Source organism: Macaca thibetana, chromosome 1 (genome assembly GCF_024542745.1).
Source record: "Macaca thibetana thibetana isolate TM-01 chromosome 1, ASM2454274v1, whole genome shotgun sequence".
NCBI lineage: Eukaryota > Metazoa > Chordata > Mammalia > Primates > Cercopithecidae > Macaca > Macaca thibetana.
Genome location: NC_065578.1, coordinates 124308897 through 124380648, shown reverse-complemented (window position 1 = coordinate 124380648; position 71752 = coordinate 124308897). Strand labels below are relative to the sequence as shown.

The following is a 71752-nucleotide window of genomic DNA, read 5'->3' as shown; positions in this document are numbered from 1 at the left end:
TGTCTGAAGATTTATCCTTCGCTGCTGCCTTTTTCGGCTTCGCTTCCACTTTGGCAGGAGGTTTAGCTGACAACCGTGCCGATCTCCTCTTGGGCTCTTCCTTGGCGGCCCCTTCGGCGGAGCTGACCTTCCTCTTGGGCATCCTGGCGGCGGGGAAGGCGCGTGCCGGGTGCCTGCGGGCCGCGGCGCGCCGAGAGCCTTCGCGAAACTGGGCTGCCTGGCCGCTGCCACTCCTCCCGCCGCCTGAGCTGCTGGTCTCTATCTTTTAACAGGATCTCTGAGCTCTGGGAAGAGCCCACAGTGGATCCTGGGTCTCCAAAAATGAATTTTCATGAGCCTAGACCCTGTGATTCTTTTACAGTGCACTTTTTTTTTTGACAAAGGCATTTCTCTAAGTGTCTAAACTACACCCTTTCCTACCTTAAACATCCAAGAGTAGCTTCTGTTGTAATAACTATTTTCACTTAGAAAAAAAAAAAATCAGGCAGCACAATACAAAATCAAGAAGTTTAAGATCTGAGAGGAACTTGTCTATTTATACTCATGAGGTTTCATAGGGGAAAACAGAGGTTTCTCCCCAAAAAGGAGTCTGATGCCTTCTGTACTTTAATCTTTTTCACAAGGTAGTTTATAATTAAACCTCGAACTCTGACAGGTACTCTTGAATACCAGTCTCTGAACTTTAGAAATTGCACATTGTAATAGAGAGGAAAAAAAAAACTTCTAAGACTCTCATGGAGAGGTGATAATGTTAAATGTTATTAATCCTTTTGTTTTTCAGTTAATAAAAGTTTTTTCTTTTGAACTATTTACAACTTTACCAATTGAGTATACTCCTGTGTACAAAATTTGGAGCATATTGCTTTCTCCCTACCTGATTTCTCCAGAATTTAGAAACATTCTGTGAGTATTCTCAACTTATGGCAGTATATTTATGTGCATAAGTGCAAAAATATTGTGTTTTCTTTTGTAACAGAACACAATTAGAGATTCTGGTTATTTTACCAAGGCTTTGACTAGAATGGCATGCTTTCAAATATAAACAGATTGCTTTAAGGAATCAAATTTTACTTACAGAGCCAATGAAACCCCCTTGGGATAGCTGGCCTCATACTTTGTCTACACAATCCTTGTGCAGAGTTCCTGACCTGTGTTAAGTAAACAATGTCACTTTCTGACGGGCCCAGGAGCCCTACATTATCTTAGGACCTCAAGAGGAAGAACATTCATCCAACTCATACAGATATTTTCAGGCATAGATAAATCCAAGGCTGGACTCAAGGCTTTAAAAAGTATAATCTGAGATTCCTTATAGAACAAAGTTTCAGCAAAGCCAATTCTAAAAACAGCCTATATGTCAAATAATTATTCTTGCTACACTGTAATATTCCTGCAACAAAATGGCCCCCTGAGTGGACTCAATAAAGACTGTAAATGGTCTCGTAGACCTGTTGTATAATAACTGCCAGTCTGCTCTGCTTTGCTGATTTTACAAGGTGCTTTGTGATCATCCAGCCCAGGGAGTCCTAGTCTCTTGCTATTTCCTCTAAGGAAGAAAGCCCACAGTTTTATATAGTGCCACAGTCCCTGATCAATAAAGTTCCAGATTTGGGGTCAAACCCCACCTTAAGTGCTCGTTAGTCTCTTACTTTGGTTTGTCTTCAGCACCCAACTAATGCACATGTTTCTCAAGAGTCCACTGAGACTAGAAACCCCCCAAACACTGGAAGTACCTTAAGAATGTGTATCCCAAGACCTGCAATGACCAAACACAAGGCCTACAAGTACTTTTAATTTCAAGCCCTGGAACTTGTCTATACCAAAAATCTTGATACAAACAACTTTTAAAACCACTCCCTGCCAAGTCTCTTTTCAAGTTTCAGAATAAATTAAGAGATCAGCTTTCAGTTTTCTAATCCTAAATTCCACCCCTCCTACCCTTCCTAGGCAGAAATCATTGTTTTCAGAATTCCAACATTCAGTTGGATGAATGTTCTTCCTCTTGAGGTCCTAAGATAATGTAGGGCTCCTGGGCCTGTCAGAAAGCGACACTGTTTACTTAACACAGGTCAGGAACTCTGTACAAGGACTGTGTAGACAAAGTATGAGGCCAGCTATCCCAAGGGGATTTTACTGGCTCTGTAAGTAAAATTTGATTCCTTAAAGCAATCTTGCTTCCTAGCTTAATTTCTTCTCTGCCTCAGTTTCAACATCTGTAAAATGGAAATAACAGTACCCACCACACACAGGGGTTAGAAGTATTAAACGTAAAATGTTAAGAATAGACCAAGTCCATCATACTGCTCAACACCCTTGTCCCACATTCTGGATTGGGGGTTGTAGGGGATGCAGGTGTATAACTTTTTAAAGCTTTTAAAATAAGTTGCTGTGAATACTTCAGGTATGAAAAAGCAGATTGGGCGATAATCAACCAGCATTCCTACCATTCTCATCTGCTTATCAAGACAAAACCTGCTGATGTCCCTGCCTACCTGCATTCCAAGTGTTTTGGAATTTGGTGGTAAGACCTGATCTTTACTCAGTGGAAATACGCATGGAGTTTACTATAGCATATTGTGTTTACTTAGAGGAGCTGCCCTGGATCTGTGGGGGATGGGTCTTTTCTAAATTGTTAAAAGCAATTAATGCCATTATTCTGAATAAATATTTCTAATATGCAAAAAAGTTACTCTTGCTCTACTTTTTACAAATAATTGGGCCAAGCATAATAAGTCTTAAAACTAAGACTTATTTTGCAAGTAAATTTGTCCTATATTTTGTCTTTAAAAAAAGGGGGTGCTGGAGAGATAAAAATTATGTTTCAAAAGAACTGTAGTATACTTGTTAAGATGCTAGTCTTGGGCCTGGCACAGTGGCTCGTGCCTGTAATCCCAGCACTTGGGGAGGCTGAGGCAGGTGGATCACGAGGTCAGGAGATCAAGACCATCCTGGCCAACATGGTGAAACTCTGTCTTTACTAAAAATACAAAAATTAGCCAAGCGTGGTGGTGGGCATCTGTAGTCCCACCTATTCAGGAGGCTGAGGCAGGAGAATTACTTGAACCTGGGAGGCGGAGGTTGCAATGAGCAGAGACTGTGCCATTGCACTCCAGCCTGGCAACAGAGCCAGACTCTGTCTCAAAAAAAAAAAAAAAAAAAAAAAAAGATTCTAGTCTTGTCTGCTGTTCTTGAGTTTTTATTATTTTCTACAATTTGGACTAAATTCTGAATTCTTTGTGGGCTATGAGCCCCCAAACTAATGCTTTCAAATTTTTCTTCCACTTTTCTGACTTCCACTCAATGAAATTTCTACTACCTTTTTCAAGAGACCCTGCAAACTAAAGCTTATTCCTTGTCCTATGGGTGACAAAAATGTGTCAGATTGCCATGCCTTCCTTGTCTATAATTAAAGGTATTTTGAGTCTAACATCTGGATAAGTTAGGTCCAACATTAACATTTTTCTTCTGTTCCGTAGAAATGCCTCTTATTTAAAATCTGTGTGCCTTCATCACATATAGAGGCCTAGCCCATCTGCAATGCCACTCTCCTGATATGGGAAATAGCTATTTAACTGAACTGATCTAGTCTCAGGACTAGGAGACTGACTAAAAATATATGGAATGGTATATTTAAATATGTTCTTTCCCATCTATCCCAATCGGTCTAACAACCTCTGACCTAAATCTCTCTCTGCTAGTGTTCCCATGTCTGACTGGTTCTTGGAGCTATTTGCCTGGATCCCTCAGAGATTAAGATCAATTATACAAAGGCTTCTGAAGCCAGGAGTGTCACTCTTTATCCTAGAACTCACTATTTACCTTATAATTCACTGTTCATTTAAATGCTGTGCTAAAATTATAAATGAGAAAACTAATGCCTTTATCATGCAAGCTTTGAAACCCCAACCAGGCACTTGAGTATGTGCAAACAGCTGCAAAGCAGTTCCACTCCTCCTACCTTGGGGTCAATACCTACTCCCATTATGCCCCATGTTGGCAGGAAGTAGCTAGAGTGGTCATTAATTGCCCTTTCCCATCTTCATAGCCCACATCTTAAGAAGAAGGTGTTTTATAACCTTATTTACTCCTGAAATTTACTCCTGCCTTTAGAAACCCAAAGGGAGGGGATGAAACTGCCTTTGCAAAAATTATAACTCAGAATATTATGATGGTGAAAGAGATCTGACCTAACCAACTCCATTTTGCCTCTACCCTCCAAGCTGTCCTTGTTCATTCCTGGGCACAGGCTGAACTAACTTTGGGAGGAACTCATTATAGTTTAACTTTGAAACAAAGATTATAACAGCCCTTTCCCAAAGAAAAAAAAAAAAAAATCCCCTTCCTGCCTGGGGACTAGATTGCCTTTGTAAGACTACCAAATCAGCCACATGATTAGAAATTATGGTTTAGGAGTCATGCAGCTGGATGCTGCCAAGATTCCGAATATCCCCCAAACTGCTCCTCAGGATAACATCACTATTATAAAACCTAAGACCAATACTTGATATATTTTGCAGACCCTGCACTCAGTGATCAGCTGGCACCACCCAGATCAATAAACTGCCTTATTTGGTCTTGTGGCCCCCACCCAGAAACTGACTCAGCACAAGAGGACAGCTTCAATTCCCTATTTCAACTCCAACCCAACCAATCAGCATTCTTGCTTCCCAACCCTCTACCCACCAAATTATCCCTAAAAACTGCAGTCCCCGAATTTTGGGGGAGACTGATTTGAGTAATAATAAAACTCCAGTCTACCATACAGAGGCTCTGCACAAATTAAACCCTTTCTCTATTGCAATTCTCATCTTGAGAAATTGTCTCTGTCTAGGCAGCAGGCAAGGAGAACCCATTGGGTGGTTACAGGAGCACTGAAGACTGAACTCTGACCACTCATTCTGTTACTGGATAGACCTGCACAGTTCCAGGCCCTTGGTGTCCTGAACAAAGAAGTGGAGGTGACACGCACAAATAGCAAAGCAGCAAAAGTTTGTCAAGCACAATAATACACACTCAGAGAGGGGAGAGCAGGCTGACTTCTGCAAAATGAGATCGGTTTGGTGTATTCTGGGTCCTTGTTTTTGAGACAGAATCTTGCTGTGTCGCCCGGGCTGGAGTGCAGTGGCACAATCTCAGCTCACTGCAACCTCTACCTCCCAGGTTCAAGAGATCCTCCTGCCTCAGCCTCCCGAGTAGCTGGGACTATAGGTGTGCGCCGCCATACCCAGCTAATGTTTTTTGTGTGTGTATTTTTCAGTAGAGACAGGCTTTCACCACATTGGCCAGGCTGGTCTTCAACTCCTGACCTTAGGTGATCCACCCACCTTGGCCTCCCAAAGTCCTGGGATTACAGGTGTGAGCCACTGAGCCCAGCCTGTTTTTTTCTTCTCTTCCCCAAACTACCTAATCTCTAGCCAGCATGTGCTTTTTGATTGACAGGTGGGTTGCTCAGTTTCTTGGCCTCTGTGCATTTCCGTGTCACTTCCATTCCATAATTTTAAGTACATGCATGATATGCAGCCCATATGCGTGATCCTTAAGTAGCTAATCACCATGGCTAATTGTGGGGTCATTTTAAGGATACATTTTCTCTCTAGTGGGCATGCCCATCTCTTAGGAGCTGCCCCTTACTGGTTTGGTTCGGATCTAGCCAACCGTGGGGTTCCTTACTCACTTCTTTATCTTACTTCTAGTTTTGCTCAACTTCTGCTTCTTATCTTGCTTCTGCTTTTGCTCACCTGCCTCTTTATCTTTCTTTGCTCCTACTCATTCCACCCTTTATCCAACCTCCAGTTCCCTCTGCTATGTTCCTGCCTCAATTTTTTGTTCTAAATTTCTTCTTGAGGAAACCGGAGGGAGTCACAACCACAAAGCAAACCTAACATTTCCTGTTGACCCCAAATTTTAAACAAAGCTTATCTTCCTTAACCAATTGCAAATCAGAAAATCTTTGGGTCTACCTATGACCCTGTAAGCCATCCCCTTCAAGTTATCCTGCCACTTTAGGCCAAAACCAATGTGTAACCTTCATGTATTGATTTATGATCTTGCCTGTGGGAGGCCGAGGCTGGAGGATCACGAGGTCAGGAGATCAAGATTATCCTGGCTAACACGATGAAACCCCATCTCTACTAAAAATACAAAAAATTAGCCAGGCGTAATGCAGGCGCCTGTAGTCCCAGCTACTGGGGAGGCTGAGGCAGGAGAATGGCGTGAACTCGGGAGGTGGAGCTTGCAGTGAGTGGAGATGGCGCCACTGCACTACAGCCTGGGGGACAGGGCAAGACTCCGTCTCAAAAAAAAAAAAGAATAAATAAAAATAAAAACCATTACCTGCAAGCCATCAGGGGGTCAGGATTTTAAGCACCAGCTGTCTGGCACCCTGCAAACAAATGCCTTCCTTTCCATAGCTGCAAAACCTCGGTGTGGATATCTGCTCTTACTGAACGGGGCTAGTGGACCCCAGCTTGGTTCTATAATATGGGGAGCTTCTAAGTTGGTGAACTTGATGTGCTGGAAGGATCACATGCGCAGAGAGGGCATGGAAGTTATGTCACCCTCCTCGTACCCCACACCCCTATCCCTGCCATCTCTCTCCCCATGCATCTCTTTTTCCATTTGGCTGTCCTGGAGTTGTATCCTTTATAATAAAACTGTTAACATAAGTATAGTGTTTCCTGAGCTCTGTGAATCATTTTAGGTGTCATCCAAAAGACCATCAGAATGGCTAAATAGTAGAAAGGAGAATTTTATTGGTGGTATTAGTTTGCAAGCCAGGAGAGAGGCTCTAGTGTGGACCAAAGGTGCTCTCTCTTCCAAGAGGTATTAAAATAAAAACCTTAGACAAATTGAATTTATCAGAGTTTAATGGAGCAAAGACCTTTTCATCAATCAGGCAGCCCCCGAGCTGGAATAGACTCAGAGAGACTCCAGTGCAGCCAAGTGGTGGAAGATTTATGAACAGAAAAAGGAAAATGACGTACAGAAAACGGAAGTGAGGTACAGAAGCAGGCGGGTTGGTTACAACTTGGCAATTGCCTTATTTGAACACAGTTTGAACAGTGGTTCCATTTGATTGACCAAAACTCAGTGGCTGGCACAAGGGTAGATTGCAGTCTGTTTACACTTCTATTTAGCTTACTGTTCACTATGTACAGAGAAACCTTTAGGCAGAACTTAAAATATGTAGCTTTAGGCTAAACTTGATTTAACAAAGGGAAAGAATATGTTGGATTTCATGCCTCACTGGACCAGTATAATAGATAGATATTCAGCAAGTTTGAGAGAAAGGCTATACATATATATGAGGGGAACCCCATATATGTTTAATGGGTAAACATAGTTACATAAATCCTATGTTCACTTTGGGGCAGAATTTTAGAATGAAAATGAAGTAGAAGTTGGCCTTTATGTCAAAAGGTGAGCTGTAGGACACAAAGATGGTTTGCGTGCAGCATCTATAAGCTGGCTAAAACTGGCTTGAGGTCTGTAGTTGCTTATTAGGAAAGAATGTTTGTAAGACTGGTCCTGTGTCCAATCAGAGTTGCAGTGGTCTTCGTTGTAAATCAAGGTGATAGCTCTTCTTTTTTTTTTTTTTTTTTTTTTTGAGACAAAGTTTTGCTCTTGTAGCCCAGGCTGGAGTAAAATGGCACAATCTCGGCTCACTGCAACCTCCGCCTCCCGGGTTCAAGAGATTCTCCTGCCTCAGCCTCCCAAGTAGCTGGAATTACAGGCAACCACCACCACGTCTGGCTAATTTTTTGTATTTTTAGTAGAGATAGGGTTTCACCATATTGGCCAGGCTGGTCTTGAACTCCTGACCTCAGGTGATCCACCCATCTCAGCCTCCCGGAGTGCTGGGATTACAGGCATGAGCCACCGCGCCTGGCCTGATTGCTCTTTTTTTTTTTTTTTTTTTTTTTTTTTTTTGAGACGGAGTCTCGCTCTGCCGCCCAGCCTGGAGTGCAGTGGCCGGATCTCAACTCACTGCAAGCTCCGCCTCCCGGGTTCACGCCATTCTCCTGCCTCAGCCTCCGGAGTAGCTGGGACTACAGGCGCCGCCACCTCGCCCGGCTAGTTTTTTGTATTTTTAAAGTAGAGACGGGGTTTCACCGTGTCAGCCAGGATGGTCTCGATCTCCTGACCTCGTGATCCGCCCATCTCGGCCTCCCAAAGTGCTGGGATTACAGGCTTGAGCCACCGCGCCCGGCCCTGATTGCTCTTATTGTTAGGGAGTTTAGTCATAGGAATTTCGAAATGTGCCATGCCAGCCAGGCCCTGAACTCTTAAAAGGCTAAACTTGACCTTAAAAGGTCAAGACCCATAGCTAATTTTGTTTCCTTAACTTTGGTCCATATTAGTTGATAAAGGGGCATCTATTTCGTTCTTTCTGGTCACATAGGGAATTACTAAAGAGGGAAGAGGTCATGGGAACCCCAGAATTAACAGTCAGGTAAAAGTGTAGGTAGTCTGGGAATCCCATTTGTGGTGTCTGAAGTGAGGGCAGTCTTGTGCGATTAAGCACAAGGTTAACATGGGGTCTGCGCTAACATGGTGTAGTTAGTGTCGGATTTTAATTCAAATGCAGAACACCCCGTTGGTCTCAGAAAACTGAAGAATTGGTTGTTATTTGGAAAAACCAGTCCCTCAGCCAGGAAGGGTCAGAGTTCAATTAAAACCCAAGCTTTCTATCAGAATCTAGGCAAAGAATAGCTAATGTTGCCAGAAGACCACACAATGTGAGAAGAGAGTCCAAAGGGCAAATGTTCCCAAATTTAATAAGAAAGTAGGTGATTCCACGAAGAAACAAATTTCCAGAGATATAGGAATTAAACTTAGATGAGTTAGTATGGAAACCAAAAGAAAAGGAAGTTTAAAGAAAGGTGATTTATACTCTTAACTGCTGTGAAGACATTAAGACAAGGCTTGACAAATATTCACTAAACTTGGCAGTTGTGAATGACGATTCAATAGTACCTGGGGCCAGAACAAAAAGACTTTTTTAAATGTAGGTTGGTTTGGGTTTTTTTTTTTTTTTTGAACTTTGTCTTTGGTGGAAAGACAAGGGTAGCAAGGGATGAGGGATATAGGTGTGAGGGTTTCTGCTGTCATGATTGTTGTTTTATGTGAAGAGGTTTGAATATGGTGAAACAGACAGAGGCTAGATATAGAAAGTGCTTAATGGGGGTGTCAAAGGATACAATTACAAAATATTTAGTTTGAAGATCTCAATTGGCTTTATTTGCAATTCTCGAATAAGACAAAACTTCATTCTATAAAACAGAATGAGTGTTCCGATGAGCTGAGCAGAGGAGATTGGTTTTACAGAGAAGGGCTGAAGAAAGCAGAAACAAAGAACAACAAGCATATAACTCGTTTCACAGTTACTTTCCTTGTACAGTGAGAACAGGAAACAGAAAAATAGAGAAATAACTAATTGGTTAACATCGGGTTACATTTTTTGGTAATGATGAGGGCAGACAAAACTTTATTATCATGCCCATTTGGGAAATTAGGCTGTTGTCTCCTGATTTCTAGGAAGGTCAGGTAACAACCTAGTTTGGGTTTGGTTACATTAAACTTTAGTGTGACTGACTCCATTTTAATTTTTATTCTGATCTGCTGGGGCCTAGTGCAGAAGCTTAGTCCAAAACAATGGCCTCCTATAATTTTTATTTAATAATTTTCCCCTTTTGGTCAAGGCTCAAGTGAGAACCTGACCAAAAACTAAGGGCATTGGCACTAGTCTCAGTTACCATCATTTTAGGTTTCCAGTCTCAACACATCATTCATAGGTTACAGTGTCCTCATCATCATGCATTTCTTTGAGTTTTTTGTTATTCCAGCCAAAGACAGACTATTTGACATTCAACAGATGGCTGTATGCAAACATTTAAAACTTTTTTTTTGAGACAGAGTCTCACTCTGTCACCCTGGTGGAGTGCAGTGGCGTGACCTCAGTTCACTGCAACCTCCGCCTCCCAGGTTCAAGCAATTCTCCTGCCTCAGCCTCACGAGTAGCTGAGACTACAGACATGCACCACCATGTCCAGCTAATTTTTGTATTTTTAGTAGAGACAGGGTTTCACCATGTTGGCCAGCCTGGTCTCGAAATCCTGACCTCAGGTGGTCCGCCCACCTCAGCCTCCCAAAGTGCTGGGATTACAGGTGTGAGCCACCACACTCAGCCATGAACATTTAAAACTTTTTGAGAGTATACAGTGCAACAGAGAGACTACTATTATTACTCTCAGGAGGATAATACCAAAAGTCTGGAGTATGCTCCTTAGCTAGGGTCCTCATGAAACAAACCAACTAAAATAGAATAGATTGGAGAATGAATCAGATGAGGAGTGTATCCATCTTAACCAAGTAGCCAGTCTATTGTTCAACCCAGTCTCTATGATACCTGATGTATTTATCCCTGTGCAACAAGAAGTGTTAGCAACTGCAACGATTCCTTCTTGTTCAGCTAATAGAAAATCTCATGACTGAGTTAAAGTATGGAATGACAATTTGCAAGTCACCCACAGAAGCTACTGATTGTGAACTTCTAACTATGGCATTATTCTGCCAGACAAAAAAGACAGGCATAAACAAGGAAAAATTAAGGGAAATAATAGTCTCATTATGGCAGGGTCTTGTTCCGACAGTTTTGTCTGTTTATTTGTTTGTTTGTTTTTGGAGACAGGGTCTGGCTCTGTCACCCAGGCTGGAGTGCAGTGGCAGTGGCATTGGCATGATCTCAGCTCATTGCAGCCTCCACTTCCTGGGCTCAGGTCATCCTCCCACATCAGCCTTTTGAGTAGCCGGGATTGCAGGCATGCACCACCGTGCCTGGCTAATTTTTGTATTTTTTGTAGAGTCAAGGTTTTGCCATGTTCCCCAGGCTGGTCTCGAACTCCTGGGCTCAGCAATTCACCTGCCTCAGCCTCCCAAAGTGCTAGGATTACAGGCATGAGCCATCGCACTCAGCTATTCTGACAGTCTTGAGAAAAACTCCCCACGATAAGGTTAACAACTCATGTGGGTTTGCAGTTTGAATGTCTCTGGTTATAGCATCAGGCAGTTTGGTGAACTTGATGTGGTCCACACATCAGGCATGAGGCTTGTCCCTTAAAATTTACATTGAGTTGTCCAGCTTCAGCTTTGGGGCTTTAGGAACAGAGCAATTCTTGTTCTTAGCTGGAAAATTATAGCCAGATACTGAAGGAAACTAGAATACGGGATCCAGTCCAGTACACAGGTAGATAAAAATTTGAAAACAATGAATAGGAGTACAACCTAATAACAGGTGTACTATAGTTTTTCTTCAGAAACATAATTATTTTCTTTATAGTCATCCCCATTTCTATCGAAGATAAACAGTATAAGACTAATATCTTTGCAACATAAATTTAGTCTCATCAAACTTGATCTGTAGACTTTCTTCTCAGTATTTAAAAAAAAGAAAGAACCATGTTTCTTTAAAAACAATCCTTTCTTCACCTCTGGCTGCTGTCCTCTCTTCTCACTATAAGAGGTCTAAAGAGTAGTCAATCTACTCCTGTTTGTATGTTTACCTCCCACTCATTCCTCCAGCCTCGCCTCCTCACCTCAGCTGCTCTTACTGATGTCTCTAATATGTTCTGTGTTCTAAACAAAGGACATTTTCAGGTCTTCATCTTAAGTTCCAAACTATTCTATTATCTCTGTGGTAGATACTTCTTTTTTTTTTTTTTTTTTTTTTTTTTTTTTTTGAGACGGAGTCTCACGCTGTTGCCCAGGCTGGAGTGCAGTGGCACGATCTCGGCTCACTGCAAGCTCCGCCTCCTGGGTTCACGCCATTCTCCTGCCTCAGCCTCCTGAGTAGCTAGGACTACAGGCGCCCGCCACCGCGCCCGGCTAATTTTTTGTATTTTTAGTAGAGACGGGGTTTCACTGTGGTCTCGATCTCCTGACCTTGTGATCCGCCCGCCTCGGCCTCCCAAAGTGCTGGGATTACAGGCTTGAGCCACCGCGCCCGGCCTGTGGTAGATACTTCAACACAACATATCCAGAAAAGAACTCAGTTTTCTTCCCTGTGCCCCCAAACATACTCCTCCTTTTACCTTTCTAAAGACTACCTCCGCTATTTGTAGTCCAAGAAACCTGGATGACATCTTAGTCCTCCTTCTTTCCCTTGTCCTTGGCCTCATCCATTACCAAATCCCCTCACTCTACCAATCCCCACAAAGCACTCAAATGTTTCCTTGATTCCAGTGCAATTTCCTTATAGCCTCTATCATGATTCTTCAAATCAGATAATGCCAGTCCTCTACTAACAGTCTTCCTGTAGCTCTCCATTGCCTCCAGAGTGATCTCTAAGCACACATAGGAGAATAGAGTCCTTTGGGATCTTGAAGTCCCAGCCTGCTTCTCCAGCCTTTTCAGCCTCATCTTTCACCACATCCCCCTCTTACTGGATGCCCAAACTCCACAGAAACTCTCAGTAGTGTCCTGATCTTGCCAGGTGACTTCAGGCTGTCCTTTGACATAGAACCTGCAATGTCCTCTCTTGTCTCATTTGCTGGGCCAACTCCAACTTGTCCCTCAAGACTTAGCTAGTACTTTACCTGCTCAGGGATTTAGTAACTTGTACAAGGACAGTTTCATTATTCATCTATTGTAGGTTTTCTTTTTGAGACTCTTAAGATATTTGAATTAGTGTCAACTCTAAATGGTTTCATACGATACTAAAGGAAGTCTGGCCTGCAGTGATCCCACAACTACAGACGTGGATTTGTTCCTTTAGTCACATGTTGGTGACTCAAAATCTACATTAAGCATTTGTAAGTATTTACAAATGATACTTTTTTATTATTCACAGTATACCAAGGCGAAAATAAGCTTTCTTAAGTTAGAATTCTGTAAAGATTGCTGCTTATCCAGTTCATCCCACCTCACTCATGACCAGAATCTTTATGTAACAGCTTGGTTGGTCTGTCAATCCAGGTGTCTTTACATAACAAATCCTACAGATGCCCTTAACTCTGAATTCGACAAAGCAATGTTGAAAAAGACCAACCCAGCACTCTGTGTTTTTAATTTTTTTTTTAATGTTCACCCTGTCTTATGGTGCTGCAGCACTCTGTAATGACAATGATATAGCAGAACTTTCTTAGGAATATATCATAACATCCATGAAACCCTACATTTGAAGATAGCATGGGAATATATAATTTTCTCCAGATGTTTCACCTGTAAAATAAGGATAATAATGGTACTCTCACATGATTATCCTGATGACTAAATGAAGAGAACTTTGAACTAGAGATACAAAGTTAAGATTCATCAGCAAATAAAAGGTATTTAAACCATGGGAATTGATGAGATAATTAAAGAGAAAAAGTTGAGAGAGAAAAGAAGATCTCAGCCCTCCTTCCAAATGTTTCCCACTCATTAGTTCATTCAACAATTATTTTTGAGTGTCTAAGATCTGCATGTCACTGAGGATGCATGGGTACACCAAAGAGACATGGAAAAAGCCCATAGTCTCCTCAGAGAGACAGGCAGCACACGAATATATATTTAACTACAAACTGTAATAATTGTTTTAAAGGAAAAGTTTCAGCACTCTGAGATAATTTAATGAGGACCTAATTCAGATTAAATAAAATCATGTATATAAAGCACTTAGCATACTGTTTGAAACCTAGTAAGCACTTTGTTCAGGGAAGGCCTCCCTAAGAAAGTGGCAATTATGCTGACGCCAAAAATTTAGTAGGAGTTAGCTAGGAAAGAGTAGGGGGAAAGAGCATTACAAGCAGAGCATCAACACACAAGAAGGCCCTTGGGCAGGAAAGAGCCTGGGGCGCTCCAAGAGCGGAAAGGAGACCTGTGCAGCTAGAGCATATGACAGGTAGTAAATGACAATACCATCTACCTGACACTGCCTCAAGTAGAAATCTCCCTCTCCCCCATGTGATTAAAATGACTTCAAGAACCACACAACATTACATGGACATATTGTATGATGGTTAAAAGAAAAAAAAAAAAGAACCACACAGTAACTCTGTGCATAATGTTAAAATACTAATGATGCAGATAAATTTGAGGAATTTATATATCACTAAAATATCATTAAATATCACTAAAAATGAGCCTGTGATTCCTGTTTTCAACCTCTTTCACAGTCACCCTTCTTCCACTACTGAAAGGGAAGAGGGACCCTTCACCCATCCGGAGACTCATTTTGGTGCCTTGCCCCATGGATAACAATTCAAGAATAAATCCTTTCCAAGAGACTGATGACAACAAATCCAAGAAAAATGTAGCAAGAAATATTAAAGTGGCCAGCATCACATTGTCATTCAGTTTTCTTATAAATGCAAGGTTTGAAATTTAATTTAAAATTTAGATGTGAAACGGTTATCAGAGGGAAACACACAAAGTGCAATAATAAGAATACAAATACCTCATTATTTTAAATGGGCAAAATATTTGAATATACATTTCAATGAAGAAGATACACAGATGAAAAATAAGCCCACAGATGTCCAACATTATTCATCATTAGGAAAATGCCAGTTAAAACCACAATAAAATACTTACACACATCTAGTTACAATAGCTAAAATATAGAAGACTGAACATACCAAAGGTTGGCAAGGATGTGGAGGAACTGAAATCCTTATACACTGCTGGTAAAATGATACAACTAGTTTGGAAAAGTTTGGCAGTTTCTTAAAAAGTTAAACATACATCTACCACACGATCCAACCATTCCACTCTTAGATATTTACCCAAGAGACAAGAAGGCATATATCCATACAAAGACTTGTACTCACAGCAGCTATATTTGTAATTCACAAAAACTGGAAATAAATCAAATGCTCATCCATGGGTGAACAGAAAAACTGTGGTACATCCATACCATGGAATACTACTCAGCAATTTTAAAAAATAAATTCTTGACATAAGCAAAACATGGATGAATCTCAAAATAGTTATAGTGAATTTAAAAAATCCAGACCACAAAAAGTACATACTATATAATTTCATTTATACAAAACTCTAGAAAATGCAAATTAATCTACGGTGACAGAAAGTACTATAGGATAGAAGGGAGGGTTTACAAAAAGGCATGAGCAAATTTGTGGATAATAGATATGCTCATTATCTTAATTATGGTGATGTTTACATGAGTGTAAACTTGTATCAAAACATCCAATTGTATTCTTTAAATATGTTCAGTTTATGTCAACTATCTCTTTTTTATGTTTTCTGTTTTTTTTGAGACGGAGTCTCATTTTGTCACCCAGGCTGGAGCGCAGTGGTGCAATCCTGGCTCACTGCAACCTCTGCCTCCCGGGTTCAAGCAATTCTCCTGCCTCAGCCTCCTGAGTAGCTGGGATTACAGGTTCATGCCACCATGCCCAGCTAATTTTTGTATTTTTAGTAAAGATGGGGTTTCACTATGTTTGTCAGGCTGGTCTCGAACTCCTGACCTTGTGATCCACTTGCCTCAGCCTCCTAAAGTGTTGGGATTACAGGCATAAGCCACTGCCCCTGGACTTTTTTTTTTTTTTTGAGATGTAGTTTCGCTCTTGTTGCCCAGGCTGGAGTACAACAGCGCAGTCTCGGCTCGCTGCAACCCTCACCTGACAGATTCAAGCGATTCTCCTGCCTCAGCCTCCCAAGTAGCTGGGATTACAGGCATGTGCCACCAAGCCTATTTTTTTTTTTTTTTTTTTTTTTGAGACAGAGTCTCCATCTGTCACCCAGACTGGAGTGCAGTGGCGCGATCTCGACTCACTGCAAGCTCCACCTCTCAGGTTCACGCCATTCTCCTGCCTCAGCCTCCTGAGTAGCTGGGATTACAGGTACCCACCACCACGCCTGGCTAATTTTTTGTATTTTTTGTAGAGACAGGGTTTCACCATGTTAGCCAGGATGGTCTCGATCTTCTGGCCTCGTGATCTGTCCGCCTCGGCCTCCCAAAGTGCTGGGATTACAGGAGTGAGCCACTGCACCCGGCCTTAATTTTTGTATTTTTAGTAGAGACGGGGTTTCACCATGTTGGCCCGGCTAGTCTCAAACTCCTGACTTCAGGTGATCCACCCACCTCAGCCTCCCAAAGTGCTGGGATTATAGGTATGAGTCACCGTGCCCATCCCATGTTAACTATACCTCAATAAAGCTGTCTACAAAATTAAAGAATGGTGAGAAGACTATTAAGTTTTGTATCATTGGCTTATTCAAAGCATAGTTCTATCAAGATTGAACATTTGTTCGTCTAAACCATACAAGCTTCAAACTCCTCCACTTCCATAGCTTATCAATCCTATTTCTAGACTGTAACCTGCCCTTCCTCTTCCAAATCTGACCAGACATTTTATATGTGCTGTCAACACGAATATCCCAGAGTAAGCCTTGCAAGAGTGTGGATGACTTAGCTAAATGCACTGCCTCTACTTGAAAAATTTAGAGTTAAAATTTAACGAAGTTTAAACTCAGTGTAACTGACCTATAATTGCCCTAAGTCTAAGGTCTTTTAAGAAACTGATGGGTGCCAAGTGCAGTGGCTCATGTTGGTAACCCCAGTACTTTGGGAGGTGGGTGGATTACTTGAGGTCAGGAGTTCGAGACCAGCCTGGCCAACATGGTGAAAACCCATCTCTACCCAAAATATAAAAATTAGCCAGATGTGGTGGCACGCACCTGTAATCCCACCTACTCGGGAGGTTGAGGCAGGGAGAATCGCTTGAACCCTGGAGGCAGAGGTTGCAGTAAGCCAAGATCGTGCCACTGCACTTCCAGCCTGGGCAACAGAGCGAGACTCCGTCTCAAAAAAAAAAAAAACAAAAGGGGAGGCCGAAGCTATTAGGTGAGCTATTACTCGGGAGGCTGAGGCAGGAGAATGGCGTGAACCCGGGAGGCGGAGCTTGCAGTGAGCCGAGATCGCGCCAGCTGCACTCAATTGGGCGACTAAGCGAGACTCTGTCTCAAAAAAAAAAAAAAAAAAAAAAGGAAGCTATTAGGTGAGCTATTGGTACATTAATCATATAGACAATCTTAGTAGGGTTGAAGTCTATAGGTTTTGATTGACTTGACTATACTGTAAGTTGTAAATAGATGCAATTTTAAGTTACCTGAATAAACTTTTCTATTAATTAACAGTAGTCATCTCAATTTTAGAGGTTTACGTTATACTTGTGCCTCCATCTGCATGCACAACATGGGAAGACAACGGACACCAAAGATACTTTGGATTCTTGCTGCTAAATAAGTATTCAAGCACTATGTGCGCATTGTTACAATTAATAAGGCAATCTGACCCCATCCCTGCCACCAGGAAACTGCAATACTATTAATATATTCAAAAGGAAGACAACTGAGATAAAGGGAATGTGGTGGGGGGGGAGGTTAGGAGATATCAGAATGCAACCTCTTAGAATTACAGAATCTCAATATCCATCATTTATGCCTGGTCTTCGGTTCCGTAGCTCTGGGATTCCAAGGGCCCCTCCTAACTGCATTGCCTTCTCTCTCCAATACCCTTTGTCTCAGAATGTTACACCTTCCCCCGGTTAATAGTGTAGGCTTAAAATATATCTAGGTGGAATATATCTAGACAAACTGCTGGAATTGTTCATGGGAAAGGAATCAACACAAAATATCTAATGCATTCAGGTCGTTGGAGTTTTCTTTTTAATTTATTGCTTTTTTGAGATGGGGCATCCGTATGTTGCCCAGGCTGAAGGGCAATAGCGATATCTCTGCGAGACTGTCTCAAAAAACAAAACAAAACAAAACAAAACCATTAGAGTCTTCACCTTCGGATGGACTAGGGCTATGGCATACTGGTAAGCACTTAAAGGGGTAGGATGGCCCGGATTTGCAGTATCTGAGTAATGGGAATACTCCAACCCAGTCCGATTTCAAAGTCCCAGGGAGGTTACTGAATTCGAAGTTCCGAAGGTATGCGCCTAGTATTCCCACCATACGAATACAAGAGAGGTAAATAACCTCAAAAGCATTGATAACAGTAAAATAGTTACAATACCTATTACCTTTTTAGTATCCATTACCTTCGTTTGTAATATAATTTAACTGTCAGTTTACATAACAAGAGTCTTCTAAGGCGCAAGCTCCTGGGGAGGGTATGGGGCTATTGGCAGGGAAAGCAGCTTTTCAATCGTATAAATGCTCTTTGTGCCCAGACTGCCTTATATAAACCAGCACTATCCACCCTGTCCCAGAGACTTGTCCACGACCTTCAATAAAACACTTTATTCATACCACTTCTAGCGTGCGCTCCCACCCGCCCCAGGGAATTCAGTCCCGCGGGAGGGATAACTACTTGGGGACACGGAGCACTGCGTTCGCCCTGGGTCACGCGGGAAGGATGACTGCAGAGCCTCCAGTTGGCGCGCGGGTTCCGGGGCTGAGGGGCCCAAGGCGGTAATCCGGATCCGCTCCGGCCGCGCTTCCCTTGCCTTTAACAAGCCCCAGCAGTGGTCCGACGCTTGGCCGCAGCGGGAAGTCTTCGGAAAGAAAAGACCGGAACTAAAAGATAGACACAGCGATGCCCTCCCCGGACTCCGCCAGCCTCACACCCCTGCCAGCCCGCCGCCTGTAGTGCGCACCGCCTCTTCGCCAAGCTCCGCCCTGCGTCCACCCCAGGGGTTAACTCGGACGAGCGGTCGTGTGGCAGAGGTAGTGTGCGCCGTCCGGGGCTAGAGCAAGCGCGCCCGCGCGGCCGGGAGCCATGCTGAGGAGCTGCGCCGCGCGCCTCCGCACGCTCGGGGCCCTGCGCGGGCCGCCGGGAGGCCGGCGCCTGCCGGGTAGGGAGCCGCGTCCCGCGCTGGTGAGTCTGGGCACCCTTGGGCATGGGGCGGGAGCAGGACTCACAGTCAGAAACACGCCTGCGGCAACAGAGCCTTTGATTGTTTCTCCATACCCCAACCAGCCAATCTCAGAATAAAAGCTCCCTTGGGCACCACACGGCAGCGTAAGCAACAGGGGCCTAGGAATACTTAGTCCTGAGATTCAAACCGTTAGAAAACGGATGGAAAGATGACCCCGTTTTTTTTTTTTTTTTTTTTTTTTTTTTTAAGAGACAGGGTCGGCAGGGCGCGGTGACTCACGCCTGTAATCCCAACACTTTGGGAGGCCGAGGCGGGCGGATCATTTGAGGTCGGAAGTTCGAGAGCAGCTTGACCAACATGGCGAAATCCCCTCTCTCTACTAAAATTACCGAATTAGCTGGGCGTGGTGGCGCATGCCTGTAATCCCAGCTACTTGGGAGGCTGAGGCAGGAGAATCCCTTGAACCCGGGAGGCGGAGGCTGTGGCGAGCCGAGATCGCGCCATTAGTGAGACTCCGTCTCAATAAAAAAGAGGGTCTATCTAGCTCTGTCGCCCAGGCTAGAGTGCAGTGGCGATTACTGTAACCTTGAACTCCTGGGCTCAAGCGGTCCTCCCACCTGAACCCCACAAAGCACTGGGATTACAGGCGAGTCACTGCCCTCTGCCTGGTTTTTTTTTTTCCTAATTTGTTTTTAATTGACATAAAATTGTATGTTTAACATGTACAATATGATGTTTTGAAATCTATATACGCGACTCAGTTTTGAAGCAGAGTGCAGTATGCTGGGATCTGTTCAATTCAGCAGGGAAAGGACCACTACTGCTACGACTGATATTAATAAAGGTTCAGCAGGGGCACACACAAAATACGCGACAGAGCTGGCCTCTGAACTTAGGCAGTCTGGCTTATAACCATTACAGACCTCAGAAGAAGAGCACCATCTCTTCCAATGGTTTAATCCTGATTGTCTCTGACTCGTCTTATTTCTGAGAAGCAAAGCAGCCAACACTGGAGTGAGTAGGAGGCTTCTGGATGTCAGATAATCATTAATACCCTCTCCTAAGCCAGTTTCCTCACCTTTAAAGGTTGTTTTAAGATTAAATGACATAATGCAAGCAAACTTTAACGCAGTGCCTAAAATAGTATTAAATGTTACTTGTTTATATATGCCTATTTTGTGCTTTATTGATATATTCAATTAATACTGATTAAGCCCCAACACTGTGCCAGGCATTATTGGCCACTGATGATGTACAGGTAAGAAACAATCCTTTCTCTTAAGAAGCTCACAATCTAGTATAGGAGAATAGGGTGTGAAAAGACAAAATTATAACACATTTACTTTGAAGATCTTAATTGGCTTTTATTTGCAATTGTAGAATCAAGCAACTCCTCATTCTATAAAATAGAATGTTCCAATAAGCTGAGCAGAGGAGATTGGCTTTATAGACAGAAGGGGAGATTCCATCTCTACAAAAAATTAGCTGGACATGGTGGCACATGTCTGTGGTCCCAGCTACTTGGGAGGCTGAGGTAGGAGGATCTCTTGAGCCTAGGAGGTTGAGGCTGCAGTGAGCTGTGATCACACCACTGCACTCCAGCCTGGGCAACAGACTTGAGACTTTATCTCAAAAAAAAAGGGGAATGCCACAGGATTGGGTCATGTAATGCTTTCACATGTTCCCTCCTTGCACAGAAGTTTTCTTGAAGCTGACCCATTTCCATGACCCGCTTATCCTAACCCAAGAGTCTGTTTTTTGGTGGCAAGCATTCTGATGCTCTCAAGTGCCTGACTCATGCCCACCAATCACATTCTGGCTTTGGCATTGAGATCCCCTTAACCAAGTCAGCCAATGATTTTTCCCTACCTAAGCACACAAGAAAAAGAAATTAAGATAATAGAACATAAAATCCCTGTGAATTTCTGAAAGCCAGAGTTCACACCCGCTGCAGTAATTGCCATTTATTGCCCATTTCTGTCTGACCCAGTCAGACACCTGAGACCTCCCTACGGGATCAAGTTATGTTTCTGTCATGACTTCCACTCTTGCCACTGACTTTGTCAAGCCACTGCAAACCCCAAAAGGTCATATGCTGTCACACAGCACAAACTAACCCTTGGAACCCACCCCAAGTTCATGTGTCCTCTCATAGCACAAACTAATCCTGGAATTGGAAACCAAAATGATCAAGGGGATCTATGCAAAAAGAGCAAAGTCTAGGCCAGGCACAGTGGCTCACACCTGTATTCCCAGCACTTTGGGAGGCCGAGGCAGGCGGATCATGAGCTCAGGAGTTCAAGACCAGCCTGGCCAACATGGTGAAACCCTGTTTCTACTGAAGATACAAAAAATTAGCCGTCATGGTGGTGTGCGCCTGTAATCCCAACTACTCGGGAGGCTGAGGCAGGAGAATCTCTTGAACCCGGGAGGTCGAGGTTGCAGTGAGCCAATATTGCACCATTGCACTCCAGCCTGGGCGACAGGGTGAGACTCCGTCTCAAAAAAAAAAAAAAAAAGCAAAGTCTGACCTTGGATGTACAAGCCTCAGACTCTGAAGAAGACAGGGGAGCCTCAAAAGACATGGGCATTGTCTCTGTTGCACGCCTCAAGGGATTTTAAGAGTTGTCAGCAAAATCCCTCTAGTCCCTTTGTCCATGTTGGTCAGAACTGTCAAAAAATAAGATGACAAATTTAGTTTAAAGATCTTACATGGCTTTTATTTGCAACTCTAGAATCAAACAACACTTCCTTCTATAAAATAGAATGACCGTTCTGATGCGCTGAGCAGAGGAGGTTGGCTTTAGAGACACAAAGGGGCTAAAGAAAGCAGAAACAAAAAAGCAGATTGGTGGTTTCAAAGTTAATTTCCTTGTAAAGGTTAAAGCAGAGGAGACACCCTTATCATGCCAGCTAAAACTGGCTTGTTTGGGTATTTGGCTATTGTCTCTCTCATTCTCCTTCTCAAAAGATCAGATAAGCAACTTAATTTCCACTTAAAGGTGTGGAACTTCAGCATGAGTAACTCCATTTGGTTTGGTCTGTTGGGCCTGGTGTAGAAGCTCAGACGAAACCAATGGCCTCCTATAAATTTTATTTAGCAGGAATGAAATTGCAAAATTAAAATAAGTGTATACTATGTGCTATAATGAAATACTAAGGGAACAAAGAGGAGGGAACAGCTCTGTATTGATAAGAACTGAAAGACCAAATAGTAATTTAGATGAGTATAGTGTTTCTATTAAGCTACTATAGCTTTCTTTTAAAGAATAATGAATACAGATTAGTCACTAATCCTGTACCATCTTGCACATTGGGGAAAAAATGTGCCAATCTTACAAAGATGAATTCATTTATTTAATTATATGTTGGTACCTTGTAATCTGTGCTGAGAATAAGCATTAGTATTTACAGGCTTTATAAATCATGCTTCTTTCGGTTCAGTAACTTACTCTCAAAAAAGAAGACACATTTAAAGAGTCATAACTTTTCTTAACAAGCCCTACTGTTGTAGGACTTTCTTCTCAGTTCAACTAAAAACCGAGTTCTTGTCACATGACTAGGAAAGATTAGGCTCATGGACACATAGTAAGGTGAGAAAACCGGAATTTACTGGGTGAAAAAGGAAAAGGAGAAAAACTTTCAGCAGAGTGAGAGGGAAGCCTGTTACCTGGCTCCTGCCCCACCACCGGAACTCACGAGGTGAGGCGCCTTCCTTCTGCAAACAGCACGAACTTCCATGGCTCCACCCTGTTCTCCTGGTGTGCAGGCCGGTTAGAGATTCTCCGGGGACACCTTTATACTTGGTTGTCTCATTCCCCCTCTAAAGAAATACATTTAACTGCCATTAGGATAAGGATAAGGATGAGGACTTATCTTAACTGCTTCCTGCTGACAGGGGGTGCTGTTTTGGAGAAAAGGCAGTCAGAGCTCCCTCAGAGGCCTATCTGAGGGTCCTTGGCAAAGGGGTCCCTTGTCCAAGGCTCTTGTTGCATGACTGTTTGGAGTTTGATGGCCTGAAGGCAAGAAGAGACAAACTGGGTTATTAGAAGACGTGTATCAAAACGAAACAGGGCCGAGGTAAGGACAGCTCAGAAATCCCAAGGCCTTTTACCAGTTTGTACAGGGAAAGGGAGGCCAAAAGCCCCACTAGTACAAAAAAAAAAAACAAAAAAAAAGCCCTTTTGCCAGCATGTCAGGCTTCTGGGTTTCCTTTCCCTGAGCCGAATCCTGTGCCAACCAGTTTAAGGTTTGGGAAATTAACTCTTCCCAGTTTGGAGGATGCATCTGAGGGGAGTGTCCTGTAGTAAGTACAGAGATACAATTAACGTATCAGTGAAGAGAGGACAGAGGAGGAGAAAGGAAAAAGAGGTTCTCTTTTTTCAAAGGAATCCCAGGGGTTCAGGATGCATTCGAAAGGGGTACAAACTGAAGATGGATGGCTACTCATCTAGAAAGAGGGGATCAAGTGTCTCTTCCTAGCAAATACCTGGGGTATGTGAGGGAGGGAGAGTGAGGTGTTCCTCTTTCTTTCCTCCGTCCTTGTATCCCCAAGTCCAGGCAACCATGACAGGGTGACACCCACGGGTGCCAAAGCAGCTTGTACCCATGAAGCAGGGAGGTGCTGGAGAATAGGAATTATCCGCTCTCATCTATGCCTCTATCCCCGCTACTGTCAGTAACCTGGGAGTTCTCTAAACCTCATTTATGCCATGGATATTAGCACAACCTTTATCCATAAAACAGGAGGCTTGGCTTAATCAGCAGGAATTAGCCATGCTCACCTGCACTGTGCAATTTAACTTCTGTTATCGTCTGCCTCTGGATCCCTTAGATCCAGTTTTCTTTCCTAGGGCTTTGACCTGAAGCTTGAAATTGAGTTTAGGACAGTGGCTCATGCCTATAATCCCAGCACTTTGGGAGGCTGAGGCAGGTGAATCACCTGAGGTCAGGAGTTTAAGACTAGCCTGGTCAACATGATAAAACCCCATCTTTACTAAAATTCAAAAACTAGCCAGATGTGATGGCGCATGCCTGTAGTCCCAACTACTCAGGAGGCTGAGGCACAAAAAATCTCTTGAACCCAGGAGGCAGAGGTTGCAGTGAGCCAAGATGGCACCACTGCACTCCAGCCTGGGTGACAGAGTGAGACTCCATCTCAGAAAAAAAGAGTACCTTGTTGTGCTTTTGTTTCAATGCTCAATTTACAGAAAAATCATATAATACCTTTTTGAATTTAGTCAGTATTTTCATACTGAATATAAGATTAATTTTGCAAGATTCTTACAATCTTTTTACCACTTGTTTGAACTTTTAGCCTTATCTGCAGTAGTGCAATCTTGGCTCACTGCAGCCTCCACCTCCTGGGTTCAAGTGATTCTCCTGCCTCAGCCTCCAAGTAGCTGGGATTACAGGTGCATGCCACCACGCCTGGCTAATTTTTGTATTTTTAGTAGAGACAGGTTTTCACCATGTTATCCAGGCTGATCTTGAACTCCTGACCTAAGTGCTAGGATTACAGGCATGAGTCACTGCTCCTGGCCAGCTTTATCTTACCTAAAACAATTCAAGTAGTCTGAATTATATGTCATGCGGGTAACTCCTAGCAATTTTTAACTTTAATGTAAAACCTGGTAAGTTGTTTTAATTATGTGCTAGGTGCAGCTAAGGTTTGACTCCTTCCAGTATAATTAAGGGCGTGGTTAGTTTTATATGTCCCCAGGCCTTTCAAAGTTGTACAGTTCTTAAAAACCAAAAAGCAGTTTGTAACTGCTTTTTTAAGCAAACTTAGTAACTGAACTGCATAATTTAGTCCATCTATTTATATTTTGACAACATCTACATTTTACCAATAATCTGTGAGGCTGTTTTTATTTTTCAAAGATTAAAGTCACATAAACTAAAAGGTACCACAGCTTTTATCTTCCCTTTAAAAAAAATAGTCGATCCAAGCACTTATCTTCCTTTAGGTCAATTAATTAGAGCACTTTTTGTAGACATCACACACAACACATATGTAACTACACAGACAGGCAGAAGAAAACCCAGTTGCCATAAGATCCTTCATCACAGGGAGAGGGATCTATCTGCTTTTAATTCCTGGGGTTCCATGAGGAAAACAGAGGTCCACCCTCTTGTGCGGGCATTAAAAGTGGCAAGGCAAAATGGAGAAAAATAACTCAGTCGACTGAAAAGAAACACTTTTTCCAGCAAAACAAGGTCCAAGAAAAGGAAAACATAAAGGCCTTATAAAGATAATTACAACTTAGATATCCACTTTTAATTAAGCTGAGCACTCCTTAAGAAAATTATTTTAACTCCCTTATTATCTAACTTTAGCTCCACCAAGCGGCCAATATTTCTGGCTTTCAAACTTTACTTAAAGGCTCAGAGAAAGGAAAATCCAAGGTGGTTGGTAGAGGGTAGGGGAACTGACAGATAGCAAAAGGGCATACAGATACCAAACCAGAAAGGACTCATTTCCTAAGCCAGGATGAATCTGGGCCTCACCAGGCTAAACAAAGCCATGCCATGGGGTTACAGGCCACGCCCCCAAGGATGTAAAACAAGATGGAGGCCTGCAGCAAAGTTTGCTATGGACCATACAGAAAGACATGCAAAATACACAGATTGGTTACAGCTTAAGACTAACCTCACAAATCCTTTCTCACAAAACTCAGAAAATATAAACAATAATCCTCATCATTCTCAACAGAGCAAAATGTCTTCCAAAAGGAAAAGGAAAACCTCCTTTAAAAGTATACTGCTGGCCGGGCGCGGTGGCTCAAGCCTGTAATCCCAGCACTTTGGGAGGCCAAGACGGGCGGATCACGAGGTCAGCAGATCGAGACCATCCTGGCTAACCCGGTGAAACCCCGTCTCTACTAAAAAATACAAAAAACTAGCCGGGCGAGGTGGCGGGCGCCTGTAGTCCCAGCTACTCGGGAGGCTGAGGCAGGAGAATGGCGTAAACCCGGGAGGCCGAGCTTGCAGTGAACTGAGATCCGGCCACTGCACTCCAGCCTGGGCGACATAGCGAGACTCTGTCTCAAAAAAAATAAAAAATAAAAAAATAAAAGTATACTGCTGATGGAGTGGAGAGGAGATAAGGATGCCTGGGGGAAGATCCTCTTATGCAAATGGTTCCTCCACCAGAGAGAGGAGCTTAATTGCTGTGGAACAGAGCTAGACTCCCTGGAGGGGGGAGGGGGAGACTCTGTAGGCACCTGGTGAGGAACACCAACCAACCTTGCTGGCGCCTTGGGGCCTGGTCAGTGGCTATGGCTCATTCCTGCCCTGTGTGGCCATTGGACACCACACACACATGCTGCAGACACTGCCATGTACCCCAGCCAGTAAAGAAGTGGGGACAGGGAGCTACCCACCCAACTGTCTTGTGAGTGCACCCGTGACCATTGGGGTGGTTGTGGACCACCTCCAGTATTGTAAAAGGAAAAATAGGTGCCATTGCTGTCACCCCAAAAAGAAGAGGAATGCCATAAGACCAAAAGGCTCAGAAACGAAAGTGAGAGGTTTTGAGTCCCCATTTGACTCACCCTTCTGTTGCAGGAATGAAGGAGGACTGGAGAGGCCACGGGGTGAAACAGGAGAACTTTACTGAGTGCACTCAGACCCAGCACATTAACATCCAAAAACTAGGCCCAGAACAAAGAGAGCACTTGACTTTTATACACACTTCTAAAAAGGGGTGGGCTAGCTTGAAACAAGCTTACAGTGGCACAAAGCATAGTGGCGTGAAAGCAAGGATACAGAGGCAGAACAAAGGCAGTTAATCAAATTGTGACAGGTGCATTATTCAGGATTATATATGACCCTTGCTTATGCAGCCCAGGTGGCTGTTTTCTAGGCTTGCTCAAAAGAGCCTTGCAAGTGCTTATCTCATAACCTTCGCTATGGTGCCCAGACGGCCGCAGCCTAGGCCTACTCAGGCATGTCTTATAACCTTCACTGTGCTGGTTAGATAAAACAATACTGGAAGTTACTAGTTACAAAAAACAAGTATCTATAAACTGATAAAACTTGCGGAGCAAGGTACAATCATACAGAAGGAGGATGGGATTCAAGGGGGAACTTTACTTTTTCTTATCCTTTTGTTGAGAGAGTGCTGGGAGAGTCTCCAGAGCACATCCTTTGAGCCCTGGCTTCTTTGAGAGTGGTATCGAGACTTCACCCAGGTCCGGGCTTTGCCTGTTACTGCCTTTGGGATGAGTCAGCCTCATATAGAAAGCTTGTTTTTCTCTTTTTTAATTTTATTTTTCTTTCTTTAATTTCCTGCCTCACTTCCTCAGGCCCCACATTTGAGCGCCAAAGATGGTGTAGGACTTTCTTCTCAATTCATCTAAAAATTGGGTTCTTGTCACACAACCAGGAAAGATCAGACTCATGGACACATAGAAGGGTGAGAATAATGGAATTTATTGGGCGCAAAAGGAAAAAGAGAAAAACCTCAGCAGTGGAAGAGGGACCTGTTCCTACTTTGCCACACAGGAACTCAAGAGGCTGGGCTCCTCACCTCTGCCAATGGTGTGAACTTCTGTGGCTCCACCCCATTCCCCCAGTCAAAGTTCTCTGGGGAGCTCTTTTTACTTCACTGTCTTACTGCTTTATAAATGTATAACCAAAGGTCAAGCAAGACCTTTCCTGTGTTCAGGACAAGAAAATATAATCGTTGTCCCGAACATTTCTACTTCATATATAATCTGTGCTTTGTCTTTACTTCAGGTATCTCTTAGTTTTCACCTCCTTGCTTTATTATTTCTATTTCTACATTATTATAGTGTCCATCTGGAGTAACAAACTCAACCCATGCCAAACTAAAATAGTTCCACTCCTGTTTTCTCTCTCCTGATCCACATGTGCACACTAAGAAAAATCTTTCTTTTCATTCTATTCACCCTAGTTTTCAAAGCCATAGCTCTAGATAATCATTCAAGACTCTTCTGCTTTCTGTTTCCCAGTCAGTAACTCCCCACATCCCTCAGTCCCAATGTCCTAAGTATCTTAAAACTTTACTTCTCATTACTCAGTACCTAGTTCAGATTCTGACCGTATCTGACCTGGGCCTTTGCAACAGTCTTTTAACTGGTTTCCCTACCATTGCATTTCACCATTTTAATTCATTCATTACACCAGATGGAGCTTTCTAAAACCTATGTTCATATTACTCCCTTGCTTAAAACTCCTTAAGTCTCCTCATAAAGGAAAAAGGTGCTGTATCATTCAACTACTTTCATGATTCTTTAAAGACTCCACTTCTTTAGTTAACTTAATCCTATGTAATAACATTGGTGAAATCACATGTGGGTTTTCTACTTATATCCTTTTATAATATATGAATATATTTTGTTATATTTTAAAATACATATATTTTTGTCCTTGTGCCACCTAAAATCATTTTTCATGCTGGTCTTTGGAAATACTGACCTAGAAGATGAAATCTAAGCCCTGTGATGTGATCCCTCTTGTTCTTTACATCTTGCTGCTCTTCCTCTCTTTCCACCTTACATGTATGAAGGCTGAAATCCTAGCAGTTCCCCAGTGTGATATGGTTATTTCACTCTCCTATGCCTTTGCTTGGAGCAGGCCCCCCTCCCCTGTTCTCTATTTAATGAACTTTTTATCCGTAGGAAATCACTCCATCATTTTAAAGTTTTCCCTGAAAGTCACCCCTTCTTTGCCTGTATCTACTTCTCTTGTAGTATTTTTCACATCCAAGGCTGCTAACACTTGAAGGCAGGGTCTAAGTCTTCTCTGTGTTTTACCTGTCCCTCACATAGAACCAGGGCATATAGTAGGGCTCAAAAAAAGTTTCTTGGATTTTGCTGAATCCCAGACTTTAAAAGTTAAAATTAGGAGAACCCACAGTTAAGGGAGTCATTCTAATTCCTAAAAGCATTTAATTAGTTCTGTATCACTGGTCCATAAAAGGACAGTGGAACTGAAGGATCCTAGAGTTACTTGTTTGAGATGAGACCAGTGGCTAATGAGATGAGTTCAAATTCGTAACTCCAAAGCTTATACATACTATTCTGCCTCTCAGTTGACATGTTTTGGTCAATACATAGTAATCTGTGATGAATTGTCTTTATTGGGTTACTTCTAGATTGATGTTCTTTAAAAGTTACATAATCAGGACTGGATTCTAAGGAAATAATCCAAAATAGAGGAAAAGCTATATTCATAATGTTCCAGTGGACATTTTCATTTAGAGCAGCAAAAGATTGGAAATAATTTAAATGTCTACCTTAATGGCTAATTATGTAGTATATCAGTTTAATGGACTATTTTTCTGCTGTTGAAAATGGTGGTAACTGATATTATGGAGAAAGTGAGCACTAAATAATTTCAAGTGGTAAAAGCAGAAAGCAAAATTGTGGGATTTTAAAAATTTTGTTTGTTTTTGTTTTTACTGAGTTTACAAGTATATTAGGAAAAATTATATTTTAAAAATTTGGAGGAAAGAAAATTTGCCCTTAGTTATTTTAAGAGGGAGAGATGGGTGGGTTTAAAACTTTTTCTTTTCTTTCTTTCCCAGATTTTCTGAGCCGGGTTCTGAAAGGATGAGCTGATTAAAAAAAATACGGAAAAAAATTACAAATCCTGGGCTAAGGGCAAAGTGGTTTCAACCCTGATCATGTATCCCCAACCCTCTGGTACTCCAAAGTCAGGACTTGCTTTTGTTCAGCCAGGAGGCTTTTATTCTGTAGAGTTTTTTGTTTGTTTGTTTTTGAGACAGAATCTCACTCTGTTGCCCGGACTGGAGTGCAGTGGTGCAGTCTTAGCTCACTGCAACCTCCACCTCCCTGGTTTAAGTAATTCTCGTTCCTCAGCCTCCCAAGTAGCTGAGACCACAGGCACACACCATCACGCCCAGCTAATTTTTGTATTTTTTGTAGAGATGGGGTTTCACCATGTTGGCCAGGCTGGTCTCAAACTCCTGACCTCAAGTGATCCACCCGCCTCGGCACCCTCAAAGTTCTGGGACTAAAGGTATGCCACCATGCCTCGGCTTCTGTAGACTTTTGTTTTGATTTGTTTTGTTTACTTTTTATTTTTTAATTTTATTTTCCCGTAAGTTATTCAGGTACAGGTGGTATTTGGTTACATGAGTAAGTTCTTTACACTAGTGATTTGTGAGATATTGGTGCACCCATCACCCGAGCAGTATACACTGCACCATATTTATAGTCTTTTATCCCTCATCCCCCTCCCATTCTTCCCCCCAAGTCCCCAAAGTCCATTTTATCATTCTTATGCCTTTGCGTCCTCATAGCTTAGCTCTCACATATAAGTGAGAACATACAATTTTTGGTTTTCCATTCCTGAGTTACTTCACTTAGAATAATAGTCTCCAGTCTCATCCAGGTCACTGCAAATTTGGGTTGGTTCCACGATTTTGCAGTTGTGAATGATGCTGCTATAAACATGCATGTGCAAGTATCTTTTTCGAATAATGACTTCTTTTCCACACTGTTTTCCATAGCAGCTGTACTAGTTTACATTCCCACCAGCAGTGCAGAAATGTTCCTTGATCACTGCATACACGCCAACATCTACTATTTTTTAATTTTTTTTATTATGGCCATTCTTGCAGGAGTAAGGTGGTATCACATTGTGGTTTTGATTTGCATTTCCCTGATGATTAGTGATGTTGAGCATTTTTTCATGTGTTTGTTAGCCATTTGCATATCTTTTGAGAATTGTCTATTCATGTCCGTAGCCCACTTTTTGATGGGATTTTTTTCTTACTGATCTATTTGAGTTTGTTGTAGATTCTGGATATTGTCCTTTGTCAGATGTATAGATTGTGAAGATTTTCTCCCATTCTGTGCATTGTCTGTTTACTCTGCTGACTGTTCCTTTTGCTATCCAAAAGCTCTTTAGTTTAATTAAAGTCCCAGCTATTTATCTTTGTTTTTATTATATTTGCTTTTGGGTACTTGGTCATAAAATCTTTGCCCAAGCCAAAGTCTAAAAGGGTTTTTACAGTGTTATCTTCTAGAATCTTTATAGTTTCAGGTCTTAGGTTTAAGTCCTTAATCCATCTTGAGTTGATTTTTGTATAAGGCGAGAGGTGACGATCTAGTTTTATTCCCTACATGTGGCTAGCCAATTATCCCAGCACCATTTGTTGAAAAGGGTGTCCATTCCCCACTTTATGTTTTTGTTTGCTTTGTCGAAGATCAGTTGGCTGTAAGTATTTGGGTTTATTTCTGGGTTCTCTATGCTGTTCCACTGGTCTATGTGCCTGTTTTTATACCAGTGCCATGCTATTTTGGTGACTATGGCTTTATAGTATAGTTTGAAATCAGGTAGTGTGATGCCTCCAGATTTGTTCTTTTTGCTTAGTCTTGCTTTGGCTATGTGGGTTCTTTTTTGGTTCCATATGAATTTTAGAATTGTTTTTTCTAACTCGGTGAAGAATGATGGTGGTATTTTGATGAGGGTTGCATTGAATTTATAGATTGCTTTTGGCAGTGTGGTCATTTTCATAATATTGATTCTACCCATCCATGATCACGGGATGTGTTTCCATTTGTTTGTGTCATCTATGATTTCTTTCAGCAGTGCTTTGTAGTTTTCCTTGTAGAGGTCTTTCAACTCCTTTGTTAGGTATATTCCTAAATATTTTATATTTCATTTTTTGCAGCTATTGTAAAATGCATTGAGTTCTTGATTTCATTTTTTGCTTGGTTGCTCTTGGTGTATAGAAGAGCTACTGATTTGTGTACATTAATCTTGTATCCGGTGGTCGGACGCAGTGGCTCACGCCTGTAATCCCAGCACTTTGGGAGGTGGAGGCAGGCGGATCACCTGAGGTCAGGAGTTTGAGACCAGCCTGACCAACATGGAGAAACCCCGTCTCTACTAAAAATACAAAAATTAGCCAGGCATGGTGGCACATGCCTGTAATCCCAGCTACTCGGGAGGCTGAGGCAGGAGAATTGCTTGAACCCGGGAGGCAAAGGTTGTGGTAAGCTGAGATCGTGCCATTGCACTCCAACCTGGGCAGCAAGAGCAAAAATCTGTCTTAAAAAAAAAAAAAAAAAAAAAAAAAAAAAAGTCTTGTATCCAGAAACTTTGCTGAATACTTTATGAGTTCAGGGAGATTTCTGGAGGAATTCTTAGGGTTTGCAAGGTAAACGATCAAACAGGAATGGTTAGACTTCCTCTTTACCAATTTGGATGCCCTTTATTTCTGTTGTCTGATTGCTCTGGCCAGGACTCCTCCAGTTGAAGAGGAGTGGTGAGAGTGGGCATCCTTTGTCTTGTTTCCGTTCTCAGAGGGAATGCTTTCAACTTTTCCCCATTCAGTATTATGTTGGCTGTGGGTTTGTCATAGATGGCTTTTATTACATTAAGATGTGTCCCTTGTATGCCAATTTTGCTGAGGGCTTTAATCATAAAGGGATCCTGGATTTTATTGAATGCCTTTTCTGCATCTATTGAGATGATCATGTGATTTTTGTTTTTAATTCTGTTTATGTAGCATTATCACATTTATTGACTTGCATACATTAAACAGTGCCTGTATCGCTGGTATGAAACCCACTTGATCATGGCAGATTATCTTTTTGATATGTTGTTGGATTCGGTTAGCTAGTATTTTGTATTAGGATTTTAGCATCTTATGTTCATCAAGGATATCAGTCTGTAGTTTTCTTTTTTGGTTATGTTCTTTCCTGGTTTTGGTATTAGGGTGATGCTGGCTTCAAAGAATGAATTAGGGAGGTTTCCTTCTTTCTCTGTCTTGTGGAATAGTGTCTAAAGGATTGGTACCAGTTCTTCTTTGAATGTCTCGTAGAGTTCTGCTGTGAATCCATCTTGTCCTGGACTTTTTTGTTGTTGTTGGTAATTTTTAAATTACCATTTCAATCTCGCTGCTTGTTATTGGTCCGTTCAGGATATCTAATTCTTCCTGATTTAAGCTAGATGGGCTGTATTTTTCCAGGAATTTACCCATCTCTTCTACGTTTTCTAGTTTATGTGTGTAAAGATGTTCATAGTAGCCTTGATCTTTTGTATTTCAGTGGTGTCAGTTGTAACATCTCCTGTTTCATTTCTTAGTGAGGTTATTTGGATTTTCTCTCTTCTTGGTTAATCTTGCTAATGGTTTATCAATTTTATTTATCTTTTCAAAGAACCAGTTTTTTGTTTCATTTATCTTTTATATTGTTTGTTTCAGTTTCATTTAGTTCTGCTCTGATCTTAGTTATTTCCTTTCATCTGCTGAGTTTGGGTTTGGTTTGTTCTTGTTTCTCTAGTTCCTTGAGCTGTGACCTTAGATTGTCTGTTTGTGCTCTTTCAGACTTTCTGGGGTAGGCGTTTAGGGCTATGAACTTTCCTCTTAGCATTGCCTTAGCTGTATCCCAGAGGTTTTGATAGGTTGTGTCATTATTGTCATTCAGTTTGAAGAATTTTTAAAATTTCCATCTTGATGTCGTTTTTGACCCGAAACTCATTCAGGAGCAGGGGTTTTTTTTGTTGTTGTTGTTTTTGTTTTTTTCTGAGACAGAGTTTCACTCTTATTGCCCAGGCTGGGGTGCAGTGGCATGATCTCAGCTCATTGCAACTTCTGCCTCCTGGGTTCAAGCAGTTCTCCTGCCTCAGTCTCCTGAGTAGCTGGGATTACAGGTGCATGCCACCACTCCTGCCTGATTTTTGTATTTTTAGTAGAGACGGGGTTTTGCCATGTTGGTCAGGCTGGTCTCGAACTCCTGACCTCAGGTGATCCTCCCACCTCAGCCTCCCAAAGTGCTGGGATTACAGGTGTAAGCCACTGCGCCTGGCTTATTTGCATGGTGTTGAAGGTTCTTTTTGGAGTTGATTTCCAGTTTTATTCCACTATGGTCTGAGAGAGTGCTTGATATAATTTCAATTTTCTTAAATTTATGGAGTCTTGTTTATGGCCTATCATGATCTATCTTGGAGAAAGTTCCATGCATTATCAAATAGAATGTGTATTCTGCGGTTGTCAGATGAAATGTTCCGTACGTACGTATCTGTTAAGTCGCTTTGTTCCAAGGTATAGTTTAAATCCATTGTTTCTTTGTTGACTTTCTGTCTTGATGACTTGTTTAGTGCTGTCTGCCGAGACCAACTCAGTTGTGGAGTCCCTAACCCAGAGGCGCTAGAGGAATTAAAGACACACACACAGAAATATAGGGTGTAGAGTGGGAAATTAGGGGTCTCACAGCCTTCAGAGCTAAGAGCCCCGAACAGAGATTTACCCACATGTTTATTGACAGCAAGCCAGTGATAAGCATTGTTTCTATAGATTATAGGTTTACTAAAAGTATTCCTTACGGGAAACAAAGGGCTGGGCTCTGGCTAGTTATCTGCAGCAGGAACATGTCCTTAAGGCACAGATCGCTCATATTGTGGCTTAGGAACACCTTTAAGCAGTTTTCCGCCCTGGTTGGGCCAGGTGTTCCTTGCCCTCATTCCGGTAAACCCACAACCTTCAGCGTGGGCATCATGGCCATCACAAATATGTCAAGTGCTGCAGAGGTTTTGTTTATGGCCAGTTTTGGGGCCAGTTTATGGCCAGATTTGGGGGCTTAGCCCTAGCAGCTGTCAGTGGAGTATTGAAGTCCCCCACTATTATTTTGTTGTTGTCTATCTCATTTCTTAGGTCTATTAGTAATTGTTTTATAAATTTGGGACCTCCAGTGTTAGGTGCATATATATTTAGGATTGTGATATTTTCCTTTTGGACAAGGCCTTTTACCATTATATACTGTCCCTCTTTGTCTTTTTTGTCCGCTGTTACTTTAAAGTTTGTTTTGTCGATGTAAGAATAGCTACCTATCCCTGCTTGCTTTTGGTGTCCATTTGCATGAAATGCCTTTTTCCACCCCTTTATTTGAGTCCTTATGTGTTAGGTGAGTCTCTTGAAGGCAGCATGTAGTTGGTTGTTGAGTTCTTATCCATTCTGCAGTTCTGCATCTTTTAAGTGGAGCACTTAGGCCATTTACATTCAATTTATTATTGAAATGTGAGGTTCCATTGTGTTCATTGTGCTCTTTGTTGCCTGTGTACTTTGGGTTTTGTTTTTTTTTTTTGAGTCTCGCTCTGTCACCCAGGCTGGAGTGCAGTGGCTGGATCTCAGCTCACTGCAAGCTCCGCCTCCTGGGTTTACGCCATTTTCCTGCCTCAGCCTCGGAGTAGCTGGGACTACAGGCGCCCGCCACCTCGCCCGGCTAATTTGTATTTTTGTTTTATAGGTCCTGTGTGATTTATGCTTTAAAGAGGTTCTGTTTTGACATGTTTCTGGGATTAGTTTCAAGATTTAGAGCTCCTTTTAGCAGTTCTTGTAATGGTGGCTTGAAAATGACAAATTCTCTCAGCATTTGTTTGTGTGAAAAGGACTGTATCTTTCCTTCGTATATGATACTTAGTTTCACTGGATACAGAATTCTTGGCTGATAATTGTTTTGTTTGAGGAGGCTGAAGATAGGGCCCCAATTCCTTTTGCAGGGTTTCTGCTGATAAATCTGCTGTTAAACTGCTAAATTTTCCTTTATAGGTTACCTGGTGCTTCTGTCTCACAGCTCTTAGGATTCTTTCCTTTGTCTTAACTTTGGATAACCTGATGACAGTGTGCCTGGGTGCAGGTCTTTTTGTGATGAATTTCCCAGGTGCTCTTTGTGCTTCTTGTATTTGCATGTCTAGATCTCTAGCAAGACCAGGGAAGTTTTCCTTGATTATTCCCCAAATATGTTTTCCAAGCTTTTAGAATTGTCCTCTTCCTCAGGAACACTGATTGTTCTTAGGTTTGGTAGTTTAACAAAATCCCAGACTTCTCGGAGGCTTTGTTCATGTTTTCTTGCTATTTTTTCTTTCTCTTTGTTGGATTAGGTTAATTTGCATTTCTAAAAGTGTGTCCAGAATTTCCTGAATTTTATATTGTTTTTTCTTTAAGCTGTCTATTTCCTTGAATATTTCTTCCTTCACTTCTTTTTATTATTATTATTATTTTTTTTTTTTTGACCAAGTCTCACTCTGTCACCCAGGCTGGAGTACAGGGGCACAATCTCGGCTCACTGCAACCTCCGTCTCCCAGGTTCAAGGAATTCTCCTGCCTCAGCCTCCCGAGTAGCTGGGACTATAGGCGTGCGCCACCACACCCAGCTAATTTTTGTATTTTTAGTAGAGAGGGGGTTTCACCATGTTGGCCAGGATGGTCTCGATCTCTTGATCTTGTGATCTGCCCACCTTGGCCTCCCAAAGTGCTGAGATTACAGGCATAAGCCACCACACCTGGCCCTCTCTTCACTTCTTGTATCATTTTTTGGATTTCCTTGCATTGGGCTTTGCCTTTCTCTGGTATCTCCCTGATTGCCTTAACAGCTAACCTCCTGAATTCCTTTTCAGGGAAATCAGGGATTTCTTCTTGGTTTGTATCCATTGCCGGTGAACTAGTGTGATTTTTGGGGGGTGTTGACAGGCCTTGTTTTGTCATATTACCAGGGTGGGTTTTCTGGTTCCTTCTCATTTGGGTAGGTAGGCTCTGTCAAAGGGAAGGTCTAGGGCTGAAGGCTGTTGTTCAGATTTTTGTGTCCCACAAGGTGTTCCGTTGATGTAGTACTCTCCTGCTTTTCCTGTGGATGTGACTTCCTGTGAGCCAAACTGCCATGATTGTTGTCTCTCTTCTGGGTCTAGCCACCCAGTGAGTCTGCCCAGCTCTGGGTTGGTACTAGGAGTTGTCTGCACAGAGTCCTGTGATGTGAGCTGTCTGTGGGTCTCCCAGCCATGAATACCAGGGCCTGTTCTGGTGGAGGTGGCAGAGGGTGCAGTGGACTCTGTGAGGGTTCTTAGCTTTGGTTTAATGCTTTACTTTTGTGCTGGTTGGCCTCCTGCCAAAAGGTTGCACTTTCCAGAAAGCATCAGCTGTAGTAGTGTGGAGAGGGACCGGTGGTGGGCGGGGCCCTCGAACTCCCAAGATTATATGCCCTTTGTCTTCTGCTACCAGGGTAGATAGGGAAGGACCATCACGTAGGGCTGGGGCTAGGCACATCTGAGCTCAGATTCTCCTTGGGGGGATCTTGCTGTGGCTGCTGTGGGGGATGGGGGTGAGATTCCCAGGTCACTGGAGTTGTATACCTAGAAGAATTATGGCTGCCTCTGCTGAGTCATACAGGTTGTCAGGGAAGTTGGGGAAAACCGGCAGTCACAGGCCTCACCCAGCTCCCATGCAAACTGAAGGACCGGTCTCACTCCCACCGTGGCCTTCCAATAGCCCCGAGTCTGTTTCCAGGTGGAGGGCAAGATGGGCTTGAAAACTTGTCTGAGGCTTTCCACCTCCCAGCTGCAAAAGAAGGAAGGGCTTTAGTTCTTCCCCGACCTCTGAAGTCTGCAAGCTGGGTTCATGCCCTCCCCGAGTTCTGGCCAGGAGGCTTCTCCCCAGTTGAAACTGTTACAAAGTTCAGCTAGAGAATTCCTTCTCCCTGTGGAATTTTACCCCCTGCTCCTTTGGGCACCCTCCTGATGGATCCCTGTGGTGCCAAGCAGGTATGGGCTGCTTGGGGACCCAGTGAGCTCCCAGGGCCTTTCTGCTGCTTCCTCTACCCCTGTATTTCGCTCGGCTTAGCTCTCTAACTTGACTCAGCTCCTGGTAAAGTCAGAAATTTCTCCTGCAGACAGACCAGCTTCCCCAGTGGGGGTGTGTGTTCGGGAGAGAAGGGTCTTTCTTTCCCACGTCCACAGTTGGGGCACTCATAGTGTTTGGGATGTCTCCCGGTCCTGCAGGAGCAGTCCGCTTCCTTCAGAGGGTCTGTGGGTCCTCTCCGGATTGCTGGTTTTTGCAGTCAATCTTGAGCTAAAATTCACAATGCATGCCTCCACATGCTCAGCTAATACAGTTTTGAAAATAGTTGGAGGAATCACTCTGCCCAATCCGACATGTATTATGTTCCTACAATAATTAAGAACGATCACAAGGTCCCACAATAGGCTGTCTGCAAGCTGAGGAGCAAGGAGAGCCAGTCAGAGTCCCAAAACTGAAGAACTTGGAGTCCGACGTTCGAGGGCAGAAAGCATCCAGCATGGGAGAAAGATGTAGGTTGGGAGGCTAGGCGTCTCCTCTTCCATAGAGTTTTTGAGACAGGTTCCCTGTATTCTTCCCACCAAGCCAGCATTGGAGCCAGCCCCTGTCAGCAGAAAGCTGGTTCTCCCATCATACTGTGACCTCCCTGTTTTGGTTTTATGGTGCAGTCTGTGTATTGTAGGTACATTAAATCTGAATGAATTGATAAGAGTGGCTGAAAGTAGAATGCCATGGAGTTAATAGCTTCTGTGATCCTACATGTTCCAAGATATCTGCAGCAGTCCAGAAAGCCAGTTTTCCTTTCTGGTGTCTGTGGGCATACACTTTGTTCTGCTCCTTAGTAAGTCACACCTTGTCTTCCAGGTCCTCTAGGATCCCTGTAATGTTCTAGTTGTTGCCTGGGCATTGGAGTAATAGCAGTGCTTGGTGCTACAGAAATAGATGGATGGAAGCTGTGGTTACTGTGACACCAAGAACTTTCCCCTGAGCTGCCTACTCCACTTTCTCCTATATTTTTTGGTAATTGGCTCTGTCATTCACCTCATTGCAGGATTCAGAATCCTGGGACTGGGTCTTGTACTTCTCTTTTTCCCTTACCCTCCTTATCCAAATAGTCACCCACCAAGTTCTGCTTCCTGCGCTCATGATTTCTCACCTGAATTACCCTAGTAGCTTCCAGATAGGGCCCTCTGATTTCAATCTTGGACACTCCCACTATCTTTTATGTTATGGAAAGATCTAATCATGTTACTCCCATTTAAAATCCCTCAGAGAGCACTGCAGATAAAATTCAAGCCAGTTAGCTTAGTATTAAGGTTTTACATGCATTTCTGCAGCCATCTGCTCCACTCTTGTACCCTAATAATGCCAAACTTCTTTTAGGCCTTAATTTTATCATCTGTAAAATGAGGATAATAAATAGTACCTCCTTCATATGATTGTAATAAGGCCCCTCAAAACTGTTTCATGCCTCTTTTGCAAACTGCATTAGGCTGTTCTCACGTTGCTATAAAGAAATACCTGAGACTGGGTAATTTATAAAGAAAAGTTTAATTGACTCACATTTCTATAGGCTATACAGGAAGCATGATGGTGGCATCTGCTTGGCTGCTGGGGAGGCCTTAGAAAACTTACAGTCAGCCAGGCACAGTGGCTCACTCCTGTAATCCCAGCACTTTGGGAGGCCGAGGTGGGCAGATCACCTGAGGTCAGAAGTTCGAAACCAGCCTAACCAACATGGTGAAACCTCATCCCTACTAAAAATACAAAAAATAGCCGGGCGTGGTGAGGCTGTAACTCTAGCTACTTGGGAGGCTGAGGCAGGAGAGTCACTTGAACCCAGGAGGTGGAGGTTGCAGTGAGCCAAGATCGCGCCACTACACTCCAACCTGGACAACAGAGTGGGACTTTGTCTCAAAAAAAAAAAAAGAAAAGGAAGCAAGAAAACTTACAGTCATGGCAGAAGGCACAGTGGGAGCAGGCATTTCACATGGACACAGCAAGAGCAAGAGTGCAAGGCACGAGGTACTATACACTTTTAAACAACCAGATCTCATGAGAACTCACTATCATGAGGACAGTACCAAGGGGTGGTGCTAAACCGTTCATGAGAAATTCACCCCCATGATCCATTCACCTCTCACCAGGCCGTACCTCCAACATTGGGGATTACATTTCAATATGAGATTTGAGCGGGAACACACATCCAAACTATATTCCAGTGTTCTTTTTGTTTTGTTTTGGTTTGGTTTTTTGCCTGTAATACTTTTTCCAGCTGGCTAATTTCTGCTTATCTAATCAATATTCAAGTCAAAGGACCCCTTCCTGAACCCCTAATCCTAGATGAATACTTCTCCCTTATCCCCTGACTTCCTGTGCATAGCCACTGGAAGAGCTTTTAACATTTAAGATAATGTCTGTTCTTTACCTCCATCTCCAGTGTCTTGGGCTCACCTGTGCTTGATTAAAGTTTGAAAAAAAGAATGGAATCAGCAGACCTGAGCATAATGCTGGCCCTGTCAATAGCTCGCTGAGTGATGTTGAGCAAATCATTTTCCCTCTCTCAATCTCTCATTTTCCCAAGGAGGTTGGACCAGGTGATCCCTGAAATTCCCTTCCATTTTGAAGTGACAAGCTTATGGGGAGAAGAAAGCAGCAAAATAGTCTTAGAAATTGGGAGAATATGTTATGAAATACAGTGCACCTCCCATTACTCACTCTTCTTTTTCTTCTGTCTTTTAGAGGTCATTTTCTTCTGAGGAAGTCATTCTTAAGGATTATTCTGTCCCCAACCCCAGCTGGAACAAGGACCTAAGACTGCTCTTTGACCAGTTTATGGAGAAATGTGAAGACGGCTCCTGGAAACGTTTGCCTTCATATAAACGTATACCTGCTGAAAAGATTCAAGACTTCAAAACCCATTTGCTTGGTAGAAACAGCCACTTTCTCATTAATATATCTGAGCATCAAATATAAAACTAAGAACAGATTGAAGTACTAGTTACTACCTGAAAAAAGAAAGAGTATAATGCAGGATTATATTCTATAGTCACCAGTTTTATAGACCAGAAATCACTATAAATTTTGCAGATTGGAGTGCATAAAGCCTATTGTCAAGAATAAGACTGCTCCCACCCTGGCATTCTTATCACCATTAGCAAGAGTGAAGAAAGGGCCCCAGAGAGCTTCCACCCTCCTACAACCTCATCACCTCTATGTCTTGAGGCTATCATCTAATCTCATTTCACCCTTTATCCCATGTTTGTTTATATCACCCTAAGAAGCTCAGAACACTCAGGTTACACCCACATCTCCCAGTATCTAAATCCCCAGGGCAACCCACCCTACACCCAAAACACACACATTGCACTTCCTATCCTTCTGTGTTTTTTTACTAATATACTTTTTTAGCATTATAATTTTATAGAAAAATTAGCCCAAAGTGCAGAGAGTTTCCATATACCCTTCATCCCCTCCCCACCCCTAATTTCTCCTGTTATTAACATCTCAAATTATTACTGTGGTGTATTTGTTACAATTGATGAGCCAATATTGATATATTACTCTTAATTAAGGTGCATAGTTTGTTTTAGGGTTCACTCTTTGTGTTATGTTTTCCGTGGGTTTTACCAACTGTGTAATGAGAGATGTCTGTCATTATAGTATATTGAATTATTCACAGATATTTCTGAGTTACTCATTATCTTTTAATCATCCAAACACATCTTTAGGTGGTGGTGTTTTTTTTTTTTTTAACTGACTTTTAAGAAGGCCCTGGGCCTGTAATCCCAGCTTTGGGAGGCACTGTGGACCACATGAAACCCCGTCTCTACTAAAAATCCCAGCACTTTGGGCTACTCAGAGGCTGAGGCAGGAGAATGGAGGCGGATCACTCGCGCCACTGTCCAGGTCAGCGAGTTCAAGACCAGCCTGGCCAACCTATAATCCCAGTTTGGGAACTGAGGCCGGATCACTTGTGTCAGGAGTTACTAAAATAGTGAAACCCCGTCTCTACTAAAAATACAAAAAAAATTAGTTGGGCGTGGTGACAGGGACCTGTAATCCCAGCTATGTGGGAGGCTGAGGCAGGAGAATTACTTGAATCCAGGAGGCAGAGGTTGCAGTGAGCTGAGATCGCACCACTGCACTCCAGCCTGGGCAACAGCCTGTCTCCCCCCCTACAAAAAAGAAAAGAAAAAGAAGGCTCTTAATATTGCCCAACAACCATCCTTCATGTTTCCCTAGTTTATTCACTCTCCTCCCTTACTGGATGACTATTTTCTGCCTTTTTCTTTCTTCTTATGCCTCTAATACTTTCTTTTCCCTTCTCACCCTCAGTTGGTCTCGCTTCCTATCTCACTAAGAGGCAATAAAAGCAGTCAGAAGAGAACTTCCAGTCTCCCATTGCCTCACATATCCTCCTCCCTGCATCTGTGCCTGATGTTCTGCTTCTTCCTGCTATAAGTGAACCATCCACACTCTCAGGGAGACCCAGCCTTCCATTTGTGTGCTACATTCCATTTTCTTTGGCCTACTGAAGGACATCCATCTCTGCTAGATGTTTCTTGTCAACATATAAATATGCCACAACTGCATTTCTCTCTTCCCAGTCTCTCTCTCTGTTTTGTTTTTGTTTGTTTTGTTTTGTTTTGTTTTTTTGGTTTCGAGAATGAGTCTCGCTCTGTCACTCAGGCTGGAGTGCAGTGGCATGATCTCGGCTCACTGCAACCTCCGCCTCCTGGGTTCAAGTGATTCTCCCACTTCAGCGTCTCAAGTAGCTGGGATTACAGGTGCACGCCACCACACCCAGCTTATTTTTGTATTTTTAGTACAGACAGGGTTTCACGATGTTGGCCTGGCTGGTCTCGAACACCTGACCTCAAGTGATCTGCCCCACCTTGGCCTCCCAAAGTGCTGGGACTACAGGCATCAGCCACTGTGCCCAGCCTATCTTGAACCCACTCCCTCAAAACAGCTCTTGCCAAGGGTACCGGTGACCTTCATGTTGCTGAGTCCACTAACCTCTCAGCTTTTGGCACAGCTGGTGACTCCTTTCTACTTGAACGTAATTTCCAGGACACCACATTCTCCACTTCACTGGTCCCTCCTTTTCAATTTTTTGTGCTGGTTCCTCCCCATTCTCAAACGCTTCATGTTAGGGTGCCCTCAAGTGTCAGTCCTTAGTACTCCTGTCTTCTCCACACTCCGTTGGTAATCTCATGCAGTCTCTCAGCTTTAGAGACCATCCAAAAGTTGACAACTTCTTAATTAAATGATTGAAATTTAGTGCCTGGGTTTAAATTCTAGTTCCACAATTTAAAGCTGTGCAACTTTGAGCAAGGCACTTTACCTTTCTTTGCCTCAGTTTCCTCATGGTAGATACTTTAGTATTTGCGAAGGAATTAATAAAACAAAAATAAAACTAATCAAGAAAAATTATAGAGCTCTTAAGATTCTTTGCAGAATCTCTGATATATCTCAAGGGAATAATTATTCTGTTTTATAAATGAAGAGGAAAAATGTGTAGTTTGTATTACTAGTTCTCTTCCAACTGTTAGCATATCACACAACTGACTGTCCTTACTCCAGCACAATCTGGCTTCTACCCTAACAGCTCTACTGAAATGCCTTCGTTGAAGCTACTAGTGACTGAAGTGCCAAATTCAGTGTGCATTCTTCAGCACTTACTGTACTAGACCTCCCTGTCTTATTCTCATTGAAACATTTTCTCTTGGCTTTCATAAACCTTTCAGACCAATCTTCCCTCCTCCTTCTACTTGCTCCTTAAATGTCAATGTTTTCCAGGGTTCCATTCCTACATGGTTTTGCTCATTTCTTCATCCAACCCTCATTCGCTCTTGACTAAAATTTGACCCTCTCAGAATCAAGAGGAGTTTGAGGTCCTCTTTGCTACCCACACTTGTTTTCAAACCATTACTTCCCCTCATCTTAAAAAGCCCTCTGGGCTGGGCACAGTGGCTCAACACTTTGGGAGGCCAAAGTGGCGGATCACTTGAGGCCAGGAGTTTGAGACCAGCCTGGGTGACAGAGCAAGATTCTGTCAAAAAAAAAAAAAAAAAAAAAAATCCCTCGTTTCTTTGAGTTTATACCATCTAAATTTGTCACCCTCCTCCTCTTCCCCTCCTTGTTGCTGTCATCTGCCAACCTCTCCCTCAGTGTTTGAGTATTTCAGTAGTTGGTCCACTATCTACCCAACTCCATTCAGCATTCTCAGCAACTCGAGCATCCACACAGTGGCTCCTCAGTTTATGTGCTTCCTCATCACCCATGAACTTTTCTTATCCCCCAGCCCCAGGCACACACTCCCATGAACATCTTGAGCCTTATCTTCAGACAGTACACAGCCTCCAAATGCATACATTTAAACATCCTGTTTTCTGATGACAGCATTTTTCCTTTCAGCAGCTTACTTATTCAAAGGCCCCTCAGAAACAATTATTATTTCATTAAGACCTTCTGAGTTCATTGAATCCTTTACTTTCTCATGGTCCCATAGCCCTCATCTATCTGAACTTCTGTAGCCCACTTAACCTAGAAAAACCCCAGCCCTGGATGAATCCAACCATCTGCCATCTGCCATCTTTACTTTGAACAGGCTTTCATGTAGTTAAGCATTGCTAGAGAAAATCACACCATCTAGCAGATAAGTTTGGTGATTGTGATTTTTGTAGTTTCCTGTCTCCATTCTTATCCTCCTCAAAGCCCTTCCTCCACTCAACTGTTAGAATGATTCAAAATGCAAATCTCATTTTCAGTGTTATCCCATTTCTTAAAATACTATTGCCTTTCAGACTTAAAAATGAACATGAAGCACCTAGGAATCTTGTTAAAATGCACGTTCTGCTTCAAAAGGTCAGAGGTAGAACCTGAGATTCTACATTTCCAACGAACTTCTTTCACCATCACAAAGGACAAATGCATCCTCTTGAGAGCAGTCGTTTTTGGTCTTTATTTTGAAATGACCTACATTTTAACTCAACCCAGACATTATTTTTCTCATTTTTATGAAATAAGCTCAAGGTCTGATAATCTAGACTAGAAATTTCAAACTCCTAAGTAAAAAAATTAGAAGCGCTTAACACCTATCTTATCCTGAAGTCCTGGAATGTCAGAGTTGGAAGAGATCCTTTTTTTTTTTTTTTTTTTTTTTTTGAGGCGGAGTCTCGCTCTATGGCCCAGGCTGGAGTGCAGTGGCGCAATCTCCGCTCACTGCAAGCTCCGCCTCCTGGGTTCACACCATTCTCCTGCCTCAGCCTCCCAAGTAGCTGGGACTACAGGCGCCTGCCACCTTGCCCGGCTAATTTTTTGTATTTTTAGTAGAGATGGGGTTTCACCGTGTTAGCCAGGATGGTCTCCATCTCCTGACCTCGTGATCCCCCACCTCGGCCTCCCAAAGTGCTGGGATTACAAGCCTGAGCCACCGCACCCGGCGGGAAGAGATCTTAGAGCTCATTTTATTTTATCTCCTCATTGTATGGTTAAAGTACGGTGCAAAAGAGTGAGTTCTAGGCCAGAGGTAGGCCAGTAATTTAATTTTCCCAACTCACGGGCCAAGGTTCTTTCCACTGCACCATAATACTGATCCCCAACTTTAAGTTTCCTTGTCCAGCCTTCTAAACCATCAATTCACTCAACAGCTGCTTAAGTGTATATAGTGTGTGCACATCTGTGCCATTTGTTGGGTATGCAAGGTCTAAAAGACAGGGTGCCTGCCCTGGGATGCTCATGACCTAAGTAAAAGGCATCCTTCCTGTCCCTCTCCCCACTTTTCCTGGATGCTCTTATCTGTATCCTTTTCCACGTTTGTAAATATAAATTCAATAGAAAGAAAGAGTTTTACATGTGGCAAATCATGATGAGATATGAAAGAATGGTGAGTAGGGGGATTAAATTTTAAAACAGATACAAAAGGATAAATGCACCATTTCTTGAGAGCAATGGATTTCAATCTTTATTTTGAAGTGACCTATATTTTGACTCAGTCCAGTTCCCCCAACTTGCTCACAATTTTGTAGTGAAAAAAAATTGTCTAAACAAGTGCACTATTATTTACCCAGAGTATATGGTTCTGTTATCTAAGTGTTCTGTTTCTTTTTAAAGCCTGGTAAATGGCCGGGCACCGTGGCTCACGCCTATAATCCCAGCACTTTGGGAGGCCGAAGCAGGCGGATCCCTGAGTTCGGGAGTTCAAGACCAGCCAGACCAACATGGAGAAACCCCGTCTCTACTAAAAATACAAAATTAGCCGGGTGTGGTGGTGGGCGCCTGTAATCCTAGCTACTCGCAAAGCTAAGGCAGGAGAATCGCTTGAACCCAGGAGGCGGAGTTTGCAGTGAGCTGAGATCATACCTTTGCACTACAGCCTGGGCAATAAGAGCGAAACTCCGTCCAAAAAAAAAAAAACCTGATTACAACCCACAGTCTGATTTCATGAACCCTAATAGTTCTAACTGCCAGTTTTGGGGGCTTAGAATCACAATCACATGAGTATTGGGCTGAACTGACCCTGTTGCTGATTCAAGCTAAACTCATGTCTGCCAGGGAAACCTCCTTTCTGTTACGTTTTTTATTTTCTGTAAATTGCATTTAAACCACAGTTCTTCCAAGAAGGGTTTCTATCTTTACCGTACCATTTTATTCAGTATATTGTTAGCATTTATATACTGTATTCCTGATTGCCATGTGTGGGTACTTTGATTTGATTTCATGTCTGTTTGACTCTGTCCCCAGTTGGACTGTTAATTCCACAAGGGCAAAGATCCTATCTTCTGTTTCATTGAGACCCTCCCATTCCTTTTAATTTTGCACCCTGTGGACATTTGAGTCAATCATCCATTGACATGTGATTCTAGCAGGGTACAAGTGCTTGGCTCTGCCATGGCATTTCTCTCACCCTTGGTTCTCATTTGCCATCCACCTCATTTTCTATAGACCCAAAGTTTGTGAAAGAAGAACAATTGTCACAGACCCAGCTCTTCACCAGAAGCTTTGATGATGGCCTGGGCTTTGAATACGTGATGTTCTACAGTGACGTCGAGAAAAGGATGGTTTGCTTATTTCAAGGAGGCCCTTACCTGGAAGGACCACCTGGGTAAGAATGATAGCCTGAAAGTGTGGATCTAAAAAAATGTTATCTTACAGTGCCACCATGTGTCCTGTCCATGGACTACAATGAAGATTTTCAAATGGTCATGTAGATGTATATTTATTGACATGGAAAGATGTTTATAATACATTATTAAAGAACATCTTATCTATATTATTAATATTGATTAAATATTTAATATATTAAAGAGCATTATATTATAGGGCCTAGGGCAACAGTATAGTTTGAGAGCATATCATTAATGTGTTAACAGTGGCTTGTCACTGACTAGGTGGGTAGTATTATGGGTCTTAAATTTTTTTTTCTTTTTTTCATATTTGCATTACCTAAATTTCTAAACACAATGAGTATGTGTAGTTTGTTTTGTTTTGTGAGACAAGGTCTTGCTCTGTTGCCCAGGCTGAAGTGCAGTGGCATGATCATAGCTCACTGCAGCCTCGAACTCCTGGGCTCACGCAATCGTCCCACCTCAGCCTCCTGAGTAGCTGGGACTACAGGCACATGACACCACACTTGACTAATAATAAAAATATAATATAAATGTTCTAAATTATATTTTAGCTTTTTGCTTGCTTGTGATCTGGTTACTATTAAGTTCTGGTTTTATTACAAATACTTAAGACTATACTATTATGCTGTGAACAAAATAAAGTTGGGGACATAAATAGTGTTTGGCATTCAGTACGCTGAACATGGGCTAAGTGGACCTTTCATAAATAAATTGTGTGAAGATGCTTGGATAATTTCTCTCTTTCAAGAGGCTTGCTATCTTCAGAACTTCTGAAAACATTTCTCCTCCACTCCTGTTGTAACCAGATTCGTTCATGGAGGTGCCATTGCAACCATGATTGATAGTACTGTTGGTATGTGTGCATTGATGGCTGGAGGAGTCGTCGTGACTGCCAATCTCAACATCAATTATAAAAGGTAAATTCATAGTAATTCTCTATTTATCCTTAGGTGTTGTTAAGTCAGGTTCCCAGTTGCAGATCTTGAGACCATAATTTGTGTTCAAGTGATTATTAAAGAAGTGCTCCCAGAGGAAACTAGCAAGGGAGTGGGAGAAGCAGGACAGGGAATATGAAGAAGTCAACCAAGGCTGAACTCTCAAAAGTCCAGCAAAGCATAGCTTTAGCTGGATCATACAAGGGAGCTCTAGAATGAAATTTATGCCTCAGAATTGTCTCTATCTCAGATGAGGGAGCTAGAGTCTTCATACTCTCACATGTATCGGTCATGGGATCGGGGCCATCCGAGGGACCATAAAGTTCCAAGTACTTCTAAGGGTCTCTGTGTTTGAGCAAAGCAGACTCTAGGGAAAATAACCAAAATAAGTGAAGAAAGGATCCAAGGGGCTCTGGGTGGAGCACCAACATCAACTACGTAACAAAATTAACTTTTTAAAAATTTAGCTGGGCCCAGCAGTGCACATCTGTAGTCCTAGCTTCTTGAGAGGATTGCTTGAGCCCAGGAGTTCGAGGCTACAGTGAGCTAGGATCATGCCACTGCACTCCAGGGTGGGCAACAAAACAAGACCCCAACTGTAAAACACACACACACACACACACACACACACACACACCCCCCAAGTCTTTTCAGTCCACAAGCACAGATGTCTTTCCATTTGTTTGTGTCTTTAATTTTTTTCATCAATGTTTTGTGGTTTTCAGTGTATAAGACTTTTGCTCTTTGGTTAAGTTTATTCCTAAGTATTTTATTCTTTGATATTTTTAAAAATTTTTAATTTATTTTTATTATTATTATTTTTTGAGACAGAGTCTCACTCTGTTGCCCAGGCTGGAGTGCAGTGGCATGATCTCTGTTCATTGCAACATCCACTTCCCAGGTTCAAGCTATTCTCATGCCTCAGCCTCCCAAGTAGCTGGTATTACAGGCACGTACCACCACACCTGGCTAACTTTTTGTATTTTCAGTAGAGACAGTGTTTCACTTTGTTGACCAGGCTGATCTCAAACTCCTGGCCTCAAGTGATCCGCCTGCCTTGGCCTTCCGAAGTGCTGGGATTACAGAAGTGAGTCACTGTACCTGGCCTTAATCGTTTTCTTAATTTCCTTTTAGGATTAGTCATTGTTTGTGTATAGAAATGCAATTGATTTTTCTGTGTTGATTTTACATCTTGCAGCTTTTCTGAATTTGTTTATTCATTCTAACAGGTTTTTGTGGAATCTTTAGGATTTTCTATATACAAAGTCATGTCATTTGTAAACAGATCTTTGTACTTCTTCCTTTCCAGTTTGAATACCTTTGATTTCTTTTTCTTGCCTAATTGCTCTGGCTAGGACTTCTAGTACCATGTAAAATAGAAGTGGCAAAAGTAGGCATCCTTGTCTTGTTTCTGATCTTAAAGAAAAAGGTTTTAATCTTTCACCATTTAGCATGATGTTAGTTGTAGAGTTTTCATAAATAGCCTTTATTATGTTGAGAGAGTTTCTTTCTATTCCTAGTTGTGCCTTAGATTTTTAACGTTTAAACCCAGATTGTCATTGTACCTCCTTTTAATGATTTTAATAGCAGTTACATTGATTCTAGAGATTAATTTGGGGAAAGTTGACATATTTACAGATGGTCAATATTTCATATTAGTTATGACTATAAATTAGATTCTAGAAATCTGGGTTTTCTTAACATGATAAAAAAATATATTAAAAATTAAGTTTTTAATATTTTTCCATATCCCATGTTTTTAAGTTTTTAATATTTTTCCATATCCCATGTTTTCAAAAATATTTTTCCATGTTCAAATAAAGTTGAATAATGAAGTACAACATCCTTCCTAAAAAATAAATGTAAAAGGTTACTTTGAAAACAAGCTGAAACAAAGTATTTAGATTGCGGTTTACCTCAAAAAGTGTTTTTGTCTTAAGCACATACTCCACATACTCAAGTGCAAAATGGGGAACAGAACCTTCCACACTCTATGCTTAGTGCTTGTCCCACCCAATAAACCATCCACAAAAGTCAGTTGCATTGCTGTTCATTTGTCCCCCACAATTGGAAAACATACTGAAAAGAAGTTTTACCTGAAGTCATATGGATAGAGAGCAATTTAGTCAGGATTAGAGCTCACATCTTATGATACCAAATCTGATACTTTTCACTACAACACACAGCTTCTATTGTCTTCTGTTAGTTGATGACTAAAGACCAGAATAAAGTATTGGATTTTATAAGTAGTTTAGAATTTAATATTTATCAGGCTCTGTTTTTTTGTATACAGTTATTTGGGTTCATAATAATAGTAATAATAACATTAAATTTAATATGATTACTTGATTCAGGATGCTACAGGTAACAACCTGGGATTATATTTTAGTTGAAAATAATTTGCAGTGTCAAAAAAAAGAAAATAATTTGCAGTGTCAATTAATCATCAGATGCCTTAATCTACCTTACTTCCTTTAAGAACCAAAATTATTCATTAATGATTTCAAGTAATTTCCAGCCCTCTGATCCAAATATCCCACTTGATTATTTCCTTGTGCCTAGCACATTAAGATAATAGACAAAGCAGGTCATAACTAGTGATGACTAGCTAGTTGAAAGGGTAAGTATCTCAGCATCCCAATGACCCATTCATGACACATGAGTTGAGAAGCTCCTGATTCTATTTCTTCATGCAACAAGGCAAACAAGAAATGCTAAAGGACATTCCTTCTTCAAAACAAGTAGATCCTGTACCAAATACACAAAGAAAGAAACTACCAAGGGTGACTATCAACAGAAACAATAAGATTTAGACCTCAGGGATCTAAGATATCATGATAATAAAATACACAATATAAATGAATAAAGTATGAGATATTTAAAGAAATAAAAGATGAGGCTGGGCACGGTGGCTCACACCTGTAATCCCAGCACTTTGGGAGGCCAAGGCGGGTGGAACACCTGAGGTCAGGAGTTCAAGACTAGCATGGCCAACATGACAAAACCCTGACTTTACTAAAAATAGATTACGCAGGTGTGGTGGCACGTGCCTGTAATCCCAGCTATTTGGGGGGCTGAGGCAGAAGAATCACTTGAACCTGGGAGATGGAGGCTGCAGTGAGCCAAGATTATGCCATTGCCCTCCAGCCTGGGCAACAGAACGATACTCCATCAAAAAATAAATAAATAAAAGATGAAGTCACAAAAAGAGAAAACAACAATAAACTATAAAATTATTAGGCAGGTTTGCCACGGAACCTAACAAAACTTTTAGAAATGAGAGTGTAGGCCAGGCGTGGTGGCTCATGCCTGTAATCCCAACATTTTGGGAGGCTGAGGTGGGCAGATTATGAGGTCAGGAGTTTGAGACCAGCCTGACCAATATGGTGAAACCCCGTCTCTACTGAAAATACAAAAATTAGCTGGGTGTGGTGGTGTGCACCTGTAATCCCAGCTACTTGGGAGGCTGAGGCAAGGAGGCGGAGGTTGCAGTGAACCCAGGAGGCGGAGGTTGCAGTGAGCCGAGATTGCTCCATTGCACCGCAGCCTGGGCGACAGAGTGAGACTCCATCTCAAAAAAAAAAAAGGAAATGAAAGTGTAATTGTTTTTAAAAACAAAAAAAATACCTCAGTGAATATGTTAAAGGACTATTTTAACACAGCTGAAAGTGAACAGAAATATAGAACTGAAGAGATTACCCTGATAAAAAGGTAGGCTGGTAAAGGTCAGAACCTTTCCTCTGAATTTACTAGAAACTCAAAAACTGTGAAATGTCATTTCTTTCTCTCCATTTTCCTATTATAACTACCCCACCTTGTGGGCAGTCTATATAGAAAGGTTTCTTTGATACCTGACTGATGTAAGAACAAGAGGGGTAAATGTGAATTCTTGTGGATAGATAACACAGGAGTTACTTCTAAATATGACTCCACTGCAAGAATTTAAAACAAAGCTTTAAAAATGCATTCAATAGTTTTCTTGAAAAGGGAAAATGATAATCCCTAGGCTTCTGGTTTTTGTTTGCTTTTTAGAGTTTCAATTGCTTTTAATTCTGTATTTTTTTTATCAGAAGCTCAGATCACTTTAATAATCTTGTGGGACTGTGTTTCTAATTTGTAGCCAACACATTCTGGAAGCTTGTTCCTTCCTTCCTTCCTTTATTTATTTATTTTTTATTTTGAGACAAGAGTCTTACTCTGCCACCCAGGCTGGAGTGCAGTGGCGCAATCTTGGCTCACTGCAACCTCTGCATGCTGGGTTCAAGTGATTCTCCTGCCTTAGCCTCCCAAGTAGCTGGGATTACAGGTGTACACCACCATACCTGGCTAATTTTTGTATTTTTAGTAGAGAAAAGGTTTCACCATGTTGGCCAGGCTGGTCTCAAACTCCTGACCTCAGGTGATCTGCCCATCTCAGCCTCCCAAAGTGCTGGGATTACAGGTATGAGCCACCGCACCCGGCGCTTGTTCCTTTAAAATGCACAATTAAAATGCACGGGCTACTTGGGAGGTTGAGGCAGAAGAATCGCTTGAACCTGGGAGATGGAGGTTGCAATGAGCCGAGATCGTGCCACTGCACCCCAGCCTAGGCAACAGAGTGAGATTCCATCTCAAAAAAAAAAAAAAAAAGCCCAATAAAATCCTTTATTTTCACTAAAAATTTAGTTAGACATTTTGTAACTTTGATATGGTTTGGCTTTGTGTCCCCACCCAAATCTCATCTAGAATTGTAATTCCCATGTGTCAAGGGAGGGACCTGGTGAGAGGTGACTGGAACATGGGGGCAGTTTCCCCGATGCTGTTCTAGTGATAGTGAGTTCTCACGAAATCTGATGGTTCAAAAGTGTTTAGCAGGCCAGGCACCATGGCTCATGCCTGTAATCCCAGCACTTTGAGAGGTCAAGGTGGGTGGATCACCTGAGGTCAGGAGTTCAAGGCCAACCTGACCAACATGGTGAAACCCCATCTCTACTAAAAATAAAAAAAAAATTAGCTAGGTGTTGTGGTGTATGCCTATAATCCCAGTTACTTGGGAGGCTGAGGCAGGCAATCACTCGAATCTGGGAGTTGCAATGAGCTGAGATTGTGCCACTGCACTCCAGCCTGGGCAACAGAGCAAGACTCCATCTCATAAATAAATAAATAAATAAATAAATAAATAAAAAAAGAAAAGAAATAAAAGCATTTGACAGATCCCCCCTTGCTCGCTCGCTCGCTCTCTCTCTCTCTCTCTCTCTCTCTCTCTCTCCTGCCGCCATGTAAAACGTGTCTTGCTTCCCCTTCCCCTTCACCTTTGCCATGATTGTCTCTTGAAGCCTCCCCGGCCATGCAGAACCGTGAGTCAATTAAACCTCTTTTCTTTATAAATTACCCAGTCTCAGGTAGTTCTTTATAGTAGCATGAAAACAAACTAATACAAACTCTCATGATTTTTATAATCTCACAGTCCAGTAAACCTTTCATTTCTCCCTACAAGTTATTTTCCCCTTCCACTGAAATTTAATCAAGAGTTCATTTATCAGATCCATATGCTCGGTGATGGTGGTGGTGGTTGTATTACTAAAAACACTAAATTAGTCACCCATTGTTCTAGTGTGGTATTGAGATATATCCCATAAATACATCAACATGCCCACCTCAACTAAGTCATTTGGCAGATGAAACAAGCTCAAGTGCAAAGTGGGAAGCAGAACTTTGAATCAGACTGATGATGTGTGCCACCAAATAGCCATATAGCTTTATCAAATTACCTAACCTCTCTGGGCCTCAGTTTCCTCATCCATTAACCAAAGACAATAATACTTTTCTTAAAAAGATACTTTGAGGATCACAGTTAATATATTTAGAGCTAGCAGCTTAATATGTTAAATGAAGCTTTTTTTTTTTGAGATGGAGTCTCTCTGTCACCCAGGCTGGAGTCAGTAGTGCAATCTCGGCTCATTGCAACCTCCGCCTCCCGTGTTCAAGCGATTCTCCTGCCTCAGCCTCCTGAGTCACTGAGATTACAGGCACATGCCACCATGCCCGGCTAATTTTTGTATTTTTAGCAGATATGGGGTTTTGCCAGGTTGGTCAGGCTGGTCTCGAACTCCTGGCCTCATGATCCATCTGCCTTGGCTTCCCAAAGTGCTGGGATTACAGGTGTGAGCCACCATGCCTGGCCTAAATGAAGCTTTTTAATTATTTTCAGATCTAGGTTTAGCAGAGAGAGAGAGAGAAAAAAAAAAAAAAAACTATCCTGAATCCAGCACAGAGAAAAAAGGAAATGGAAAATATAGACAGCGTAAGCTATAATGGACAAATAAAAAGATCTAACATGCTAATTAGAGTCCTAGAACAAATAGAATAAAGAGAATCAAAAGATTCAGTATTTAAGGAAATAATGGGTCAGCATATTCAAGAGCTAAAGAAAATCATGAATTGACAATATAGAAAGCAATATATATCAAGCTAGATTTTAAAAGTATATCTAGAGACATTATAGAGAAATTGGAGAATACTTAAGACCAAGAGATCTTAAAAGCAGAGCTAAGACAGAGCAGCCATTGTAGAGCACTCTTTTTAGAAGCAAGAGGGCACCGTTACACTGGCAGTAAACCTCTCAATAGCAACAGTAGAAGCCAGAAGACAATCAAACATCTGCCGAAAGAAAATGTCAATCTAAAATCATGCTCTCTGCACAGCTAAAGTTCAAAAATGAGGGCAAAATGAAGGTACTGTCATTCAAACAAATGGAGAGAATTTATGGAACAGCAGGACAACACCCAGGGAGCTCCTAAATGGTAGACTTTAGAAAGAAGGAAAGCAATCCCAACAGGCAGGAGGATGAAAGGAGGAATCATGAGCAAATGAATTGGTAAACATGTAGATAACTAAAATCTAAATAGAGTCTATAAGTAATGTTGATGTCTAAATTCTGAGGATTGGTGTGTTGCAGTGGCTCGTGCCTGTGGTCCTAGCTACTTGGGAGTTTGAGGCAGGAAGATCGCTAGAGCCCAAGAGTTCAGGGTTGCAGTAAGCTATGAGTGTGCCACTGCACTTCAGCCTGGGGGACAGATGGAGAACCCGTCTCTAAAAATAATAAAAATAAAAATTTACAATAAATAAATTATAGTGATTAACAAAAGGACAGCTAAAATACTGGATAACAACAGCATGTAGTTTGGGAGGAGATGAACAGAGTTAATGTTTATACATCCTCATATTTTTCAGTGTAGAGAATGATTAAGAGAAAATGAGTGTATAATATCTAAAACAGTACAAGATCAAACAAGTAGTAAGACTCAATTTTTTAAAAAGCAAGGAAAAAATGGTTAGAAAAAGCAAGTCAAATAAGCCTAAATCAGAGGATAGAAATAAGTCTAAATAAATCAGTAATGACTCTCTATAAATAGACCAAACCATCAGTTCAAAGACAGATTATAAAATTGAATTTTTAAATGTAAAAAACTAGAAACTATATGAGACATATTTTTTAAATGACACCAAAAAGTTTAAAAGGAAGAGAAAATATGCTACACAGAAGTTAACCAGAAGAAAGCTGGGATCAGAAAAATAATGAACTGTCAAAAAAGTAATATTGGGGATGGAGAAGGCTACTTTGTAATAATAAAAGATTCAGTTCAATAGTAGGTAATTCTAAATCAATATGCATCTAATAAAGAGTATAAATAAAATTGATATAATCATAGGGAGAAGTTGACTAATCCACCTTTATATAGTGGGAGATTCCAATACGTTGTTCTCAATTTTTTTTTTTTTTTTTCAACACAGAGTCTCACTCTGTCACCCAGGCTGGAGTGCAGCGGTGCGAGCTCAGCTTACGGCAACCTCCACCTGCTGGATTCAAGCAATTCTCCTGCCTCAGCCTCCCGAGTAGCTGCAGGCACCCACCACCATGCCTGGCTAATTTTTTTCTATTTTTAGTAGAGATAGGGTTTCACCATGCTGGCCAGGCTGGTCTCCTAACCTTGTGATCCGCCCACCTTGGCCTCCCAAAGTGCTAGGATTACAGGTGTGAGCCACAGCGCCCAGCCTGTTCTCAATTATTGATAGGTCAAGCAGACCAAAAAAAAAATTCAGAGCCAAGTGAGGTGGTGCACGTCTGTAGTCCCAGCTATTTGGGAGGCTAAGGCAGAGGATTGCTTTAGTCCAGTGGTTCGAGGCTGCAGTGTGCTATGATAACTCCTGTGAATAGTCACTGAGCTGCAGCCTGAGCAACATACTGAGACCCTGTCTCCGAAAAAAGAAAAAAACAATTAGAAAATGGAGGATTTAGGCCAGGCACAGTGGCTCAAGCCTGTAATCCCAGCACCTTGGGAGGCCAAGGGGTGGATCATGAGGTCAGAGATTGAGACCATCCTGACGAACACAGTGAAACCCCATCTCTACTACAAATACAAAAAATTAGCTGGGCATGGTGGCACACGCCTGTAATCCCAGCTACTAGGGAGGCTGAGGCAGGAGAATCGCTTGAACCCAGGAGGCAGAGGTTGCAGTGAACTGAGATCGCACCATTGCACTCCAGCCTGGGTGACAGAACAAGACTCCATCTCAAAAAAAAAAGAAAAAAGAAAATGGAGAATTTAAACACCACAACACAAGATAACAAGTATGGTTTATTAGACAAACATAGAACTCTGTATCCAATAATTAGAGAACAGCACACTTTCTTTTTCCCAGCACACATTTGCAAAAATTGATCATGTATTGGCTTATAAATTAAGTCTCAATAGATTTTACAGAATCAGAACCTTACAAGCCACTGTTCTGGCCACATTGAACTTGAGGTAAAAAAATAAAAGAACTTAAAAAAAAAAAAAACTATAGTAAATTAGAGTAACATTAGCTAGGGTAACTGCTACATCTCACTACTTTAAACCTATAGGCTTTTTTGGTTTACCTAATAGTCCCATGTGGTTATCCTGGTCAGTGAGGGTTTTACCCCCATGAAGTGATTGAGAGACCCAAGCTCGTTTCAGAGTGAGACTCCTCCTTCCTCTTAGAGTCTCAGTGTCTTCTTTACTCAACTATTCAGGCTTTCTAATAGTTTTATTCTTAGTTTTAATAAATTTTTGAAATTTTTTCTATTTCATCTGCATTTTCAAATGTATTGACATAAAGTTATTCATAATATTCACAATATTCTCAATTTTTAAAAAAATTCAGCTAAATCTATATTCTTTTTGACCTCAATAGTATTTATGTATGCTGTTTCTCATTGTCTTGATCTATCTTGCCAGAGATTATTAGTCTTTTCAAAGAGTTATCTTTTGGCTTTGTTATGCCTGTCTGCTGGTGTGTGGGTGGGTGTGTGTGTGTGTGTGTGTGTAGACATATACAAACATAATAAAAGAAATTTTTTTCTTTTTAAATGTTGCTTTTATCTTTGTTATCACTTTTCTGCCTCTGATACAAATCTAATTAAGTGTTCTAGCTAAATGAAGGAAAACAAGCTAAAGCCAGTTTCCTGTCCCAACCAAATTGATCTGTGCCTTAATATTAGTTACATTTAGAAAATTATGCTCTATAGTTGTTATATTATTTTGTATTTTCTGAAACATTTTCTGTTAGTCTCTTTACTAGTCTAGGACTTTCTGTTACAAGGGCAACTCTTAACTCTCAGTAGCTTAAGCAAAAAAGGGAACATATTGGCTTGTATGGTTGAGAAGGCAAGTGTTGCTGAGAGCAGGTATTCAGTGATGTCATTAGGAATCTCAGCCACATTTTCTTCTAGATCTGCTTCATCCTCCCATAGCCTTTCCCAGTGTAGTGGCACAATGGCCACCAGCCAGGCCAGCCAGCCTTGTGTCTTGTAAGCCTAGCACCTCAGAGAAAAAGAACCAGCCCAAGGGCTCCAGCACAAGTTCCAGGATTGACTGTTTCAGCCTGTGCCCACCCCCACAACTGGTCACTATGTGTATGTGGAGTGGGGGGATCATTATTCAATGCCAGTCAACCTGCATGGGCTAAGAATGAGGGAGAGGTGGTTCCCTAACAAAACGGGTACATGAGTGTATCCGAGAGAGAGATGAAGAGAATGAAGGGAGGGTAGGGGGTGGATAAATGAAGAGAGTCATGTTAGTAGAAAAGGGAGATGCTGGGCTGGTGAGAACACCTGATGTCCCCTGGTTCTTAGTAAATGTTGAATTGGCTCAACAAAAGAGCAAAGGAAAAGCTAATGGGAGTGGAAGTATTAAAAGGTCATTGAAAGGAAAACTGGGCAGAGAGATCATCACAGTGATAACTGCCTTCCTACCTGGAGTAGTTCCATCATCTGCTGGGTAGTACCATAGGAGCACGAAACACATTTCCGTGCTCTACCTTCTGTTTCAACCAACTGAAATTTCAGCTTTAAAGAGATATCCTTTTCGGCCGGGCGCGGTGGCTCAAGCCTGTAATCCCAGCACTTTGGGAGGCCGAGACGGGCGGATCACGAGGTCAGGAGATCGAGACCATCCTGGCTAATATGGTGAAACCCCGTCTCTACTAAAAAAAATACAAAAAACTAGCCGGGCGAGGTGGTGGGCGCCTGTAGTCCCAGCTACTCGGGAGGCTGAGGCAGGAGAATGGCGTAAACCCGGGAGGCGGAGCTTGCAGTGAGCTGAGATCCGGCCACTGCACTCCAGCCTGGGAGACAAAGCGAGACTCCGTCTCAAAAAAAAAAAAAAAAAAAGAGATATCCTTTTCATTGTGATATGTATCTCCAGGATTCCTAGAAACGTCTGTAGCCACTAGTCACATGTAGCTATTTAAAGTTAAGTATAAATTAATTCAAATTAAATAAATGTAAGGACTCAACTTCTCAGTTATGCTAGCCACATTTCAAGTGCTCATTAGGCACATGTGGCTACCATATTGGATAGCTCAGATATGGAACATTTGTATCATCACAGAAAGTTCTATCGGACAGTACTGACTTAGAGCAATAAGCTGTTACCAGCAATTTGTTGTTATTAGGTGTCTGTCTAGTGACCATTACTCAGAATTGGTTGAGAAATGTTGATTATGACAGAAGAAATGAGAGAAGCTGCCTGGGACCATCTGTTAGCCCTGTTTTCACTTCTTTAAAGGATTTCAGCTCCCTTAGGACTTTGCAGTGGATCTCCAGATGGGATAGTCTCTGCCATCACAGAGCTGGAATTCCTGATGATCCCTTTGAAACAAGCCCAGAGAGACATCCAGGGACTGTAGCCCAGGAGCCACCTGAGAGCAGTGGTGCTTGGGAGAAGGGGAGCTTGAGAGGCTCCTGGTGTCAGAGCCCTTGAGGAATGTATTGTTTAAGGCAGTCAATACTCATTGTCAGGTGTCATAAATGTCTACCCCTTGTCATGTACTTGATCATCTTTTAATGTTACATAAGTGAGATAAAAACTGATTTTTTTCCTTTTTCTTTTTATTCTGCAGACCTATCCCTCTTTGCTCTGTTGTTATGATAAATAGCCAACTTGATAAAGTTGAAGGAAGGAAATTTTTTGTTTCCTGTAATGTTCAGAGTGTTGATGAGAAGACCCTATACTCAGAGGCGACAAGTAAGAAGCTGGTCTTATCTCTTTCTTGGGGTTTAGTTGGGTTGGGTTGGGAGTTTTGGTTGATTAGGGTTTTGTGGGGGTCAGGGGGGTGTTTTGGTTTGGTTTGGTTTTTTGCCCGGGTATGATAACCCACACATGCCAAAAAATTCTTAATTCCCTGTCATGCAAAGAACAAGTTAAAGATATTCTTATACATTGCTAGTAAAGGGCGAGTTGCCAACATCTATCAAAATTACAGCCCAATGCAGAAGCTCATGCCTGTAGTCCCAGCACTTTGGTAGGCTGAGGTGGAAGGATCACTTGAGCCCAGGAGTTCGAGACCAGCCTTGGCAACATGGCAAGACCCCATCTCTACAAAAAACACAAAAAATTAGCTGGACGTGGTGGTGTGCGCCTGTAGTCCCAGCTACTTGGGAGACTGAGGTAGGAGGATCCCTTGAGCCCAGGAGACGGAGGTTGCAGTGAGCTGAGATCGCACCTCTCTGCACTGCAGCCTGGGTGACAGAGCCAGACCTTGTCTCAAAAAAAAAAATTTACAAAGTGATGTGTCCTTTAACCCACCTCCAGGACTTTATCTCACAGGTATAATAACTGCAAAATTATAATGTGTTAGATTGCTATCAGGTTCCAGTGATTGTGTCACTCATGCAACATTATTTGCAATAGCAAAAAAAACAAAAATGGCAAAACATGGCAAACATAGCTATCCATCAATAGGAGACTGGTTAAAGAACTACAGCTCACCTATAAACTATATTGTATGTATGTGCCATTAAAAAATGGTGAAATACTGTGATGCCATAAATAAGAAAAATATGTCTATACTTATGTGTGTGTAGACTGTCCCAGAAAAATCACACACATGACCTGTTACTTCCCAGGAGTACTGAGGTTCATCCATGTTGTTGACTGTGTTCACTTGTTTGTACCACTGTGTAATACTCCACGTGTGACTATCCCACAATGAATGTCTCTCTTCCGATGACAGGCCTCTGACTATTACCAACGGGGCTGCTATAAACATTCTTGTTCATGTCTCCTGGTGGTGTGCATGGGCAAGAGCTTGGCATATACTTAGGAATAGGATTTCTGGGTGGTAGAGTATTGCGAGTGTTCAGCTTTACAGAGGAATGCAAAATTGTTTTCTAAGCCTGTACCAAATTAAACTCCCACCAGCAATATATGAGATTCTTTAGACTCCCATCTTCTCTAGCAATTAGTGAAGTCAGACTTCATTGTTTTTGCCAGTCAAATGATTATAAAATGACTTCTCGGTGTGATCTTGATTTGCATTTCTCTGATTACCTCTGTGGTTGAGTGTCTCTTCATATGTTTATTGACCATATTTTTTCCCATTCTGTGAAATTTTTGTTTGTTTAGCTTTTTTCCATTTCTCATTTTCTTACTGATTTATAGACATTCTTTGTATATTTTATATCAGAACAATTTTTTTTTGTTGGATATATAAGTTGCACATACCTTCTTATGGTGTGTAAGTTGTCTTTTATTTGCTTTAAGGTATCTTCTTTATGAACAGAAGTTTTTAATGTCAATTTAGTTGCATTTATTACATTTTTCCCTTTATGGCTAATGCTTTTTGTATCTTGTTTAAGGAATTTATTTTTCCTCTTAAGTATGAAGCATTTGCAGGAATGACGGATAAAAGGAGCAGGTGGAAAATAATAATTTAAATCCACAGTCAATTTAAGAACTCCATTCCAGGCTGTGGTTTATACTTCTTGTCTCACTAAACCTTTCAATATCATAAAGGTGCCAAATGGCTCTCTTGTAATTTTAGTTCTTTTCATTTCCCTGACTATCTCTAATGGAAGTAGTAATGAACCATGAAATGGCCAAGTTGTGAGGACCTGGTTACCCAGGGAGAGGTAATACAGTATTGTGATAGTCAAAAGTTGATTCTTAATTTGGCTGCAAAATGAGAGTGGACAGATAGACTGAAGGGACAAATGTGAATCTAATCCCTCTTTTGTATATGTCTTTCCATTTAGAGTAGTCCATCAGATTGAAGTCAGTTGACAAATAATCATCTGCTGTTATTTTGTTTGTTTAGGCATATTTATAAAGCTGAATCCTGCTAAAAGTCTGACATAAAGAGCTGCCGTTGAACTCCATCCCATTCTCTCCCCTCCAGAAGAAGCAGTTGTCCCCCGAATACTCTGCTTCCTCACTGCTGAATCCTCGTAGGGAGAAGCCTGCCAACAGTGACCTTCCAAAACAGCCAAAAAAGGTGTTAGCATTCAGAATATATAAGGAATTCTTACAACTCAACAAAGAACCCAGTTTAAAAATGGGCAAAGAACTTGAATGGACATTTCTCCAAAGAAGATATGGAAATGGCTAACAAGTATATGAAAAGATCCTCAACATCACTAATCATTAGAAAAATGCAAATCAAAACCACAATGATCACACCTACTAAAATGCCTATAATTTTTTTATTTTATTATTATAATTATTTTGAGGTGGAGTTTCCTTCTTGTTGCCTAGGTTGGAATGCAATGGCGTGACCTGGGCTCACTGCAACCTCTGCCTCCCAGGTTCGAATGATTCTCCTGCCTCAGCCTCCTGAGTAACTGAGATTACAGGCACCCGCCACCACACCTGGCTAATTTTTTGGTGTATCTTTAGTAGAGATGGGGTTTCACCATGTTGGCCAGGCTAATCTATAATTTTTTATTTTTAAAAATAGTGTCAAGGAGGATGTAAAAAAAATAGAAACTTCATACATTGCTGGGTGAATACAAAATAGTGCAGCTGCTACAGAAGAGTTTGGCAGTTCCCCAGAAAGTTACCATATGACCCAGCAATTCCACTGCTAGGTGTAAATACAAGAGAAATGAAACATACATCCACACAGAAGCTGTTACACTAGTGTTTATAATAGCATTATTTGTAATAGCCAAAATGTGGAAACAACCCAAATGGCCATTAATGAATGAAGGGATAAACAAATTGTGGTACACACACACACACATACATACATATAATAGACTATTATTCAGCCATACAAAGGAATGAAATACTGAAACATGCTGCAGCTTGGATAAACCTCAAAAGCATCACATTAAGTGAAAGAAAACAATACTATGTTTAGAATAGGCAACTCCATAGAGACAGAAAGTGGATTAGTGATTAATATGGTTTGGCTGTGTTCCCACCCAAAATCTCATCTTGAATTGTAATCCAAATTGTAATCCCCATGTGTTGGAGGCAGGACCTTGTGGGAGGTGATTAGATCATGGGGGTGGTTCCCGCATGCTGTTATAGTGGTAGTGAGTGCATTCTCATGAGATCTGATGTTTTATAAAGGGCTTTTCCCCGCTTTGCTCAGCACTTCTCTTTCCTGTTGCTGTGTCAGGAAGGATATGTTTTCTTTCCTTTTTGCCATGATTGTAAGTCTCCTGTGTCCTCCCCAGCCATGCAGAACTGTGAGTCAATTAAACCTCTTTCCTTTAGAAATTTACCCAGTCTCGGGCAGTTCATAGCAGTGTGAGAATGGACTAATACAGTGCTTACTAGGGGAATGAGGGTGGTGGGCATGGAGGAGAGAACAGGAAGTGATTTAAGTGATTACTTACAGTACCGTTTTTCTAGGGTGATAAAGAAGTTTTAAAACTAGAGAAAGGTGCTAGTTGCATAACATTGTGAATGTACTAAATGCCAATGAGTTGTACATTTTTAAATGATTAGGCTGAGGGTGGTGACTCATGCCTGTAATCTTTGGGAGGCCAAGGCGGGAGGACCCCTTGAAACTAGGAGTTCAAGACCAGCCCGGTCAACATGGCAAGACCCCATTTCTACAAAAGAAAAATTTTGAAAATTAGCCAGGCATGGTGACAGGTGCCTGTAATTCCAGCTACTTGAGAGGCTGAAGTGGAAGGATTGCTTGAGCCCAGGAGTTCATGGTTGCAGTGAGCTATGAACATGCCATTGCACTCCAACCTGGGCAACAGAGCAAGACCCTATCTCAAAAATAATAATAATAATCAGAAATTGGAACCCTCATACATTGCTGGTTGGAATGCAAAATGATGCAACCATTCTGGCAGTTCCTCCAAAAGCTAAACAGAATTACCCAGCAATTCTAGTGGTAGGCTTATACCCAAAGGAACTGAAAAGAGGGATTCCAACAGATCGTTGTACTTCAGTGTTCATTGCAGAATTATTCATAATAGCCAAAAGGTAGAAACAACCCAAATGTCTACCTACAGATTAGCAGATAAACATAATGTGATATATACATACAATAGAATATGATTCAGCCATAAAGAGGAATGAAGTTCTGATACATGCTACAATATGGATTAACCTTGAACACATTATGCTAGTGAAATAAGATTTTAAAAGGACAAATATTGTGTGATTCTATTTCCATGAAATATCTAGAATAAGCAAAATTGTAGAAAATATATTAGAGGTTACCAGGGGCAGGGGAGTGGCAGGAATGGGGAGTTATTGTTTAACAGGTACAGAGTTGGGATGATTATGTTTTGGAAATAGTGGTAATGGTTGTACAATATTGTGAATGTAATTCCTGCCACTGAATTGTACACTTAAAAGTGGTTAAAATGGCGAATTTTATGTTACATATATTTTACCACAACTTCAGAAGGTTATTGTAATTTACCAAAAACCATTGAATTGTACACTTTAAATGTGTAAATTGTGTATTATATGAATTTTATCAAAACAAAGCTATTTAAAAAAACAAAAAAGATAATACTAAAACTGCAAGTAGAGGCTGGGCACAGTGGCTCACACTTGTAATCCCAGCACTCCAGGAGGCCGAAGCAGGTGGATCACTTGAGGCCAGGAGTTTGAGACTAGCCTGGCCAACGTGATGAAACCCTGTCTCTACTAAAAATACAAAAATTAGCTGGGCATGGTGACGGGCACCTGTAGTCCCAGCTACTCGGGAGGCTGAGGCAGGAGAATTACTTGAACCCAGGAGATGGAGGCTACAGTGAGCCGAGATCACGCCACTGAACCCCAGCCTGGGTGACAGAGTGAGACATATCTCAAAAAAAAAGCAAGTACAAGCAAACAATAAGAAGATGGCAGAGCTGACACTTGTACTACCAGGAGCCCTTTGCCAGCCACGTTACAAAATTAAAACAGCGACTCACATGCTCAATTTCACTGATCTCGCTTTAAATACTACTATAAGATTTTTCTAGTAGAAAAATGTGAAAATATTATTTGTATTGATACTAAATAAAACTTTTAATTGTTAAAATTAAGTGGTCTGGAAACTATCAATCTCGCGTGTGTGATATTTTGTTTTAAAGTGTTTTGTAGATATTGTTTATTGCTTAAATTAAAATTGCCCAACCAAGGGACCTTGAAAGTATATATATTATTTTTCCCATTTCTGCCTTCTCAGGTCCTTCCTAAACATTCCCTTCACCAGCAGAACTTTTTCAGACTCATCCCACTTATCTTTAACTCTCTAAAATCTTACAGTACTATGACCTGAATCTTACTTAATTCTCTAATTTTTTAACAAGCTAATAAGCCAAAAAGCTCCTCCGGATGGATGGATGGATGGATGGATGGATGGATGGATGGATGGATGGATGGATGGATGGATTTGAGACAGGGTCACACAGTTTGCCCACGCTGGAGTGCCGTGGCACAATCACAGCTCACTGCAGCCTCAACCACTCGGGCTCAAGTGATCCTCCTACCTCAGCCTCCTGAGTAGGTAGGACTACAGGCAGATAGCTTGAGCTTAGGATTTCGAGACTAGCCTGGGCAACATAGCGGAGGCTCCATAGGAGGAGAAAAGATGGCGAAGAGAAGCGATTCACAGTTTTTGGAATGTGTCTAGAAGCAGCTAGGTGGAGTGAGGGAGTTGCAGCAGGAGGGAGGAGAGCAGAAAGAGGCAGGAGCAGGGAACAAGAATTGGAAGGGGAAGGGGTTTGTAGAGTCAGGGCCATGAAGTAGCTCACCTCCAACGTGGGCCCCGTTCAGCCCCTTTGGGTGGCGGAGTCTGAACTAGGAGAAGCGGCCATGTGTGACCACAACTGAAGAACTGTGTCTGTCTGTTAAGCATCGTAGCAGTGGGAACCCAGGCCCATCTACTAGGAGCACCCAGAGGTGAGCCTCACTCTCAGGAGAGGAACTTCTTTACCCGATCCTGAGAAAGCAGTGGTGGCTGTCATCATGGAAGCAAGGGTGTGCTTGGGTAGCCATCACCACGGAAGAAAGACAGGCTCAGTGGAGGATGTGCCTCAGTCACCACAGGGAGCCATTGGAGACATGGCAGAGGTGACAGCAGCACCAGCATCCACCCTGGGCCCTTCAGCAGCCTCCCACCCTGTTTTCCATGTGAGGAGCTGGGGCTGCCCCCTTGGCCCTAGTGGCTCCTGGCTTCTTGGGCTGCCTACAGGAGGCCAGGAGGAGCAACCCTGAAGCAGGGTAGGAAATGACACGTTGCCTACCTGCACAGGTTGGAGGTGGCTTTGCAGCTCATATACTAAACTTGGGGCACCTTCTGTTAGACCAGTATTCACACCCCAAATAGTGTATGCACAGTTATGAATGACTTTAATGAAAATGAAGGTCCCTGCTGGCTGCCCTGGGAACATGTGCCCAACCTTGAACTGTGGCAGTTCACGCGCCTCCTGCCAGCCCTCCCCAGTCCTCACACTTGTGCTTCCAGAGCATAGCAGTCTGGCCAAGTGCAGATGGGGAGGGACAAAAACAGGAATGTCAACTTCCAGGGGCAGCTGACCTTAACCTTTTCATGAGCATATGTGCAATAGATTTAATGCAAGACTTTTACCCTACTTGGGAGAAGCAGTGTTAAAGAAGACATACAGAGGCTGTTTATGAAGAGGCAGTATCCATCTGCAAGTGAAAAAAAAAAGATGAATTGGCCCATAACGCTTCTCTTGAGTTGTTCAAACCTACTGCAATACAAGTAATTAATTGTGAAAAAAAGTGATAGCTATTACTCAGTTACAATTTGCTAGGCATTGTGTAAGCACATTATTTGTGTCACCTTCTTTACTCCTTAGATACTATTGATAGCCTCAATTTACATGTGAGCAAACTTTGTGAGGCTTAAGTAAATTCCCAAAATCACACAGCTATTCTATTAAGTAGGTACTCTTATTATTCCCATTTTACAGACGCAGAAGTTGAGGCAAACCTGGGATTTGTATCTGGGTCCTCCTGGCTTCAGATCCCAAACTTCCAGCATCAGGATTCACTACCCCTCCACAATGACCAACACAGAAGTGCGTAAAGGTGTGATGGTGTAAGTGACAGATCTTGGAGAAGGCAGAGGTGGAAGAGACATTTCCTTTATCACTGCACTTAAGGCCAGAGTTTCCCATTTGCAATTTTGAAAACATATTTTATAAAAAATAATACCCTGATCAAGAAATTGATAAAGTTAGGCCAGGCATGGTGGCTCACGCCTATACTCCCGACATTTCAGGAGGCCAAGGTGGGAGGACTGCTTGAGCCCAGGAGTTCAAGACCATCTTGAACAGCACAGCAAGATCTCATCTCTACAAATAATTTTTAAAGTTAGCTGAGCATGGTGGAATGCACCTGTGGTCCCAGCTACTGAGGAGACTGAGGCGGGAGAATCAATTAAGTCCAGGAGGTCAAAGCTGCAGTGAGTCATGATCACACCATTGCACTCTAACCTTGGTGACAGAGTGAGACCCTGTTTCTAGGAGGAAAAAAAAGAAATTGATAAAGTTTTGATAATAAGGAAAATTTTGATAGTGGTATATCATTAGTGTCAATGTTAGGATCAGAATAAAACTCCTCTAGAATAATAAAGTAATGAGCAAATAAAAGTGTTAAGGACTGGAGTGGATGTTACAGAGTGGTCACTAATTATACATTAGCCTAATGTACAGTAGCCGAGGCGGGAATAGAAATGAAATAAATGTTCTAATTTAGGAGACAACACTTGGGCCATTGATTGCCTCTGAAATATGTTATTGTTCTTCAGGTAAAAAAAAAAAAATCTCAGCAGGTGTAGATAAAGGTGACAAAAGGAAAACGTACTAGAAACAAGATTCAGGAATAATATCTACTTCACCCAAATCTAAAATATAGGAAAAATGTTTTCATAAAGTCATCCAAGTGCTCAGTTCATTTATAAAACACCCCCCGCAAACTTTAGCGATTTTCTAAAGAACTCTAGGGTTGAAACACGAACTGTAGCACTTGAAAATGAGCCTTAGCCAGAAACACCACCTTCACCCCTCCCCTCTCTTATTTTGTCTCTGTTTCATCCCTTCTCTCCCAAAACACAATCTTCACAATGGGGACACGCCTCCTCCATCACCCCCACCCTATCCATCTCTGGGTCAGAAATGTCTAGGCTGTTGCTAAGATATAATCATGGACACCAGTTGTTTTCTTGTTTGTCATCTTCTGTCCCTTCCTCCCAGTCTTCTGAAAACAGAACCATGCTGACTTGGCAGAAAGCCCTTAGAGTCAAGCTGGGTGAGAGGACTGCCAGTCAAACCTGGCCACTTGACAAGCTTTGATCAGCATAGCTCCCCACCCCCTTGACCACAGACATTAGTCCAAGCAGGAGGCACATAACCTAACATTAGAGTCTTTCCTGGGATTTCATATGTGGATGATAGGTGAAGGAGAAAACAGATTGAGATGGATTTTGGAAATGCCATCCATGAGGCTTGATGTGTGGATGGACAAGTCACGTAACCTCAATGAACTTGAGTTTTCTTCTCTTTACAATGAGGGACTTGAACCAAAAGCTCTTGGAAGCACCTCCAAATTCAGTCTGAGGGTTCTGTGGGGCTTCACCTATGATTAGGTCAGTTCGTCTGGTCCAGTCATGCCCTTTCAGGGACGAGATACCTGGCAAAATTATGCATCCAGGGAAAATTTCTCTTTCATAAGCTCAGATACAAGGTTGTCCCCTTTGCCATCATTTTGCCCTTCTCCTTATCAAAATCTACTTTAGGTTCCCATTTAAACTAAGAAGTAAAATACAATAACTAATTTTATGTTATTGTATGATATAATAAACTAATGTAACATAACTCTTACATTATGACCTTTCACAGGAATATTTATATTTTATTTTATTTATTTATTGTAACAGAGATGGGGGGGTCTCACTATGTTGCCCAGGCTGATCCTTGAACTCCAGGGCTCAAGCAATTCTCCTGCCTCAGCCTCCCGAAGTGCTGGGATTACAGGCATGAGCCACCCAGCTCAGCCAGAATACCTACATTTTAAAAGAGAAGCAAAACTTTATGATGAACGATGCATGATGCAATAACTATCAACATCACAATTTCTTAAACTCATTCCAAGGTTCCTCCACATAGAAACATATACACAGTCTTCCTTCCCTTCACAGACTTTGGAAGGTCTGTGTGTGCTTGTGTGTGGTAGGTATTATGGAGGTATTATAGAGTCAATGTGGGAGTGAGCAGATATATATGCGAATGTGTGTATGTGCATGTATGTGCATTTGTGTTTATGTGTGTAAGTTTATGTATGTGTGTGAGTGTGCATGTATTTGTGTGTATGTGAGTGTGTGCGCACACCTGTGTGTGTATTGTATAGACGTGTGTGAGTATGCATGCATGCATGCGTATATGTGTGTGAGCGTGGATGTGTGAGTGTATCTATGTGAGTGTAGGTGACTGCATGTGCCTGTGCATGTACTAAAAGAGCCAGTTAACTCTGGAGCTGCAGTTACTGAAGGTGGGGCGGAGAGGAAAGCCCACAGTGCCAAGGAGTCAGGCCAGCTCAGGCTAATAGAGGGTGCTGGGGAGAGCGCAAGGCTTTCTCTCTCACCCTGGCACCAATAAACTCTACACTGAAGCGGTTATAGCTGATGGAGCCACCAAGGCACAGTGGCCATGCCATGTGCCCAGTGCCCAGCTGTGGGCAGCAGAAGTGCCCCTCCAAGGAGGCCACAACTCCAGCGTTTCCCTGCGCTGCTGAAGGCCAGGAGCCACAGCCACAGGAAGGAAAGGACTTCCCAATGAATTATTTCTATGTCTTCATAGACAGAACCCAAGACAGCCTCAGAGCTACACACTTGCAGACAGCCCAGCTTCCAGGAGGGAAAGCCATGGTCAGGCTGGTTTAGTATGACCCAGTCTTTTCAGGGCACTCAAAGAATGGAGTGTCATTGTTTTCCCTCATCCTCTAGAAGCCCAAAGATAGAGCCCTACCAGCCCCCAGGGGGAAAAGTACCTGTTTTTCAGTTGCTAATTATTCCTGCCTGGGCTCAAATGGAAAGAATTCTGAGAAGAAAGGGGCCCTCCCCAGCGCTGACTGAACAGAGTCCTGAGGACTGGCTGGGGAGAGGGGAGGTAGAGAACCGTGGCTATGGGGATCTGGAAGGGAAAGGTACCCAAAGAGGGAAAGGGCTCCTTGTCTGGGGAACACAGAGGTAGGTAGGGGTGGCTGGGGGAGAACCTTGGGAGGCTCCCCTCCAGGGACAGTGCTCAAGAGCCCCACAGGAGCCTCCTGGGGCCTGAGGAGGACTTGCCTACACCCCACCCTCGTCCGCCTGCTGCTGTGACTATCAGCAAGGACAGTGCCCTACTGGGGCCACGAGACTTGCTCCATAGCCATCTGTTAGCCTGTGTTGAACACACTTCAACCCTGGGATGTCCCTGACCTTGAGGGAGGGGGCTGGTTCCTGGGCATCCTCAGCAGCTGGTGAAGTCCACATCACCTGTACTTGGAAGCCTCGGGAGCGTGGCCCCTGAGCTGGCTCAGGCACCTGAACAGCCCTGCTTCAGAGTTCTCAGAGGAGAAAGGGGCTCAGGATGTCAGGGGTGCCAGTCGTTTAACACGCTTCTTAACAGGAAAGTGGCCTTACTTTGTACCCCAAGCTGGTAAAGCAGATATGCTAGTGGCACTGTGTGGCTGTCCCACTAGTTTGAAAGTATCCCCTCTCAAGCTATGATCTGGATTTGAGGAGGAGAAGATTGCAGTACAGGGCTGGCCAGGGCCTCTGAGCCCCACCTCAGCATGTACGCATGCGCGCGCGCGCCACGCGCACACACACACACACACACACACACACACACACACACACACACACACACACACACACACACACACGCCCCGCCCCTTCAGGATGTCACCACAGCTTTCTGAGCCTGGAGGTCGTGCCTCGCTGCCCCTTAGCATTTCACAAATAGGAACTCAGTTCTAGTTGAGCAGTGGTCAGGGCTCCGACATTTGTGGAATGGCCTCGGGTTTCCCCTCAGTCCCAACAGAGCTCCTGTTTCTGTCCCCTGCTGAGACCCCTGCATCAGCCCTGTGATCACACCGGCAGCTGCCCACACAGCCAACTCCTGCCTACCAGCTGTGTGGCTCCCCTAGGCAAAAAGTCCCTGTGCCATGGCCCAGTGGGCCCTTCAAGTCCAGCCTCCCAGGGTTCCTCTGGGCAGAGCGCTCAGTAACCATTTATTTTAGCTCCCATCCTGTGCCCCGTGTTTTGTCAAGACAGTCTTTTCCCTGGTCGTGGTGAGTCCTCACCAGCCCTGGACGGTCTGAGGGTGGGTTTGTGCCTTTCCCAAAGCTGCCCATTGGCACCTTTCTCCTGTAACAAAGACCAAAAACCTTAGAAACCAGATGAAGCACAAACCCTGAGGTACCATAGAGCCAGCTGATTCATTAGTTTCAACATGCAACAATTACTTTCCTTTTCAAAGAGTCCTCTGTGGGTGTCCAGGTGTAGAATGAATCTCAAGAAGGTCCCACCCAGAGGGAACCAGGAAAAAAATGGCTAATCTGGGAAGAGTCACAGACTAGATCTGCGGCGGGCAGACAGGCAGCAGACTCCTGGAGGGCCTGGGAATGAGCTGAGAACGAGGGGGCAGGACCGGCAGCCCACAGGATAGGATCCAGTCAGAGGCATTTGGTTTGGCTCAGGCAGTATTTTTATAAATTACGATAGCAGCATCTGAAAGTTAGAAGTTTTCACATAAAAGTCTAGATTTGCGCCAGCTTTTCTTGAAAAAGCAGAGACGCTGGCAGCTGGGCCTATATCATGGTAACTCCCACATGGAATGAGGCCAGGGTTGCCCCCAAGTCCCCTTGGGTCTGCCCACCACCCCCCTATTATGCACAGCTGCTCTTGCCTAGCTTGCCTCTGACCCTTAGCTCTGCAGGTCAAGGAACCCAGCTTTCCTGAGGGCAGGGCAGCCTTGGCAGGAGTTTGACAAGGAGCCCTCCAGAAATTGCCCGTGGTAAACCTGCAGGGGCTGAATCTTCAGGTGGGATCTGACGTCTAGAGAAGGTCCTTCCTCATCCAGAATGGCGAGATGGGAATCAGCCCGGACAGCACCACTCCAAAGTGCTGGGAGTCCCACGATCCCATGGGGAGCCAGCCAGTCCACATCAGGGGAGCTCAGCACATGTCCAAGGTGATCTGAGAAGGGCTCCCAGGGCCACCCAAGACAAGGAGGGCTTTGGGAGACTTCTGGGAATGTTAATCATCTTCATGTTTCCTCTTAGTGGTTAACAGTAAATGTCTTTGAACAAAACATGTCCTGTGAATTTGTTCAGGGGGCAACAAAGAGGACAAGGTGGGGAGACTGAGTACTCCATAGTCAGCCTTACAAGGGAAGGAAACTCCAACTCCAAAAGGTAGAGAAGTGAGAGTGAGTTTAGATCTGGAACCAAGAGCTGATCTGCTGAACCTACCAAGGCCTTGGTTACTCCTGCTCTTGCACTGTGAGCCAAAGAGGTTGCT

General features: G+C 42.4%; 2 protein-coding genes across 5 annotated transcripts in view; one reads left to right on the top strand and one right to left on the bottom strand.

Moving 5' to 3' along the window:
- LOC126935024 (non-histone chromosomal protein HMG-14) overlaps positions 1 to 253 on the bottom strand; it is a 1245-nt gene extending 992 nt beyond the window's left edge. Inside the window, exon 1 of the mRNA XM_050756093.1 lies at positions 1 to 253. This exon is cut by the window's left edge and continues 992 nt beyond it. Coding sequence (XP_050612050.1) covers positions 1 to 142 — 142 coding nt within the window. The 5' untranslated portion in view covers positions 143 to 253.
- An 18066-nt stretch (positions 254 to 18319) lies between these two features.
- On the top strand, positions 18320 to 71429 carry THEM4 (thioesterase superfamily member 4). 4 transcript variants are annotated; one of them, XM_050755268.1, is made up of 7 exons: positions 18320 to 18829; positions 40141 to 40327; positions 46351 to 46510; positions 47342 to 47452; positions 58877 to 59001; positions 66159 to 66286; positions 71259 to 71429. In XM_050755268.1, the coding sequence occupies exons 1-6, from the start codon at positions 18731 to 18733 to the stop codon at positions 66272 to 66274; spliced, it is 798 nt and encodes a 265-aa protein (XP_050611225.1). In that variant the 5' UTR covers positions 18320 to 18730; the 3' UTR covers positions 66275 to 66286; positions 71259 to 71429. The 4 variants fall into 4 exon arrangements, with proteins under 4 accessions (XP_050611225.1, XP_050611224.1, XP_050611233.1 ...); XM_050755267.1 differs by lacking the exon at positions 71259 to 71429 and having other exon boundaries at positions 66159 to 67811; XM_050755276.1 differs by lacking the exons at positions 66159 to 66286; positions 71259 to 71429 and adding an exon at positions 61073 to 63093.
- The last annotated feature ends 323 nt before the right edge of the window (positions 71430 to 71752 follow it).

What these genes read in the sequence shown, in the direction of transcription:
- THEM4 (XM_050755268.1), top strand. Translation starts at nt 18,731, where the DNA reads ATGCTGAGGAGCTGCGCCGCGCGCCTCCGCACGCTCGGGGCCCTGCGC. An exon ending in TACCTGGAAGGACCACCTGG is followed by an intron (nt 46,511 to 47,341) that starts GTAAGAATGATA and finishes TGTTGTAACCAG; the next exon opens with ATTCGTTCATGGAGGTGCCA. An exon ending in CTCAACATCAATTATAAAAG is followed by an intron (nt 47,453 to 58,876) that starts GTAAATTCATAG and finishes TTTATTCTGCAG; the next exon opens with ACCTATCCCTCTTTGCTCTG.